The sequence below is a fragment of the Bidens hawaiensis genome, unplaced genomic scaffold (assembly GCF_021521415.1).
Source record: "Bidens hawaiensis isolate Kalapana, Puna unplaced genomic scaffold, B.hawaiensis_p1.1 tig00050481_1, whole genome shotgun sequence".
Classification (NCBI taxonomy): domain Eukaryota; kingdom Viridiplantae; phylum Streptophyta; class Magnoliopsida; order Asterales; family Asteraceae; genus Bidens; species Bidens hawaiensis.
The window spans coordinates 29,252-101,340 of NW_027499028.1; the positions used below are offsets into that span (position 1 = coordinate 29,252).

A 72,089-nucleotide genomic window follows, 5' to 3' on the forward strand; every position below is an offset into this window, starting at 1 on the left:
TATTAAAGGTTTTTTTTGTTTTTTTATTTACAATATTCAACAATATACATAATATAATAAGTTAATGATAATATTTAAAATTATATTCTTTTCAATATTTAACACACTGTTTATTATTGATTTTTGTATTTCACAAAGTATGTTGTGAAATATATTCTAACAATTTATAGTAGTATAATATGTGAATATTTATTTTTATAAAAGTGTATAGATATAATATAAATAGAGTTTAAGCAAAAGTAAATAATTTAATCATGTTTTAGATATAATATAAATTATAATGTAGTGTAAAAGGAAAATGAATAATTATGATATATGACATATACTAGTTTTGGAGGGGAAAAAATTGTGACGATTAACCACAAACTGACACGTCTCTACAATTATTTTTATTTATTAAAATATGTAGATGTAAATGTAAATTTCATGAGAAAGTAAAGTTTTCACATACCTCTTTAAGCCTCTAAACCTATTTAACACCTACACTTTTCACTAACATCATCAATGGCCATATATTTTACTATAAATTCTTTGGAAACTAAATTAATTACTGATAATGTATTATACCAAATGATATTACAACAAGAAACACAAAGATGGCCAAATTCATTTATACTAACAATAACTTCATGTTTCACACCATCATGAACATTTATCTATACAGTGGCAAAGCTTAGACTATCAAGGAGGCCGGATAATTTAGCTTCTATGTTTCCTCGTCTATTTCAACTAGAGTCTAACAAATATTGGTATATTCTCGATAGGAGGAATAGTGCTTGTTGGAGGTAAGAATGGCGTAGGCCCCTTAGGGGGGGGGGGGTTCTGAGATGTCATAGCTCAATGGTATTACCGATCTCTTGCTTGATATTCCTCTCTCGGATAGCCCGGATTCTGGACTTGGAATTTGGACGGTTCTTCAGTTCTTTTGTTTAAAGAGGTTAGGAAGAGTATTTACCGGACTATTCTTCCTAGAGTTGAAAACGCCACTAGAGGAACAGGTTCGTCCCGAAAAAAGTAAACATGTTTGCTTGTCTTGTTCTTCTTGACAGATTGATTACCAACACGCGAAAACCTTACTCAATTAGCGCTTGATATCCCTTCCATATTTTGTCCAATTTGTTTGTCACAAATCGAAACCATTAGCCATATGTTCTTGGTCACTGTCACGTGGCAAAGAAGATTTGGAAGCTAGTGGCGATCTGGCTAGAGACAAACTTTTTGGTCTCGGTGAATCCGAAGACTTTGTTGATGTTAATGGATGATGCTCGTATTAGTTTGAAACAAAAAGTATTAATTGAAGTGGTTTGCTTTACAACTTGGTGGACTCTTTAGAGATTTAGAAATAAGATTGTTTTTTAGCCGAACAATGTTAGAAGTGGAGAGATTTTCGAGAATATTTTTTATTATTTTTTTATGGTACACTAGTAGAAATCGTAAAGCTAGAGTCGCTTGGGATGAGTGGATTAAGAACCCTCTCTTATAAATACTTTTTTCAATTCCTGTTCGGAGCTCGATTTTTATTCCATCATAGCTTTAAAAAAAGTATCGAATTAATATGTCAGGTTGATGACACCTAGGGGTGTTCAAAGTCGGATATCCGAACTTCAGATATGACCCTTTTGGATAGTGGATTTCACTATCCGAATCCTAATCCGAAACTTCTTTGGTTTAAATTTTACTCGTCTACACAAAAACACTCTTCTCGGCTACTCGAATTTTGACTGTTTCTTCACTGGCGAAGCTTGTTTAGGGCCATGGGTGCCCCTTTTTTGCGCAATATTGTAAATTTACCCATTTTTATCCGAAAATTTGTATACGTAGTGCAAATTTACCTATTTTTTTACACATTTTGAGTTTGATCCCCGGCGTTCTCGTCCAAGTTTCGCCACATTTTGAGTCCAAGTTTACACATCCGAAAATGTCTTCAAGTTCCTCATGCTCAAGACTTTTTGACTGTCATTGAAGGGTAAGGCTAGCACATGTCAGTAGTGGAGTACCAGGTCATTCTTAAATATCATTTAATGATCCCCCTGTTCCCATTTGATGAGCCATGCCCGGTCATCGTAAAGTTTGTTTAGATAATTTTGGTGAACATGCGGTTTATTGCAAAGAACTCCCGGGGTTTAAACATGATTTGGTCAGGGATGTCCTTTGTGATGTATTAAAACGGGCGGGAATCTCGGCAAAAAAAGAGGCTCATATGAATTTCTTTTCGAATCCACGTGAAAGAAGGTCTACTCTTTGACCAGCGGACATTCTTGTGTTTGGATGGACGGGGAAGAATGCTTGTGTGGACCTTACTATAGTGTCCCCTCTTGTCGGGCTCAGGGGCACCGGGTTTGTTGCTAGGCAGGACGTGTTAAAGACATAATCAGGAAAAATTGCTAAGCACGAGAAGGCGTTTGTTAAGAATCAACACGCCTTCATTCCTTTTGCTTTCAATACATTTGGGTCTCTTGCCCTCGACGTGGCTACATTTTTGAAAAGAGTTCAGTGGGTCGTGCACAGTAACTCAACGACGCCGAAGAACAATAACTTTGTTTTTAGTAGGATCGATTTTGTCATTTAAAGGGGGTGGTGTCGCAGCTTGTTACCACTTACCTGGATCTCTGTTGTAATTGGATCTTTTTATTATAATATTAAATATTTTATATGTTTTAAAAAAAATTAAGAATAATTGATAGGCTTGCAAACGAACCGAACGAACATGAACGGAGCATGTCCGTTCTTGTTTGTTTAACTTTAACCGAACAAACGATCGAACATATAAAATTAAACGAACAAGGTTTTCTTGTTCGTGTTCGTTCATTAAGAAAATGAACAAGTTCATGTTTATTTGTGTTGGTTCATTAACGGTTTAAACGAATGTAAACAAACGAGCATAACTGAACATAGATGAAAGCTAAAGCAGTTAAAAGTAACGTGAAGAACAATTTGTTGGGCTGACAATGTTATTTAACACTAAACCACATAGTAAGTTGTAATGGGCCAAATTATTTATTAGCCAACACAAACGAAAGACCTTAAACAAACGTAAACTAACGAACATAAATGAAGTAAATGAACATATACAGATTTAAACAACTGAATGTTCACGAACATAAATGAATGAAAGAGACATGTGTTCTTTGATCGTTCGATTTGTTTACAGGTTTAAATTGAATTAGATTATATGTGAAAATATGAACTTTGTATTGATTCCTATTTCTATCAATCTCATCTAAAATAATCAGGTCTGAGTTATTATGAAATTATGCTAAAAAACAGAATCATACAATCAACTTCATAATTGAAAAATTATTCTTTATACTTATGTAAAACACCATAAAGAACGACAACATAAATACAAAAGAACCACAAACAAGAACATGTTAAGAAGTTTCATATTATAGCAATTGCATAGAAATGTAACTTAACTAGGGATAAACTTTAATGAGAGACTGAAACCCAAAATTGGAGTTATTTTGTAATCGCTAAAGCCAAGTTTTGCCAAATCTTCTTATCTCAAAAAATTGTTGCTCAAGATTATTAAAAGTTTTCTTATTCAAACCAATAAGTTGATAAAGTGTTATGTTTTAATTTCTAATAATGGTGTTTGTTCTTTTGTTACCGTATCGTATTTTAATCCTATGATAAATGTTAACCGGACCAAATTGTCGAACTAACCTGAATAGTGAGCCGACTGTCCTAACCATCTTACTACCCCACCAAAGTAAGAATGACCATTATTCAAAATGATTAGACTGATACTATTAAATATTCAATTTTTGCATTGTTGTTTACAAATAACACAGTCCTATTATCAAATAGTTACAATGCGTTAGCAAATAATACGATGTTTGCAAATAGAATATTATTTAGGGGGTGTTTAGTTGAGCTTTTAAATTTGCTTATTTATTTTTTAAAAAGCAAAAATCACTTTTGAAAAGTTTCAATTTAAAGCATTTGGAGGAGATTTGTCAAACACTTTTTGTTTTTCAATAAGCAAGTTTTAAAAACTCACTCAAACACCTTCTTAATATAATGAGCTTCAAACATTAGCATGAGTACTTTTCACCAATGTTGTGGTGTACGGTTGAGTGAGTTGTGGTGTGATTTAATTTTAAGGAAAAGAAAAAAAATGTGTTTTTTTTGGGGTGGGGGTGGTAGAGGTGCACAAATCGGGTTCACCTTGAAAACCCGAACCGGTTTGGAACCGGGTTTTTTCACACCGGGTAGAAAATGAAACCGGTTCCAGTCAAGAACCGGTTCGGTTCCCGACCTGAACCGATGCCCAGAAATGCAAACTTTTAGGAACCGGGTAGGGTTGGAACCGGACCGATTATTACGTAAAAACCGGTTCCACCGGTTTTTTTGAAATTCAAACAATATAGCCGTTAGAAACCGGTTCCAACGGCTATATAGCCGTTTTTGATCGTTGGAACCGGTTTTATTACTATATTTAGCCATTTTTCATTCTATAAATACCAATGTATGAGTGTGTACTTGTTAAACCACTTCCAAAACTATAAAACACACTCCAAAACACAATTAAGCTTAAACCGAAAACAAATGGCAACTAATGACGACGTTGTTATGGTGATCGAAACAACAAAATGCCCCGATGTTTGGGTTCATTACAATTTGTGTCTAATGACCGACTCACATGAGATGGCACGTTGCAAATATTGCTCGAAGTTTCATAAAGCAGCGTCCAACTCGACATTACGAAAACATACGAATAAGTATTGTCGAGAGAAAAGAAGTTTGGATGCTAAAAAAGCGGAAGTGGGAGAATCGTCTGGCTGTACAACCCAAAAATAAGTATTCCCGAATTAAAACGACGGACTTTGTTTTTTAAGTTTTAGTTGTTATGTTTAGTATCGTTTATGTTTTAATAATGTTTGTAATAGTTATTGTTTAAATAAATAAAATGTTCGTCGTTATTAAAAAAGTACAAAAAATTAATCATGAGTAACAAAAGTAATTATAATTAAACAAATCAAAACTAAATATTAGTTGAACAAGTTACAAATAAAAAACAAATAAAAAACACAAATTACAACTCTTCTTCGTCTTCATTCTCGTCTTCACCCTCGTCTTCGTTATCGGAAGAAACCCCGTCCTCCGCTTCCTCATCATGAATATGACGCTCTATTGGTATTTCGTCTTCAAAGTTCGCCTTGTGCTGTACACGATCCACCGCATCCAAATGGTCCTTTAGGCAAATGCAAACCTCTAGAGACTCGGGAGTTAATTTTGTTCTTCGCATAGATAACACCCTCCCACTAAGAGAAAAAACCGATTCGGAAGCAACCGTTGAGGCTTGTACGGCAAGCAAATCACGAGCCATGGCGGATAGAATGGGAAATTCGTTTTGTTTACCTTTCCACCAAGCCAACAAATCAATATTGCGAATTTCGTCGACCATTGCGCCCTCAACATAGTTTGCTCCACTATATCGACCAAGTTCGCTAGTTGGTGTGTTTCCTCTTTGCCTCTTAGATGCCGATTCACGAATCCCATTCATCAAGTTTATAAGTGGGTCATTGCACGGCCTACTAGTTGTTGTTTTTTTCACAAAAGACGATCTCGTGTTTGGACCATACATTTGAAAATAATGGTCATAAAGGTCTTGAAGGTTTTTGTTGAACTTTTCCTTCGCTTCCGTCGACAACTTCGGGTCGATCTCGTGCATACTTAAGTTTTCGAATATTTCCTCAATCGTTGTCTCAACCCCATTAACATTTCAATAGGGGTTTAATGTGGCGGCACAAGTAAAGACCGGCGGTATGTTTTCAAAATATTTTATGAACTTTTCCTTCATCACCGCAACAATATTCTTGAAGAGTTTGTTCTTCTCCGCAAAGCTTTTAAAAACACAAGACATATAGTACAATTCTTGCAAAACCCAACAACTAGTAGGGTAATAGACTCCCGATAATTTTGTTGTTGACTTTTTGAACACGTCAAGATACTCCAACAAATAACCGACTTGGACCCAAACACTTTCCGGAAACATATCGGCCTCGCGTTCTTCAACAAGATTGTTATGAAAAGCTTGTAAAGTTTGGCGTTGGGCAAAAGCACACTTTAACATATGACAAGTTGAGTTCCAACAGGTTGGAACGTCCCAATTCGGCCCCAAATACTTTCTTTCAACCGACTTGCAATAGTTCTTATATTCAAGATGTCTTCTTTTACCACTTTTGAAGACATCTTGTAACATAAGTCAAAAGAATTTTAAATCGTCACAAATGTTTTCATTTTCAATACCTTTTTGAACAACCAAGTTGATGATATGTGCAACACATCGAACATGAAAAAAAATCCCCGAAACAAGGTGGTGAATATTTAATGATAATTTTGTCGGCCGCCTTAGTATTGTTTGATGCGTTGTCAAACGAAATCGAAAATATTTTATTTCTCAAATTGTAAGTCGTTATAACTTCATCAAGCAAGTCAAACAATTTTTCAGCGGTATGTGGGTACGGGAAGTTTTCAAAAGCTATGGTTCGTTTCATCAGTTGCCATGTCACCGGATCAACCCAATGAGCGGTGACACATATGTATGATTCGGGCAACCCGTGGGGTGCCGACCAAACATCGGTAGTTAAACTAACCATGGCTTCTAAAGAATGAAAAGACTCGATTAACTCTTTTTTAGCACACTCCCACAACCTGATACAATGACATCTTAAGGTAGTACGACTTACATGTGTGTATCGCGGTTGTAGAGTTTCGCGAATCAACGACGTCAAATCCGGGTCATCAAAGTGGTTAAACGGCAAACCTCGTTGAATAACGAACTTTGCCATTCTATCTTGAACTTGAGTCGTGTTGTAACGAAATAGTGTACCATCTTTACCCAAGTCAATTTGATCGGTCGCGCCAATCCCTTTCAACGCCTTGCAATATGGCTTCTCGATGCGCTTTCTCAAAGTAGAGTTGGAATCGTGCTTTAATATTGAACCACATAGTTTGCAACGAGCCTTTTGATAACCTTCGTCATCCACAATCAAATCCCAATTCTTCCATATGTCTTCGTTGCGGTTATGGTTGATTACCGTAACAACCCTTGGGTCCTCCGTAACAGGAACGGGGGCAACAAAAACACTCTTCTTAGCCTTCTTGGTAGTTTTTTTGATGGGTGCCATAATAATATTTAGTTGGATGGTCGGGTAACGGAACGGGTTTGCTAAAGGAGTAGTATTTTAGTTTGTTTTTGAGTTTGGTGGTGAAACAAGTGGTGGAAAACAAGTTATATAAAGGTTTCGGGCATCAAAAACCGGTTCCAACGGCTATATTACCATTGGAACCGGTTACAACGGCTCTATTCTCTCTCAAAAACCGGTTCCAACGGCTATATTACCGTTGGAACCGGTTCCAACGGCTATTTTGTGTCTCAAAAACCGGTTCCAACGGCTATATTACCGTTGGAACCGGTTCCAACGGCTATTTTGTGTCTCAAAAACCGGTTCCAACAGCTATATTACCGTTGGAACCGGTTCCAACGGCTAATTTGACCAATGTTTGACTAATAAAAAAAAACCGACGGAACCGGTTTTTTTTGGTAGGAACCGAACCGGTTACAATTAAGAACTGGGTAGGAACCGGGTTGGAACCGATGGGGACATACAAATAGGAGAACCGGGTACGATTTTCGGGTACAAAAATACCCAAACCGGGTATTGGTCCAACCGGGTAGGAACTGGAACCGGTTCCGGTTCGGTTCCACCAGTTAGGTTCCGGAACCGGTTTTTTTGTGCACCTCTAGAGGGTGGTGGTTAAAACATTTCATCGGTTTTGATCAACTTTCCTTTTAAAATTGGAAGTATTTTGAATTCCACTCAATGTGGGATTTCATTGAAATTCACCTAGATTTCATTGAAATTCACCTAAATTTCAATAACATCTCTTATTCTACCGAACACGGCATGTCGTCGTGAGATTTAAATTACAGTTTCTTTTAAGGGTTTGGATCAAATAAAAATAAAATTAACATACTAAACGTGAGATTCAAGTAGAGTGATTATATATACAAGTAGAGTAATTATGTAATTACTCTATGATTATTACTTTATGATGTAATTACATAATTACTGTACTTGTATATATAATTACTCTATTTGATTCTCACGTTTAGCACACCAATTTCATTTGTACGTTAACCTTCCCCTTCTTTTAATTATATGAATTCTATGAAACAAACTTTTTCCTTAAGAGAAAATTTTAAAAGAACTCTTCTAATGTATTATTCCTCTAATTTGGTTAAAAAAAGGGTATTTAATGTACAGTATGCCATAGCCCTTTTTTTTCATGGATGGGCAAGATGGTTTCTTATTTTTCCACGTTAATAGACTCTTCTTTTTTTCTTTTTGTTTTTAAAAGGGAATCCTAATTCTTATCCATATATGTGTGTGTTTATATATATGTAGGGTGAGTTAAATGAATAAATAGTCTTGAACCTACAAAGTGTATGTAGCCACCCGTAATAATTACCTGACCAAGCTTCTTTAGGTGTATTTTATATCCTTACGTAATAATTAACTGCATCACGACTTGCACATCATGAACCATACTACCTTCCATTTTTGTACATTCTTCATTGGTCATATCTTTCATCAACTCAATATCCTTTTGACAACCGTATTGTATTATATGTCAAGCTTCAATCGTGGATCCAAGATAACCACAAACTCGAACAACATATTTTTCTTATATTTATCATCAACATAGTTATCAAATTTATGTTTCATCAATGATACCATCTTCATAAATCAAAGAGATCCTTATTCTTTTTAAACATATATCATCTAAGGTATAAAAAATGTCCATAACCCTAGCATATAACTCATGAGCTATCACATATGTTGAACAAGAAATATCAATTGTTTTAAGTTTGAAAACTTCTAGTAAAGCTACCATTTTTTTTACCATAGTTCCAATGATATTGCTCAGGAACTACAAAACTCATTTTTGAAAATTAGAAAACTTATGAGCATAACAATAAAAAGCCTTATCAAATTTGGTACCCCATCTAACATCTCATAGGTGTTGTTCCACCAAGTGCAAACATGATAACAAAGCTTTAGAGTTTACTTTTTTGTTTTTTCACTAGCACAAGTTTTAAACTTTGAAAGCTTAGCAGGTGATTGTCTAACATATTTGACCGCATTGCGATACAATGAATAGTTTAATCTTGTGCTTTCAACTCGTCTTTCACAATTAGGCTTATTATGTGGGCTTAACATCGGACATGTAAATACTTACCGTTACTGCGTTACGGAATAAATTTGGTAACCTACTTTCCAGTTCTCTAATTGCAATGTCATTAGAGGAGGCATTATTCATATTACACATTCTATTATCCATTCATCAAAACACCTCTAGAGGCGTGATATTCTCACCCTTATGAATATCTATTGGTTTATGGTTGATTATTTCTTATGATAAACCCACTTATTATCAATAAAAGGTACTGCCAAACACGTGGTTGACACGCTGGTTTGAAGTCACTTGTCCATTGTAAAAGACACTCTTTGTTTGTATTTAACAAAAGGTTACTTTAACTTTCTTTTTCTAAGAATTGGGCTGCCGTCCACCTAAAGGGGATATTAAACCTCAAACAAAGGGCTTCCATAAATTCCCTATACCTGTCATGTTCGGCAAAAGGAAATGAATGTTTGTCCACAATGATCATTTTGATCAGTAACCTTAACTTTTACGGTATCGAACTTCCATGTTTTCAAAGTACCATTCCCATTATCACCTTTACTCGTAACCATAGTACCTTGACGTGTCATTTATTTTCAGGATTTTCATAACACCTAGGAATATGCTTATCTAATGAAGACATGCATTTGATTCGGAGTGTGCACACATAACACTTTCTTATAGTAGGTGCACTTTCCTTTACTAAGAACATCCATTTATATTTCTTCAAAATGATCCAAAACAAAAGAAGAGGTCTTTCTTTTCTTGGATTGTCGTTTCACTAGGTATATGTTGTGGTTAATATTGTGAATCCATATCTATATAGCTGAATAACCCTAGACGAGTTTATGCCATTTGTGAACAAAATACTAATAACACTAATCAGATGACCAACAAGAGCATATGATGATATGAACACAGCACACTGAGATTATGAACCAGCCATCAACCCTTCACAGTTTTAAACAATATAAACACTTTAAACCATAAACAAAACGAATTGAGATTATGACGTATGATTCATGAACAATGATTATGTGGTATGATTCATTATGAGTTTTTATAATTGATAATAGTTCCGACTATTACGCTTCAGAAGTACATGAAAAACTAGTAACTGGAGATTAATCGTTTTACGGTACTTCGACTTTTCATATATACATACATATACATATACATATATATATAGAGGGTAAGGATCTTAAGAGAACCCTTTGCAAATTGAGAACTTTGAGAACCATTTTGAACCACTAAAAACACCTTTAAAAAATATTTAAAAAATCATAAAACAAAAAATAATAAAATTTTTAAAAAAGTGAAAAAAATCAAAATTCTTAAATTATCTTTCCGGTTTCATTAAAAAAAATAAAAATAAAAAAAAAATAAAATAATAAAAAAACATCGTATTATACATATATGTATAATTTTATATAATATTTAGTTACGTAATATAGACATATGTACAATATCATTTATCTTAAATTATACACATGTGTACAAAAAAATATGTACATGTACATATATGTATATATTATACATATGTGTATATAATTTAGCTAAACCGAGTTTTTTTTAATGAAACTGGGATGATAAAATAAGAATTTTGTTTTTTTTTAATTTTTTTGATTTTTGTGTCTTTTTTTATTTTATGATTTTTTTTATTTTTGGATTTTTTGTAGTCCAAAATGGTTCTCATAGTTCTCAATTTCAAAAAAATTCTCTCATGATCCTGATCCTATATATATATATAATGGGCCGCGGAATTTTCCTTCTATATTTCTATTAGTTATTAGTTTTAAGTAACAACTTCAAAATACGATTTATATTTTAAGATCACATAATACATTAACATATTTAGTTTTAATTTTGGTACACAGTATGAGATCGATTTTAGGTAGTCGCGGGGTGTCTAATAATACGTACCATATCCATCTCAGATCCGTGACAATTTGTGTAATTAATCTCATACTCAAACATGTGCCCGATCACATCCCATTACCCGTTGGCCGTCTCAAACATTTCATGTAATTTTCTATTTTTGTCTATCCATAAGTTAAATTTAGCCTTGAGATAAATGACTAAATTACAATAGAGTATTTGACCTATTGTCAAATTGATTCTTCTTTAGACTTTTGTCACCAAAGACGACTACCGAACCAAAACTACCTCTAATAAATTTATGAACATTTATTGAACAAAGAACTTTTTGTCAAGATCGATCCTACAATGCGACCCCGGCCTACCAACCGTTGCTCAGCCAAAATCCTCATTAATTTTCAAGCCTGGCCTTTTATTGTTAACTTGGACTTTGGCCATAATTTGGAGTGCTTGAATGGAATTCATAGATTGTGACCCGTAGAAAAACATTAATATGTCACGTTTTTAAAGAGCTAGTGATTTAAAAAGCTAGTATGTTTTCAAAATTTTATCAACATAACATCACTTTCGCAAGCCTTTTTATTTGTTGGGAGTGCTTGAATTGAATTCACATGTTTATATTTTTCATTTTGGGTTTGTTTTTGTTCTTGTTGGACCATATGGGGTCTAACTTATGTAAAACTTGAGTTAATTAACTACAAACTAGAATTTTTATCTGATATGACGAAATTTTCCTCCTTGTATCGACGCCATGTTGTCACAATACCCATAGCGACGACGTTTTGTCGCCATTGATGTCGTCACCTAAGTGTTGACGCTAAAGGTCCAAGTTGTCATCGCTATAGGATGGTTTACAACGATGACTTGTCGTCGCCATAGGGTTTGTCGCTAACTTTTCTGGCAAATAAAATAAATATTAGCGACAACATATTGTCGCTATAGGGTATTTATTATTTAATAAGATAAGTCCACCTTGTAGGGACATGTAAATAAATAAAAATTGAGAGCTTATATATACATATATAATTTTACAAACCAATACCAAAGGATACATGTATATACGTAAAACATTACGTGTAAATGCAAATTTCTTTAAAAGCACTTGCATTAAAATACATACATAATATTATTAGTTTCCTATTAAAATAAATAGGGTGCCTACGGTGGAGAGGGGGGGGAGGTGGGTGATGTCTGTGTGAGAGAGAGAGAGAGAGAGAGAGAGAGAGAGAGAGATGAAGGTGGATGGTGTTGGATTGTTAAACTACTGCACGCTCCACCCTATGGCAACGACGTGCCATATGTATAGGGTGGGTCAAAATGCCGCCAGTCCCATTTATTGATCAATTAAAAAAATAGATATTATTAGTTTCCCAATGGCAATATGTCTTCGTCTTAGATGGTCCATGATGATGACGGGTTATTTAGTACAGAAAATGAAAGGAAAGAAAAATTAAAAAGAAAATTTCTTATAGCGACAACGTATCATTGCTACAATGTTTTCACTTGACGTCTAATTTTTCCTCTTTCTCGTTGTACCTATGGCTAAACAAAAAATTGAACCCTATAGCGACGACATGTCATTGCTAAAGATGACCTATGTGTACGACATGTGTCATTGCTATCAAGTCCGTCATATCAAATTGAATTTCTTATAGTGTAAGATGTCTTGAAACATTGTTTATGAGGACACAGTCGCACTCACACAGAGCGTCAAGTTCCACTTTTGCAAATGTATGAGAGTTTTTATAAATCTATTGACACATATGGGAAGATCTTTGTTTGACATTACTTTACTCAAAAAAATGTATAATTTCATCACTAGTTTAGAATACTTATTTCGCGAGTGTTAATGTAATATACTTTTCCGGCCAATATAAAACAAGTTATGAGAACTAAGGTATTTTCCTGATTTACAGTTCAATGAAAAGTTAATTATTGCAAGTGAATATGGTTACTTGCAAGATAAAGTCTTTTGGGGTAGATATACTTTCAAAGCGTGTAAGAAGATGCCGGTTGCCAAATTTCAAGAACATTGATACAAAAGAACCACAAACAAGATCGAACATTCTAAGGAGTTTCATATTTTATAGAAAGATAAGGATAAACTTTGATGAGAGATTTTAACCCCAAAATATGGTTTATTTTGAAATCGCTAAAGCCAACATTTAGGAAGAGCTTTGCCCAGTCTTCTTCGCTCCTTTCTTTTCCAACGGCCAAAGTCATCATAAGCATATCAGAGAGAAGTTGAGTCTCGAGCAAATTCATGGACCTTCACAACCATGTCTATTATGATTAACTTTCCTCCATTTTCCTTGCTTGGAATCGTGTCCCTGCATCGCTTCAGTATCTTCATGCATTCTTCATCACTCCAATCATGTAAAATCATCTTTTTTTTTTCACAAAAGAAAACATAAATAATCATCAAAACTTTATGATTGAATAAGTTTTCAAAAAATAAACTATTAGTTACATGTAATAATCAAAATAGGATACCTTAAGCAAAACCGCATCAGCATTAGGAATAGCATCAAACATGTCTCCACCAACATAACTCGAGTTCTTACTCCCAACCAAACCATTAACTACATGAGGAAGATCAAAACAGATGCACCTAATATTGGGAAATTCTTTGGCAACAGCTTCGGAAACAATCCCAGCACCACCACCAACATCAACAAGGGAATCTAACCCTTCAAAAATGCCCTTACAATGTTTAAGAATGACACTTGTAACAAGCCGTGAATCACTAGCCATAGCTTCATTGAAGAGCTGATTAAGCTTTGGCTCTTTATTTGCCATATCCCTAAACATTCTCCCGTGGGTTGTGTAAAATGGGGTGACATCATCGTTTTTGAACCATTTGCCCATGTCTTGAAATGGATCTAAGATCATTGGATCCATCGCAGCTAGCAAAAGGGGCCTAACGCTTAATGGCTCTTCCTTTAGAAGCAATCGAGAAGCAGGGGCTAGCAAATAGCCTTCTCCTCCCTCCTCGTCACTGCCTTCGGGTGTGGTGGATATACTTTGTTTCACAAAGAAACCAGAGTGAACAAGGATGCGCATAAACCGATAAATAAATTAAAAGGAGTTCTTTCCTGGTTTAAGGCAAGGGCTTCAACTAACTCAGAAAGCAACATTGGTGAACCATGGTGATGGATGATATCGGGTATCTCTAGCTGAATTGCACAATTAAGTGACATGGATTTTATAAAGCTTAAAATATGGTTCCATATGTGAGCTTGAGAATGAAGTAACTGATCTTTGGATAACACACTATTTTGCATTGCCATCTCACAGACAATTTGGCATGTGAACATAATGACCTTGTCAATATATAGAAAGCAAGCTCTGAAGAGATATGATTGTGGCGGACTTGCTCTTTGCAATGCGGCCCACAAGAAAGGGTATTTTTCAAACGAATCTCCGTTATGTGCTTTTTACCTTTTGTCTAAACCGAACATTCAATAAATCGTTCAACGACAAGTTGATTTATGTTTGTTCGTTTAATAAACGAACGCATGGACACATGGATTTTATTTTTCTCTACTGGACATGGATTTTGTTTATTTAATTAAAAGAACAAACATGGACACATGACTCGTTCGTTTACTTTCGTTTGTACACGTTTGTTCGTTAACATTAGTTTATTTCCGTTAATAACGTTCATTTTAATATTCACTCAAATTTGTATATTTTGTTCGTGACAAAATGTGGTGCGCGAGCCAGGGGTTTTACCACCGTGGGCCTTCGGGCGATGAATTTCCCCTAGAATTTGTGGTGGGCTAGATCACAGGCGTTGTATACGATTGCGGCGTGGATGACCTTTTGCTGATGGGTATACTTAGGTGGCGTACGCTTGTTGAACTTAACTAAATCGAGCAACTTGAACAAAACCGATATTTTTGTGGTAACTCGCCACGACTCTTTCAATATTATCAAGAACAAAAGGCACACAAATTACAATAACTCTGAACCTCTATTTATATAAATCTTTCCTACTCAAAAATTAATTATTAATAATACTCAAACAATTAATAAATAAACTCTATCTCTAACTCTAACAATTAGCTCTACAAATATTATCATTATCTCTTTTCTTCTCTTTCTTTTGATTGATCTCTTCCCATAAATATATATTTTACCCTCTTCTTTCTCGGTTTAACCATTCAGCTCTTTTACTTGCGAACTATTACGATTAATCATTTATTCATCCCCTTAAACCTAATGAGTTCCACCTAGGAATATGAAGAAACACGGATCCAATCCCCAGAGATGGGTCCTGGTCTAATGAGTCCACAGGGTAAAATACGATAACCGCTACCAAGATATGAGTATAATTTCCCAAAGTCCAATGACTAGAACCTGCAAAACAGACACCATGAGTCTCGTTACAGGAAGGACAAGAGGGGGGGTCTTCCTGTAACCACCCTCCGGCGTGAGAATCAATAACCTTCGTCGAGGATAAAGTACTGAAGTAAATAGACTAAGTGTAGTCAGAATGTAGGTGAGTGAATGAATACCTCATACCGTTTGACAAGGTATTTATAGCCGAAGGATGTAGGAAGGTGATTGGACCAGCTGTCCCTCTTCTAGAAGGTCTTTTCTAACAGCCTGGACGCGTGTCCTCTTAAGATAGGTTGAGCTATACGTCCCATGTGCATGGGTATAACAACCTGGACGCGTGTCGCCCGATGATAGAACGGATTGCACCCTGGCCATGTGCACGGTTATAACAACCTGGCCAGGTGTCCTTTGTTCATTGGTTGATATGTCACGTATTCCCCAAGTAAGAATCGTGAACCTTCTTCTAGAGAGTAGTTAATTGGCGACAACTGTCCCGCTGGCATTGTTTTCCAGTTGTTTAGGCGGACAGATGTCTTGCCCTGTGGATGGCTTTTGAGGGTGCCAGGATGCTTCCGCGCGTGTTATGAGGACGTTCTTCCTCTATCGTGATATGCGGGTGATCCAAATGTCCCGCGTGTGGCCTATTAGAGGTTCCTCTATGACCCGTGGGTTGTACTTAAGGGTATTTGGGTCTTTTTGGTATCCTACCTCTATAAGTCCCCCCAGTCTAGTGTTTCTTTCGTGTGAAGTCTTTATGCGGGTGAAATTCTGGACTTAACGTGTGTTGGGGATTTTTGAATTAGGTAGAAAATATCTTCTGTTGGTATGGATAATCATGAAAAAAGGACAAGTTGACTACTCGCAGGCCCGTGAACAGATGATGGAACGTTTTTTACGGTTGTCACTGTACCCGACTGTGCAACTTTTTCTCTTTTTTGAATTTCCCGCGTGACGTGGCAGTCACTGATTGGGCGATGATTTTCTCTCTCTACTGTTCATATCCCATCACATTAATTGCGATGGGTATAAATACGGAGAGACTCCATCTATTCGAAGTTTTATCACTCTTTTCTTCTGATTATTTTCGTAGTTTCTCTGAACTTTTCATATATCTTTCTTCTATCTTATTAAATTCTATTATAATGTCGAACGTTCAGACTGAAGTTGATGAAATAGAAGTTTCATGGGATTACTTGGAGTATGAAAAATTACTGGAAACCTATGATATTCCACCTGAGTGGGACCGAAGTTTCCTTCCCCTGGTTTTATCGCCAGTTTCCCACCGCCTGGGAAAATGGCTGTGTATGCTGATTATTTTGTTTATGGGAATTTCCGTTTTCCTATAACAAAATTTTTCGAAAGGGTTTTGACTGGTTATGGAATCCATCTATCTCAACTACATCCGCGTGCTATGATGAGAATTCGTCACTACAAATTTGTATGTATAGCTCGTGACATGGTGCCCCATTTTGATCGATTTCCGGTTTTTTACCGTCTCGCTAACCGTAATGGCTGGTATACCTGCCAAGGAATTTCGACAGGAGCATTGGGTATGAAGTTGAAAAACTGTCCACAGACTGGCGTAGCAAATTTTTTTGGATATCTGAGGATGTGGTACCTTTGACCATGTTTCGTCGCCCTGTGAATTCTGCCCTTCCGGACGTTGTCACAGCTGCTCATGAAGGTCATGAGTGGTATCGTGTTCTTACCATGGAACCATCACCCATGCGTGCTTTGCCAGAATAAGCTTTAGTGTGGGCAGGCATGAGTCGGTTGTGGCCAACGGCGTTTATGGAACCCATTTTTGCATATCTGAATGAGCGTAAGTTGTTTTTTGTTGTCTCTTCTCTTCCTTGAATATTTTTATGATTAAGTTTCTATCTTTTTCAGGTCGAAGTTCTATGTTTAATGCTCTTTTTGAGGACATGGGTTGTGTTCGTAAAAGCGCCCGCGAGGCGGGAGATCAACCCATTCTTGAAAAAACCAAGCCCCAATTTCTTTTTCCGAAGAAGGTTCGAACTGAACCTGTAATTTCGGATGCCACTTTTGAAACAAGTGCGTACGTTCTAAACCCTCCTCCAGTTACTGCCATTACTCCCAACGGAATGATTGTCATCTTATCGTCAAGCGATGATGATGGCGATGCTTCTACGTTTTCTGTTTCTGAAGAGGAGGGAGACTCTGATGAGGATGCTTCTGAACTTTCCTCTGTCTCATCTTTATTGGCAGAATTGGAGAAAAAGAGAGCTTTCTTAGCTTCTCAAGCGGGTCGAACAGGTATGAAGGCTGTGGATACTTTGGCGGGACCGTCGAAGAAAAAACGAAAAATTCACCGTCCGAAGAAGCCGCAGTACAGCCTTGCCGACCGCATTGATACTGTCGAAGGTGTGTGTTAACCTTTAAGTATTGTGTCTATATATTTTTATTATACACTTTTTTTTAAAGAGTGTTTGGCTGAGTATAAATTTTTATGCAGATCCGTTAATCTTTAGTGAAAACATATCAGAAAAGATGCCTACATTAACTCCACAAACTGAGAAACAATCACCTCCTCCTCCAGGGGAGGGGCGGAAGATGAACCATCCGCTCTACCTAGTGATGCTGATATGAAGGGTCGTGCAACTTCTCCTTTAATTGAGATTGTCGTGGAAGAGAGGATGCCGACTCCTCCTATTGATGTTTCAGCGGAAGGACCCATCAACCAGTCTGAATCTGATACTCGCTTCGATTATCTTTTTCTGACTGGGAGTGTTATGGGAGATCAGCAAGACAATCCTGTTGTGAATGAGGAGGATTCCAGGACCGAGGAGTTTCCTTCTCGACCTCCTCCACAACAGCCTTTCTCCACCCCGGCCCGTCTTAAACCTTCAGGCTCCCGTTATTACGGAGATACGAACCTGGGTGATAAACATGATCTGTTTGTCCCTCCATGGGACATTACTAACGGGTCCCGGTTTTCTAATCCTAGAACCTGTATGAATTTTGTTGAGCATTGTGCGCCACCTGCTGAGATGACGTATCAACGTGACCTTTCCCGCCACGACCTTCATACGAACATTGCTTATCATCTGGCTAATGCCTTGGCTGGTAGCCAGGAGGTCTTAAGTGAGTGGCGCACTTTAGGCGGGAAGGTGGGAGAAGCTCGTCGGGTCGCTGAATCTGCAAGGAAAGAAGCTGAGGAATATCGTATTGTTGCCCAGACTGCTAAATGGAAGCAAGCCGACGCGGAGAATGCTCTTAAGAGTGAGCAAGATCGCGATGCTGACGCTGCCCGCCGATGGAAAGAAGCTTGTGAAAGGCAAAATTCCGTTCTTGAAGCTGCTCGGGCAAAGGCTCAAAAAGAGAGAGATGATTAAGCCCGGGCTCAAGAAGCAAACTCGGCTTTAGAAAATCAAGTGACCCTTCAGGGCGCTCGAATCCAAGAGCTTGAGGCGGAATTAAAGTTGCAGAGGGAGCAAACTGAGCTTAAAGACAAAAGTGCTATTGAGATTCAAACTGCTTATGACTCCCTCTTGCGGGCTTATGAGGAAAAGGCCACGGAGTCTCAAGCTTCTCAAGTGCGAGCTGAACGCGCGGAGCGGGACCGTCAGTGGTTCCTCACTCGAGAGGTTGATGCTGTAAGTTATACTTTGACGCTCATTGCTTAATCCTCATTTTTGTTAATGAAAACTTATATTTTTACCCCGACAGGTCGTCCGCCATATCAAGGGAAGTAAGGAGCTTAATGACAGTTTTGCCAATCTGATGGCTGCTTCTTCTTCACTTGGACGTGTAATGGGTTTTCATGAAGGAATGAATTATGCTCAAAGCAACCGCACATTTAAGGATCATCCGCTCCATGGTTTAGACGTCAAACAAGATCGTGCTAAATGGGTTAAAGAGCATGATGCTTTGGTCTTCCCTTTACAAGATATGCTTCCGGAGCTTGCTTCCGCCGATGACGGCGTACAACATTTGAAGAACTATCTTGGTGAAGAATCTGAGGATGATTCTTCGGAAGACACATCCTTGAAGGCTCCGGAAGACCAAACGGCTTCGGTCCCTTAAAATAGTTTAGATGTTTTTTGTAATTTGCAATTGTTCTTTCTCCTTCTGTAATTATTTTCCAGATAATTAATGAGAAAGAGCTTTTTGTCTTTTTTGTGAATATTCTACTTGTTTGACGAAAATATCTTTAGAAGATATTTTTGAAATTTACAACGTTTTTAGAGTGTTTGAAAATTTGGATAACTATGTTGACGTGGCGGAGAGAGAAACTTCTTGAGGACAACTGACAAGACGTGTATGACGTCGTTGACAGTCTGTTTGCACTATCTTGAATTTCCCGCCTGACGTGTCAGTCATCTGGTGGTCCGCGGTTTCTCTCTCCTCTGGCACTTTATGGATCGCATTAATTGCGATGGGTATAAATATACCATTTGTGATTTCCATTTAACTTTTATCATTTTCAGATTTCCTTTCTTCCAAACACTTAAGACTTTACAATACTTTCTGAGATTTCTTCATCTTCTTCTACTTAAATGGCTAAAGAAAAGAAAGGTGCTCCTGCTATCAACGAAGTTGTCGTAGCCCTTAAAGAAGAAGATTTTAATGACGTTGTTCACGTATATGGGTTGGCTACCGAATGGGAGCCAAAACATCCGGCTAGTGGTTCCATTGCTACTAGTCCTCCTCCGAAGAAAATGGTTGTATACGTAGACCATTTTACGACAGGAAACTTCCGGATTCCGGTGACGAAGTTTGTACAATCAATCTTGACGACTTATGGGATTCATCTCTCACAGATCCATCCCTTTGGGATGCTGAGGGTTCGACATTTTGAATTCTGTTGTCAAGCTCACAACCTTGAGCCCTCTGTTGGCATGTTTGCCGTTTTCTATAAAATGACCCTCCCGATGGATTGTACAGCTTTGCATCCATCGAGAAGAGGACCATAGGCACGGAGTGGATTCGTAGCCTTCATGGTTGGAAGCCAAAGTTTTTCTGGATCTGAGAGGATGTTATTCCTTTCTCGATGACGAAACGCAAGGCGGAAGCTCCCATGCCTGTGGTTCCTACCTCCGCTCATGAAGGTCTGTCGTGGTTTAAGACACTGACTTCGACCCCAACTCCCATGCGTCCCATTCACGAGGGAGCAATGGTGAGTGCGAGGATGAGCCGATTGTGGCCATTTCCTAAATTGGAACCATATTACGAGAACACCGATAAGAGTGAGTTTGTTTATTATCTCTGTCTTTTTCTTAATGTATGAATAATTTCTAACTTATTTATTTATTTGTGTAGGTGAAGGTTTCGCCTTCAACACTTTATTGGACCAAGAAGGGGGGATGATGGTACGTCGTCCGATTGATCCGAGAGATGGCCCCTTTTTGGATCGGACGTGTAACAATTTTTTGTTCCCTACTGGCCTTCGTCCGGAGCCGGTGGTCTCCGAACCGATGTATGCCAAAGGTGAGAAGTACGTTCAAGAAGCCATACTCAAAGGTGAGTGCATTCTACAACCCCAACCTGTAACTGTCATTACTTCTAGAAATTTTCATGTAGAACCATAATACTTGGTACTTGCTTCTCTTGTTGTTTTGAACAACTTGTGTGGTCACTTAGACCATCTCTATGGTGAGGGACTTCGAAGCCCCTCCCCAGTGTCACGTCAGCGCCACGTGGGCACTGGGGGGCTTCAAAGCCCCACCCCAAAGATGCCCCTCTATGGTGAGAGGGCTTCGAAGCCCTTAATTTTTATATATCTTTTTAATTTAATAACCAACAAATTTATTAAATACAATAATTATCAAATACAAACTAAATTAAAATTAAAAAGATATACATTAAAAAATCAACTATTTTTAGTCGTCGTCGTCGTTTTCTTGTTTGTTTCTCCAAATTTGTTCAACAAAATCCGCTCGAAGACTGAAATTCGTTTCCTTTTTTCGAGTTCTTAATAAAATAGCAAATCTCTCATCTTCGTTTAGTCATCGGATACGGCGCATCGTTGTACTCGCCTTGACATATTACTCTACCCGTGTCCTCAAGTATCATATTATGCAAGATAATACAAGTGTACATTACATTTCTTAAACTATCCATTTGCTGAATACGAGTCGGACGTCTAACTATAGACCAACGTCTCTTTAATACCCTGAATGCCCTTTCGATGTCCTTTCTGGTCGCTCGTGTTTTTCTTGTAATATTTTTGTTTATCATCAGTCGGGCACGTAAAGCTCTGAACCAACGTGGCCCAGTCCGGATAAATGCTGTCGACTAAATAATATCCGTATTCGTAGTCAACACCATTCGTGGAAAATGAGGTGCCGGGTCCAACCCCATTTACGAGACGGTCAATAAGAGGAGACGCATTTATCACAGCTATATCATTGTTTGCACCGGGCATCCCAAAAAACGCATGCCATATCCAAAGATCAAATGATGCAGCAGCCTCAAGGATAATTGTTGGTCCATCATGATCACCCCGATGATATTGACATTGCCAAGCAATTGGGCATGCTTCCCCATGCCCAATGTGTGCAATCAAGACCAAGCATCCCAGGAAAACTGTGCCTCTGTTCATGCACCTTGTATTTTTTTTGTATGTCGGTTTGAGTCGGCTTCCTTAAATATTTTTTATGATATAGTTGAGGAATACCTAATATTAATTTTTAAGGTCAGTTTATTAATTTTGCATTTAAAATGAGAGGATTTATAAATACATATTAAAAATGATAATACTCACATTCGCAGAACGTGTGAAGGGCTTCACGAGCCACTGTCTCCGACATTTGTAAATACTCTTCCATAGCGTCGCTCGCGGTCCCGTAATCGACTTGACGAATCGCCGTCGTGCATTTATGCAATGGAGAAAAACCCGGTTTACCTCTCGCGTCATCCCGTAGTTAGAAAAAAGCATAATCGCGTTCTAAATCACCAACAATTCGTAAAAAAAAGTTGGCGACTCATCCGAAAACGCCGCCAGAATTGTTCCGAATCAAAAGTCGCGTCCGGCGAAAAATAATCATGCATCAACCGTTCATGAGCACCGACACGATCCTGTTGTCGATGAGGACGTCTTGTTTGCGGTTGTGAGCTTTCGCAATGCTCGACTAAGACTCGGGCAGCATCTAGAATAGCACTAAATATTACTTCATCCCCTGAATCCGAGTTTAAAATAACGTCGGGATCAGGGTAGAAGTCAGGTGTCGAAGATGAATCGGAAGACATTTTTTGGAGAAAATTATATAAAGTTTGTAGAGATTGAAAATAGTTTAGTTTGAGTGATTGATATATATATATATATATATATATATATATATATAACGGTCAAAAGAGCCGTTGAAGGGGAGGGGCCCCACACAAATTCACTCACCGCGCCGACCGTTGCATTGCGTAATCCACCGGCGCCCTTGGTTGGTCCGCACCCCATGTCGGTGTTCGGCGCCCACAACCCAGAAAATCCCCCAAAGGGCGCCCCATAGCAATGGGTCTTAGACATCAGACTGCCATCAAACCCATCATGAATATTCTTCATACATTATTTTCTGCCATCTTTTCTTCCTTTCCCTTGTGATGGCTCCCCTCTCTTTTCTTAGCAGTTTTGTCGTCCAAAACTCAAGCAATCACAACTTCTTTTTTCCTTCGAGCTACAACGCTCTATTTTTTTTTTTTGAAAAGGCGGTATTTTATATAAATAAATAAAAACAGTCCTAGCAAGTAGCTAGAACAAAAAAACATAAAACATTACAAATACAATAGAGTGTTCTTAAGCCACTCGATCCTAGAAATATTACATTTACGATTTCTGCTACTATACCATAAGAACGAGAAATTTAAAATTTCATCAAATATCGTTTCTTTGTTATGCCGATTCTTCTCAAATACCAAGTCATTTCTGAATCTCTAAATAATCCACCAAGTGACAAATATAATCATCCCGATCATATCTTTCTTATGAGTTTGGACTCTTAAAGTGTCCTACCAAGACATCAGCTCAATCGGAGCCAAAGAGGAAGACAACGGTAGGCCAAGCCAAGAAGCAACAAGACCCCAAATCCGATTAGCCACCGAGCACATACCGAAAACATGGTCAATAGACTCCTCATGATCATTACAGATAGGACATAAAGAACTCGGAATGTCTATACCCTTACTCACCAGATTGACTCTCATAGGAAGTCTCTTAAGTAACACCCTCCAAGCACAAATATTAACTTTTCTAGGAAGAAATTTGAACCATATTGTCTTTCGAGCCCACGAAGGAAGAATAAAGTCATCAATAACCTTCCTTACACCCTTAACCGTGAAGTCTGTCATATCCCCAAAACTCCAAATCCATCTATCTTGAGAATCCGTTAAACTTACATGTCCTAACTCCACCATCAAATTATCAAATTGTTCACTTTCTCTCCCCCCCTCTAATCTCTCTTCTCCAATTCCAAGAACCACCGTCTGCCCTTTGATTAACAAAACATTGATTGTCCATTTCCAACGCATAAAGGCGAGGATATTTGACCGCCAACGTACTACTTGTCCCCCAACAGTTTAACCAAAATCTAGTTTCTTGACCATTTCCTATCTTTTTTTGAACAGCCGAAAGATGAATTACTTCTAAATCGTGTAGTTTATTAAATGAGTTACACATAGACGACCACACACCCGACCCTAACCCACTATTTTCATGATAGTTAGGATTCATTTCAACTCCATATATGGCTTTGATCAACTTAACCCACACACAATTGCTATCTGAAACAAACCTCCAACGCCACTTTTGTAAAAGAGCCTTGTTAAATGCCTCCAAGGAACCAATCTCGATACCTCCTTTCTCTTTAGATGCCAACACTTGTTTCCAAGACACCCAATGAATTTTTCTTTCGTCATTTTTAAAACCCCAAAAGAACCGAGACCGAATTCTTTCCAAAACCTTCAAAACACTTGGAGGCACAACGAATAGGGAAAAGAAATAAATTCCCAAGGCTCCAAGGACCGAAGTGTTTAAAAGAGCTCTAGCTCCAATAGATAATAAATTCGACTTCCAAACGGAAAGACGAGTTTTGAATTTATCTATGATAACCTTCCAATCTTCAACCCTTTTCATACTCGAACCAACCGGTAAACCCAAATAGGTGAAGGGAATTTTAGCCGGAAGACAACCTGTCGAAGAAGCACGTAAAACCACCTCCTCATATTAGTTTTCTTCTTTTTGGTTCACACGAAACCTTCTTGGCGTCACACATATCGTCTTTTTCTGATCACTCACACATATACGATCAGATTAACGTTGTTTATTCATTTTTCAACGAATCACACACATTGACGTTGATTCTTCCTCTCTCAACAAATCACATAGATTAACGTTGTTTCTTCCTTTCTCAATGAATCACACAAATTGACGTTTATTCTTCTCAATCATTCACATAGATACCGTCTTCTGTTTGGTTGTCTAACTCTTTTGCTTGCTTGATTGCTCTTCTTCACCACTACACTTTTTTTTCCTAATCTTCATGCATTAATTAGTGGCGTTTGTTTGCTTCACCGTCTTCGGTTTGGTTGCCTAACCTTCCTTTTAAAGAAAACTAAGAAAATTAAACTAATAAAGGCCTTTGATTTTGTTAATCTATGGTACAGGTTAATTCTTTAATGGCAGTTTTGTAAAAAGCTTGAAAATAGTTATTAGTTAAATAAATTAGTTCACGGGGCATTGCCATTTTCTCAAAAAATCAAACAACAAAAATTTTAACTATATTGATCATCTTTTCTTGAAGAAATCAAAAGGAAATACTTAGGATAAAGAATATTTTAATTGGTTACAATTTTTCCAATCGGTCAACATGGTAAATAACTTGTTTACACAAATGCAGATGTTTTCAACGTGAAGCTAGCCCACTTGATAAGAGGTTTCAAGCTGGTTTAAAGTGCGCAACGAGAGTAATGTATATTATTAGTGTAAAATAGCAGGATAACATTTGTCGTAAAAAAAGATATATGTAAATATATGCTACGTACATACCCTATGAGGATGATATTTTATGTCGAGACTGGTCCATGCATAATTTACAATCTTGTATCGTGCATTTTGCAGATTTGTTTTACCATCTGATAATATAATTAGGCTGCTATTAATTAGTTTCTTTAGATGAAGTATTTACCATTAAAATCATAGCTATATAGGAAGCATGCTTGTGCTGAAGTTGTCTTATTGAGACCTCCACACTCATAATTGTTGAAAATTGTATGCCTATCTTAAATTTGCATATTTATAAATTTATCCTTCTTTCTTAGCACCATTCTAGACTTTTATATATCTGTTTGCCCTCTAAATTCAAAATGTGAGTTTGGCAATGCTGACCTAGGAGCATTAACAGCTATAGATAGAGTTGCTCAATCGGTTGTTGATCGCTCATACCTAGCCTCGATAGAGTTGCTCAACCTGATAACTCTTATGATCCTGTGGTGGTTGTGGTTAAACTTTAAATTCACATAGTTTCATGAAACTTTTCCATTTTAACTTTCTCAGTGTTAATATGTAGGTTAGAAATTTTGTTCATTGTTGTCTTTATGTTGTCACATGCATTAGGTGTTCTATTTACCTTAGAACACAAATAATGATGATTCGCTAATCAAAAAATTTTGTATTCTATAAATCCAAGATTGGTTTTTTTGACATCTTTTGTAATTGATTTTGTATACAAAGTACAAACTTTCTATTTGACTCGATCATTGTTCATGTGTGATGTTTAATAATGTACTTTTGGTTATTTTTTATGTTGAAGTGTATTTTAATGGAATTACAAGGTAATTTATTTAACCCGGTTGAACCGCGTGCATCCCAATTCAACCGGTTGTATCATTTTGAACCAAACTCAGTGTGTAAAATATCGGTTTTTAAAACATTGCAAGAGAATGAAAATATGTCTTAAAATCCCTCAAAAAATATCTTGCGTTCACTCTTTTATTAACAAATACAAAGCCAGGTTATAAAAGAATCTGGGCCTGAGACCCACAAAGTTTTCTTTGGTCCAACAGCTACAAGCCCATCAGCATACAAGCCGATTGCCATTTTGTCCATTTATTGTTTATAGCTCATATGCACAAATGAACAACTAAATTAGCAACAAACGAAATAAAGAAATATTTAACTGAGTTACAAAATAAATAAGTTAACCAATTATTAGAGAAAATTATATAACATTTATTTGATATGGAATTGAAGCATACATATATTTCAACATGATGAGACATGATGAAAAACAACATAGATACAATATAGCCGCAAACAATCGAACATGCTAAGAAGTTTCATATTTTTGTAGATTCGATCACAGCAATTATATATGTTATGTTGCAAGTAATGTAACCAAACTATGGATAAACTTCGATGAGAGATCTTAACCCCAAAATTGGGGTTATCTTGTAACCGGTAAAGCCTGCATCAAGGAAGAGTTTTGCCCATTCTTCTTCGTTCCTCTCTCTTCCGGTCACCAAAGTCATCATAAGCATGTCAAAGAAAAGTTGAGTCTCAAGCAAATCATTCTCTCCTTCATGAACCTTCACGATCATGTCTATGATGATTAACTTTCCTCCATTTTCCTTGCTTGGAATTGCTTCTCTGCATTGCTTCAGAATCTTCATGCATTCTTCGTCACTCCAATCATGTAAAATCCACTATTTTTTCATAGAATGAAAGATAAATCAACTTAATTTCACAATAAATAATCATCAAAACTTTTTGTTAAAAAAAGATTGAAATAAACTTTCGAAAATAAACTAATATATGATTACATTAAAAACAGGAAATATTGAGAATACCTTAAGCAAAACTGCCTGAGCCTTTGGAATGGCTTCAAACATGTCTCCACCAACATAACTCAAGTTTTTACTACCAACCAAACCATGAATTACATGCGGAAGATCAAAACAAATGCACATAATATTGGGAAAGGCTTTGGCAATAGCTTGGGCAACGGTCCCGGTACCACCCCCAACATCAACAATGGAATCCAACCCATCAAAAACAGCCCCACAATGTTCAAGAACCACACTTGTAACAAGCCTTGCATCACTCGCCATGCCTTCATTGAAGAACTGATTAAGATTCGGCTCTTGGCCCGCAAGTTCCCATAACATCTTCCCATGGGTTGTGTGAATGGGGGTGACATCGTCGTTCTGGAACCATTTGTCCAATTGTTGCCATGGATCCACCATCATTGGATCCAACATGGCTAGCAAAAAGGGTCTAACACTTAATGGCTCTTCTTTTAAAAGCAATCGAGAAGCAGAAGTGAGCAAATAGCCTTCTCCTCGCACCTCACTATTGCCTCCGTGAGTGGTGGGTACACTTTGTTTCACAAAGAAACCAGAGTGAACAAGGATGCGCATAAGTCGATAGACAAAAGGAGTTCTCTCCTTGTTTATACCAAGGGCTTCCACTAACTCGGAAAGCAACATTGGTGAACCATGGTGATTGATGATATCAGGTATTTGTAGCTGAATTGCGCATTTAAGTGACAAGGATTTTATAAAGCTAAATAGATGGTTCCATATGTGAGCTTGAGAATGAAGTAACTCATCTTTACATATCTCACCATTTTGTGTTGCCATATCTTTGTATCTAAGAGATTATGTGATATGTTAGGAACATACAACCTTGTTAATATATAGGAAAACATGTGAAGAGAGATGATTTTTATATTCACTTATTTTTATTTTAAGCTTGCCATATTTCACGTGGTCTTATGAACCTCCATATCAATTCAGGATCAGAGAATCACGTACGTTCAACCCGCAATTTATATTTAATTGGTTTTCATAGTGGTGATAGTACCGAAAGATCATATATTTTTAAAAGATAACTTAAAATAATTAACAAAATCGGTAACAAAACTAGAAAATATATTTTAAAGTAGTTAAAAATAATTTAATATTTCATTAAAATGGTATTAGGTGTGCTTTGATATGCATGGTGTTTCTTTAGTTGTAGACAAATAATTAAGTGTAGATTTGTCTATGAGTTTATTGTTGAAAAAAAAAAGTAATCTTGATATAATGGAACAACCTATTCTAAACTTTATCCACCGAGAAAATACACACGTTTTATGTAAGGGTATCGTTAAACGTACGGTTATTCTAAGATTTTTATTTGTTATATTCCCTTCTTAAACTTATCAAATACAATTTTTTTTACCTTTTTTACTTAATTTTTATTATTTTCTTTTTCTCTATCAATATGAATTAGTAGTATAAATATATCATTATTATTACTAATATTATCAACAACATTATTATTCGTGCCTGAGGCCAAATGATATAACACTTAGAATATATTTTTTTGTTTGCCAATCTTAACGCGACCAGGCAAGGTGGTGGTTGCCAAGTTGTAGCTGCTGCTAGAGTGGCGACAACTTGTAACCAATGTTGTTGAAACCGGACCGGACCGGCCGGTCAAACCGGTTTGACCGGGATTCGGTCCACCGACCAGTCCGGTTCACATAGTTCGCTCGTCTGACAGGGAACCGGCCGGTCCGAACCGGTTTGGCCGGTTGAACCGGAAAACCGGACCGATTGAACCGGTTTCTAAGAAAAAAATATTTTTTTTTTTTGAAAATATTATTTTTTAAGCTTGATCCGTCATTTTTTGACCAAATTTGTTCGGCCGGTTCGACCGGTTGAACCGGTGAACCGGTAGGCCAACAGGTTCGGTGTCCGGTCTGGTTATGAAAACATTGCTTGTAACTGTGTTACGTGTCTCACCATTGTCAACGTCTTTGATTTTTGCCTCTGATTCATAACATGTTGTTCTGTCCTCTATTGGGATCCTATTTTGCGGTGTGATTTGTTCGATTATGGATTGTGCCAATGAAGAGTTGTAAAAATCAACAGATACTAATAGTATGAACAGAATGATCCTTTTATATTAAGAGTATCTTAATTACAAGATGATGCAGCGTACTAACAGAGAATGAAGGCTAATCACGTTGATTATGTAAATACCCGTGATGATTCTACCCCAAACCCCCAAATTCGACCTAAAAGGCTAGAATTCGAAAGGCAAATTGTTTTTTATTATAATCTAATCAATGATCAGTCACATGTAAACTGGACATATTAATAAAACATTCAAAATGGGCTTGGGCCAACAAAAACAACCATAGGCCCAACAACAGCCCAAAAGAATACCCAAAAACTAGACAAAAAACATAAAAGTGGCTCAAAAGTGTGTGTAGAAGGCTTATTTGGAAAAATAAACGAGTAGCCCACGTTCTAACGGTCGTTTTGACTAGTAGCACGCTTGAAACGGAGGCTCGTAGCCCAAGTTATGCTCATTTTCGTGCAGCACCCCTGGAAGCGCGATCTTGAGCCTCCAGAAACATCACGGCCCAATCTTCTACACTTGGGCCCGCATCACAAGACGAACTCACACCTATCATGTACAAAACACTCTCACTTTTTCCGTACCCCATTCCTCATGGGTCATTGGGTATATACTTATAGCATGTTATGCATATTTGGTGGGATCGTACAATATCATGTTATGCATGGTTGAGTAGAATATAGAGAGGATCACATGAGAATATAGCATAACGTACAATGGGTTCTATCGGCTTGTGCAAACTGCTCATTGTAGTGGTAATGTGTTCATGAATCATGGACCAGTAATAAGTACTCCAATCAATTATTATTTGAACTTAAAGCCAAGGTAATTTACCTGGTTAACAAATTAATTATTTTTTGGAATTAATTATTCTGGAATCTTATATACTATAATACAATAAAAAGGTAAATAAAATAAGAAAATAAAAAAATAGGTGAAAAGACAAAAGTACCCATGACTTAACAATAGAAAATGGATGAAGTTAGTGATTTGGACGAAACTGACAAAAATTTTGAAACCTCAATTGTCCGGAATTAAAAAAAAAAGATTTTTGGATTAAACTCGCAAAAAGGACTAAACCTTAAGAACGAAAATGGTACTTTACTCTTATTCTTTAGAAGAAAATGATAATGCAAATAGGATTATCTTACGTATGGTTCGGTCGATGCTTGACACTTTGGGTTTTTCTAATACCCAGTTTTGGGTATGGAATCGGGTTCAAGTATGAACGTGCACTGAAAAATCATGTATTCACATTACCCGGATCGGGTTCGGGTCCGACTGTTGTCCTTAAATACCATACACTGTGCACCGGGTTCGGGTCGGGTATTGAATTGGATATTTGAATATCCAATTTCAGGTTATTGAAAAAACCTTGTTTTCGGGTTTTTTAAGGGCCTCCACTTTTTTGAGGTATTTTTTTGGGATTTTTTAGGTATTTTTTTGGATAATTTCAAGATCGGGTATTTGAAGAACCCAGTTTCGGGTATTGTAAAAACCAAGTTCTGGTATGGAATCGGTTCCGGTTTTTGGGTATTACCGGGTACAAATCGGGTTTGGTTTCAGGTACGGGTGTTGGTACTGAAAGGCATATCTTATCCGTACCCTACGAGTAGAATCGTGTACGGGGTCGGGTAATAAAAACACGAGTAAAAAAAGCTAGTTTCCGATTTTTTCGGGGTTTTTTATGCAACGTTACTCCCAAAGGCCATTAATAAGACTTATATTTAGATTATATTTGTTCCTGATGTAGCGTCGTGTCCATAACCCATTGATCAGACGGGTTTAGTAACATGGTGTAAAGGGCATGATCGATGTTGGATGTTGGTTGGGGTGTCGCCGATGTGTTGGATTTAATGGTCGGTTCGGGTCAAGTCAACGCGACCGACCCGAATGTGACCCGGTATGAGTTACACCGGGGGTAAGGAAAACATAAACCCATTTAAATGTTAATTGGGCCCGACACAATCAATTAGGTGGACTGGATATTGGTTAAAGGCTTTGTTTGGTTAATTGGGCTCAAGCCCAGTTGGTTTAACTTGATTAAACCCTAACTGTGTTCCTATATATAGTATAAGATCTTATTATTAATAGAGACTGACAACAATAAACAAACCCTAGCCTCCATCTATATATTCCGGTGCAACTATTCCGGCAGTCGGTTTTCCGGCGACCTATTCCGGCCACCGAAATATCGTCCACTCATCACCACAACCGACCACTTGTCACCATAACCACCACCGATAAGCCGTTAGTGTTATTATTTGAGTCACCTGCAAGTTCAAGTCGTTTTTCCGGCGACCTAAGGTGATTCCGGTGAAAACGTTTTTCCGGCAAACTCCATTTCCGACCATTTGTGTTTAGTTTGGTAACTGCTGTTTCTTGGCGAGTTCTGTTACTGTCTGTTCACCGTTTCTCCACCAAAGGACCACCGCCGCAACCACTACACCGCCGGACCACCATCCCGCAGCCGTCGTTGCTTCGCCGGACCGCTGCTATCGTTCCGCCGGACCACCGCCGCTGCCAAATCTGTTTGATTGTGTCAAGTCTAGCACTTTCGTTAGCCTTCGGTGTCTTCCCGGTTTTGATAACCGAGGTATATCGATAATCTAAACTATGGTTGTTTGTTATTCGTTTTATCGTACTCGTTTAACGTTGTAATCGGATCCGGATTTTGGGTTTCGGTTTTTGGTTCGTGTTAATCGTTTATATTCCGCTGCGTTTTTATAACTCGTTTATATGTTTGTATATTAATATTGATTAATATCTATCGAAACGAATTATTAACTAAAACGGGTTGACCGTTTTCGTTCCGAACCATCGTTATTGGGTGGAAGCCAGATTCTCATGTTCCTATTTCATTAATGTTATTGGGTCATTAATAATGGGACTACAACGTCGAAAATACTAATTAAATTTACTTTTGCTTAATTAATTAGATGTCGTCAAACGAAAACTCACCCTACGCCCTTAAGACTATCCTTGAGAAGGATAAACTGAATGGTACCAACTTCATCGAATGGCACCGCAACTTAAGACTTGTTCTGACCATGGCAAAGCACCTGTATGTTCTCGATGGACCTGTTCCAACCGAGCCTGAAAACAACAAAGCCGCTGCACGAAAAGTTCTTGACAACATAAGGATGACTCGGCTGAGGTCTCCAGTATTATGCTAGCCACCATGACTTCTGAGCTTGCTAAAGGCTTGGAAGACTTTGGTGCCTATGAGATGCTTGAGCAACTCAAGGGCATGTTCCAGAAACAAGCCCGTCAAGCACGATTCGACACCATGAAACAACTCATTAGTTGCAAGATGGCAGAGGGGTCTCCCGTCAGTGTGCATGTTCTTAAGATGAAGGGGCACATCGGTCAGCTCAAGAAACTTGATTATCCCCTGCCCGATGAGATGGCAGCTTATTTCATCCTCAACTCTCTCCTCAACTCATACGACCGGTTCGTAATGAATAATGGTTGGGTGAAGACAGTGCCGGAGCTTCATAACATGCTCAAGACGGCTGAGATGAACATTCCTTCAAGGACCAATCAAGTTCTTATGATCCGATCTGCTGGTGTCAAGAAGCCTAATCCCAAGAACCGGGGTTATAAGGGTAAAGGCAAGAAGAATGTTACCATTGCTGCCCCTCGTGCCACCAATGCTAAAAAAAAAGGGGTTCCAAAGATACCACCGCCGCCCCCTGAGGAGCGCCAGTGCCACCGATGCAACCAAATGGGACACTGGATGCGAAACTGTCCCGAGTACCTTGCTGAGATCAAAATGAAGACAGCCAATGGTGAAGGCTCTTCTCGAGGTATTTCCATATACGTTATTAAACTTTTCACTGTCTCTAGAAACACATGGGTATTTGATATCGGATGTGGTTTCCACATCATTAATGTCTTGCAGGAAGTTGATGAAACTGAATAAAGGCAGCATGGAACTCATCGTTGGAGATGAGAAGAGAGTACCAGTTCTGGCAACTGGAGTATTTCATTTTACTTGTCTATCTGACCTAGTTTTTCATTTGAATAATTGTTTGAATGCTACTGGTTTGACCAGAAACATCATTTCAGTTTCGCTGTTGTTTGAACAAGGTTTTAAGTACGTTTTTAATGGCATGGCTATTTCTGCTTACTTAAATGATATTTTTTATTTTGAGGCTAAACCTCGAAATGATATATATGAGATTGATGTTCAAACTAATAATAACGTATATATAATCTTTCAAAACGTATCCGATCTGGCATCAATGATACATTTTTATAGCATTGCTGACTTGGCCACATAAGCAAGACAAGAGTTAAAGGACTCCAATCCCAAGGGATTCTTGAATCCACAGGACTAGACTCTTTTGACGATTGTGAATCTTGCTTAGCTGGCAAACTCGCCAAGGACTCCTTCACTCATAAAAGTGAACGAGCAAGAGATCTGTTAGGACTCATACATACTGATGTTTGTTGACCTTTCAGAACCATAATTAGAAACCATGAAAGATACTTCGATCGGATCGAGGTGGAAAGTATCTCAGCTCAGAGTTCATCAGTCATCTAAAAGAGTGTGAAATTGTTTCACAGCTCACTCCACCTGGCACACCCTAACATAATGGCGTGAGCGAAAGGAGGAATCGAACTTTGCTACACATGGTTCGAACGATGATATGTAGAACTAACTTGCCTCACTCCTTTTGGAGTTTCGCCCTTATAACCACCTCCCGCATTCGTCAAATACTACTACCAAAGCGGTTATTACTTTTTCCATTCTGATACAAATATGATTTCTATCAAAAGGAAAGGCCACTTCCTCGAGAAAGAATTTCTCGATCGAGGAACTGGAAATAACATTGTCAATCTTGAAGAAATTCAAGAACCACAATCAACCCCTGAGGAAGTTGGAGCGTCTGATCAACAAGCTGTTGTTGCTAATACATCAGACATGAACACGAGCGTTCGCAGAAGTACTAGGACTCTCGCACCCAATCCTAGATACCTATGGCATCTGGATGGTCCGGAAGTCTTATTAGTAGCCGAGTCTGGCGACGAAACTACTAACTACATATCTGCAATCTTGGATCCAGAATTTGAGAAACGGCGAGATGCCATGAACGCTGAGATGCAATCTATTCATGACAATCAAGTCTAGAACTTGATTGAGCTAACCCCCGAAGGTCGGGCAATAGGGAGCAAGTGTATTTTAAGCAAGCATCTCGAAGCTGGAATCTTCACTTGATGAGAAAATCAAAGAGTTTGGTTTTATTAACAATGAAGATGAGCCTTGTGTTTACAAAAAGGCTAGTGGGAGCACTATATCATTCCTCATCTTGTATGTGTATGATATACTGATAATTAGAAACAACATTCCTATGCTTAAGGGAGTTAAGCATTGGTTGGAATCTTGTTTTGCAATGAAAGATCTTGGAGAAGCCGCATATATTCTGGGAATAGAAGATCTACCGAGATAGATCTAAGTGACTTCTAGGGCTAAGTCAAAGTACATATATAAGCAAAGTCATGACACGCTTCTCAATGGACAACTCCAAGATAGGAGCTGTTCCGTTGCTAAAGGAATCGTTTTAGCTAATCGCAATCTCCGGCAACGGACATTGAGACAAAGCACATGCAAGCAATTTCATATACTTCAGCGATTGGCTCTGTCATGTACGCTATATTATGAACTAGACCTGACGTCTCGTAAGCGTGTTTGGAGGAATGGAAGAGGAGCTCACTGTAAGATGTTACACTGACGCTAACTTCCAAAATGACCGAGATGCTTCTCGCACATAATCTGCTTGGATGAAGAAATTCATAGCCAACCTCGATCTGGTTCCAAGTTTAGGAAAAGGATCGACGTAATATGTGATAACACAGGTGCTATTGCTCAAGCCAAAGAGCCCAATTATCATCACATGGCCAAGCACATTTTTGGTTCCACTATGTACAAGTAATACTGGAACGAGGTGACATCATAATAAGCAAAGTAGACACAGATCAAAATCTAGCTGACCCGTTCACTAAGCCGATGACTCAGGACAAGCATGATCAGCATAGAGATGCTATCGGGCTTAGACTTGCTAGTGATTTATTTTGATTTAGTATTTGGATGTATGGACGTTTAATCAGTTGTACTTCTCTGTTCACTTTTGATTTAATGGTTAAATGCAAACGTTGAATAATACAACTGTGTTCATTTTAATTCGTTTAATCCGTGAATATTGTATTCTAAATTATCCGTAGTCGGTCAGACTCGTGGGAGCGATTCTGAATTAAGACTATTCTGAATTTGGACTCAAGCAGTTGACTTCCAAACTCACAGACCTCATTATGAATGACGTTGGATGTAACTCGCATCAAATCATCTTCATGGATCTTGATCATAAGATGTTCTGATAATAGTATGCTCATTTAGTATCCTAAGACCTGAGATACATATTAGAACTTTCGTTTACCAAGGAATATTCTTTGATCATGTTAACCGCTGTTGCGTAACTGCCAGCCATAAAGGCATTGATTGGGAATGTTCTAAAGTTCAGTGGGAGTTGTATGTAGTCAAGATGAGATTCGGTACTCTTACATTAAAATGTAACATATAGACATATTGGCGCCCTCGTTGATTCAAACTGGTAAAGTGTGAGGCCTCACTCAAACTTACTATGTGTTTGATTGGACCACTTTGACTCTATATCGAGAACTACAATAATTGAACACTATATGAGATTGATTTGATCCATGTCTCATTGTTCAATTGATGTCTTATACAGAAAGGATAGATGACAACGATTACTATAAATTCATTATCTTGCAATAAGGTATTCCAAGATACTTTGGTTATGGATTTAAAAATTGTCATATTTGGTTGGGGACAGCTATATGTAGTTAGAACGCCTCTGGCTGTTAGCGTTGTGATACTTGACCCAAATCCGTCCAAGTGGGAGACTGTTGAATTTAATGGTCGGTTCGGGTCAAGTCAACGTGACCGACCCGAATGTGACCCGGTATGAGTTACACCAGGGGTAACAAAAACATAAACCCATTTAAATGTTAATTGGGCCCGACACAATCAATTAGGTGGACTGGATATTGGTTAAAGGCTTTGTTTGGTTAATTGGGCTCAAGCCCAATTGGTTTAACTTGATTAAACCCTAACTGTGTTCCTATATATAGTATAAGATCTTATTATTAGTAGAGACTAACAACAATAAACAAACCCTAGCCTCCATCTATATATTCCGGCGCCGCTATTCCGGCAGTCGGTTTTCCGGCGACCTATTCCGGCCATCGGAATATCGTCACTCATCACCACAGCCGACCACTTGTCACCATAACCACCACCGATAAGCCGTTGGTGTTATTATTTTAGTCACCTGCAAGTTCAAGTCGTTTTTCCGGCGACCTAAGGTGATTCCAGTGAAAACGTTTTTCCGACGAACTCCATTTCCGGCCATTTGTGTTTAGTTTGGTAGCTGCTGTTGCTTGACGAGTTCTGTTACTATCTGCTCACCGTTGCTCCACCAAAGGACCACCGCCACAGTCACTACACCGCCGGACCACCATCCCGCAGTCGTCGTTGCTTCGTCGGACCACTGCTGTCGTTTCGCCGGACCACCGCCGCTGCCAGATCTGTTTGATTATGTCAAGTCTAGCACTTTCGTTAGCCTTCGGTGTCTTCCCGGTTTCGATAACCGAGGTATATCGATAATTTAAACTATGGTTGTTTGTTATTCGTTTTATCGTACTCGTTTAACGTTGTAATCGGATCCGGATTTTGGGTTTTGGTTTTTGGTTCGTGTTAATCGTTTATATTCCACTGCGTTTTTATAACTCGTTTATATGTTTGTATATTAATATTGATTAATATCTATCGAAACGAATTATTAACTAAAACGGGTTGACCGTTTTCGTTCCGAACCACCGTTGAAACCCAACACAATGCATGTGGTTGCTAAAATTTGTTGGCTTCGAAATCTCCTCTGAAACTCCATCGGTTTCTAGCTCGAGCCATCATTGTAAATGTTAGTGCCATTTATCTCTATGAAAATTCCGTATAAAGAACATCGATCTTGATATTCATTTTGATCGCGAACAAGTTCGACGGGGACATTTTAGTATTCTTCGTTTTCCCTCCTCCTATCATATAACATAGCGGACACTTTCACTATCTCAAAATACGTTCCCTTTTATCTATCATCGATGGTTGATTCACTGTTTCAAAATATGATATTATGATTGTAATTATATATAGTGGAATAATAGATAAGAAGGAGAATGATTCGGTTATATCTCGTGTGTCTCTTTCAGCCATGAAGCTCTCTCTCTCTCTCTCTCTCTCTTAATATTACAATAATCAAGAAATTAGCTCCATAATTATATACACATGATTGTAATATTATGCCGATTGGGGGTACCTCGAAACGCGAAACCAATTATATCTCGGTCTAGTGCCGAGGCTGAATATCACGGCGTTGCCAATACCGCAGTCGAACTTAACTTGATACATAACCTCATGCTTGAACTTCACATTCCGGTTAGACATATCATTTATTGTGACAACATCTCTACGGTTTATCTAGCCAACAATTCAATGCAACATCATCGTTGAACAAGATATACACTTTTTGTTTTTATTTATTGATAATTAATAATACTAAAATAATAATAAGGTAAGATTGGTTATGGCTCCATCCACTGCACCCTTTTTTGTCAAAACGCCTCTATGATGACATGGTGCAAAAGGCCCTTAAAGGGCTCCATTCACTACACACGGTCTTAGAAACTCATGTGTTAACATCTATCCCGAGAGCTCGGTCTTCCACCATTTGGTTCCACGTGTAAAGACTCACCTAAGGAATCACGACATCAATAAGTGTTAATATTTCTCAGCAATGTAGAAACAAAACTAATATCATAATCGAAATAAATATGTTAAACTAATCATTTAGGTATCAACTGATGGCGATGTCTTTCAAAAAAAATCAACTAATGCCGATCTTTATTGTTTTCATACAACCCGAACTTAGAATCTGATCATCCTTTCGTGACTCATTTATCTATGGACACATGCTCAACGTCTCAACCACACATATAATCATTGGCATGAGTTCTTAGTAGTCTAAATCTAAATAAAGCTATAAGGCTATGCGTAGTGGAGGGGCTACAAATGAGGGCGAATTGCGACACGTGGCGCCCTGTCAACAAATGATGAGAATTTGTTTTTGAGGTGTAATAGTGTATGGGCTACAAACTAGGCCCACAATAACTTTTTTTATTATTTTCTTTTTATAATTAAACTAATCAAATAAAAACCAATTTATTTAAATAATTAAATAAAAATGCATTAAAATTAAAAAGAATTACAAAAAAACACATAACTAAAAATATAAAAAAACAAAAGTAAAAAAATAAAAAATAAAACATAACTAAAAAAATGCTAATACCCGTAAAATTCGCGCTTTTTTCATGTCGTCGTTGAAACAATAATGCGGCTTCCTCGTGAAACCCCACCGCTTTGAGGGATTTGTAGTCTTCTTTCATTTGACGTAATTCCAACGTCTGGTTCAGCTTTTCTTGTTGTTTGTTAGATGCTCGAAGATCGTTTCCTATTTCCGTGGCATTTGTTTCCAAACGACCGACCAACTCGTTTAATTGTCCGACGTCTTCACCGGGCGCCGTATTGAATCGTGTTGACGATGAACCTTCCCTCTTATTTTTTCTCGATCTCCCGCGTGGTCGAGGCAACTCCTCTATTTCTTCATCTTCTACTATATTAACATCATCGGCTAAATTAACCGTGTCGTCCAGGAAGAAGCCGCGAGCAACGGAGGGTGTGTTTGGTGTGCTCGGATTTGTCGACGACAATGTCTTCGAGTTTTTTGAAGGCCGGGATGAGCCGGCTCCTCGGGCGACCGGAACGGTTGGTGACCCCGGGATGAGTTAGGTGGAAGTTGGGACGACCACTTACCCCTAATGGAATTTTCATATAACAACGTGAAAATTTCGAGTTCAAAGTATCAACTTTCCAAAGTCAAGGGACTAAAATTGCCAAAAATCCAAACTTGAGGATTAAAAATGAAAATTTGGTTTTCCTGACCCATCGCGCTACGCGATGAGTCAGAAGAGACTCCCATCGCGTACCGCGATGGGGTGTCTGACAATTTGTGACACGTGTGCCACGTGGCACACGGTGGCACTAGGTGCTGCCACGTGTCACCACGTGGCAACACGTCTGCCACGTGTCGCCACGTGGAGCGGCGCCTGCCACGTGTCAACACGTGGCAGGTCTACGCAATGAATCAGCTGACCTATATCGCGGTAGGCGATAGGTTAGCCCAGGGACCCATCGCATACCGCGATAGGGACCAATATTTTGCCTATAAATAGCGGCCAAGGGCATTCCATTTCTGCATCCCAAAACCTGCTCCTGCATCTCTTTACTCTCTCACTAGAATACCCCGAAGTTCGTGCCTCATTTTCTCGATAAGCGTGCCTCGAATCTTTCGTTTGTGTACCGACATTTCCTTGAAGTTCATACTACCCTCCACCCTCATTCATCAAGAAGGTGTTGTTATGGCAAAGAGTCCCGAAAGATGTGCCGACGAGTGCTGAAGTTGGCATATCAAAGTTGATCGAGAAAAGTAAAGCGGCGTCGGAGTGCTGCTCGTTTCTCTAGAGTTTCCATACGCCACTAAGGTTAGGCGTAATAATGAATTCAATATAATTCAATATTATATTCAAGGCTTAAGCCTTAAGTCGAGGTTATACTCGATACCTCGATAAAATAAAAGAAAAGAAAACATAACAAAGAAACGAATGAAAGTTTGATTATTGAATATTGTGATACATATATATGTGTGTAAGTATATATGATTATATTCTTTGTTATGAAGATATTATTTAATGAATAAAGAGTATTCTTAAATAATAAAAGAAAAGATTACGTTTTTTGGAGAAGAAGAAACGTCGGGTTTTTATAAACTAAAGTTTTATAATTTACTTTTAAACAAGAGGTTTTCAAGTATATAAGAATTGGACTAAAGGTTCAATCAAGGATTGAGATATAAGACTAAAGGTCTTAAGCCGGATCGTGTATCCGACTAACAAATATTTATACTCGTAACTATAGGTTCGAGATAAAGAAAGGGAAAGACCCTTGGACGGTGAGTGAAGCCGATCCTAAAGAGTTAAGGTGAATACGCCCCCAAATTTTTAAACTTGTTTTCAAATGAGTCAAACTTGTTATATGAAATTGTTTACAAGGAACTATGTGTTCCTAAAACCGTTATAACTATGGGTATGAACCAAGCCCTCAGGCTGTGGTATACGTATGTCTGGATCCTTACATAGGTGGTACTATGCGATGTATGGGCATGATCGCACCACCCTTGGTTGTAGGACTCTCTCCTGCAGAGAGTACGACCTTATGTGTATATTTACGGGTACTTAAGGAAGTCAAACGTTGCACTGTTTGCTGAGGTGACCTAGTGTAGAGGCTCTAGTTTATAATGTGTTATTTGACTTGGTTATTCCTAAGCCACGTTGGGCCAAGACAGGCGTAGTCTCGAGGGGTAACTAAGTAAAAGAAGTATTTTTGTGTCAGCGTGTTCACCAGCATTCGTTGCTGACGTATTTTCTTACATTTTGAAGGTGAACAAGATTAGCGCTTGGATGAGTCGAAGTGCTATTTACTAATCCGATGGCTCGGATTTTCTTTTGTAAAACTTTAATATATGGTGGTGGTTTTGTAAAACATAAACAAATAATCTTTTTCTAAAATCAACGGGTATTTTATAATCCCGTCTTTTATGTAAATATTATATTTTCAATCCTTAAAGTTGTATAAGTCTTCCGCAAACTAACATAACTCTGATTTATTAACAATTACGATACCAACTGTTGGGTCACGCTCCTAGGCCCTAGAAGGTGGTGTGACAGGTTGGTATCAGAGCCATCGATCTTAGCGAATTGGGTATCATAAAACAATACCCAGCTTCGATCCAAGTTTAGGAAATAATTGTTAATGTGTTTAGGGATAAGATAGGCTGGTAACCTTTCTTTCCCATTCTACAATCTAAACCACCCATAAATGTAGATGTCGTTTAAAGCTTACATCGAAGACTTTGTGCGCAAGGCAAAGGAGACCGGAATTGCCGAACCCTACCGTGAGGATAACATGAGCGAAGGATATTATGAAGCCTACTTCAACCAAGACGTGGAACAATATTTGTCCAAACCTTTATACTATCCCGGAAGTCGACACTACCCGATCGCCATTCCCGATAGTCCACCAAAAACAAGTGTTGAACCACCCAGGCACTCAAGCTACCATCCACCGACGATGCCAATGTATCCGATGTATCAACCTTCTGAAGTACCAGCATACCAACCATCGGAGATCCCCATTTACCAACCCTCGGAGATACCACAATGCTATCCAGCCGGATACCTACCGAACTCTCAATCATCCTCCGAGTGGATGAAATATCTCTCTGAACAACAAGAGTGGCATGCCGGAAGTTCCATCTTCAATGAAGCTAGTTCCCAACCAAACAATGGTGAAGGACCATCCCTGTAAGGCCCCGTTACCGGTAGCCCTACTTTCGTGTTGGATTTACTCATAAACGCAGTTCTAAATATCAGAGTTAATTAAAAACATTCGTGGAATATAAAAACTTTAATAAAACATTTCATAACAATTCAAAACTTGTCTTAAACAACCAACTTGTCTTTCGAAAACTAAGTAATTAAAACATAATACGCCCTGAGCCTTCCGATGCCAGTCTCTTATTCAACGCCACGTGTCCCCTCAAGCGAGCTGCCTCATCCTACTTACCTGCGTGCATACTAAAAGTCAGCTACGCTGAGTGAGTTCTAGCTAATCATACATTATACAATACACACAAACTTATATTCTTTCATTCATACTTTCATACTTTCTTTTGTACTAACTTGCTTTCATATCTTAAGTTATAAAGAGCATTACGCCCTACATTCCTCGAGTATTATTAGGGCTCGGTACCCTCCTTCCTCGAGTATTATTAGGGCTCGGTACCCTCCTTCCTCGAGTATTATTAGGGCTCGGTACCCTCCTTCCTCGAGTATTATTAGGGCTCGGTACCCTCTTTCCTCGAATATTAGTAGGGTTCGGTTCCCTAGTTCTCGAATATTAGTAGGGTTCGATTCCCTCTTCGTTACCATACAACCATACATCATACCTCGAGTACTATTAGGGCTCGGTACCCTTTTCGTAACCATACAACCATCCTTTCCTTCTATTATTAACTTTATCACGTTCATACACATAAGCATACATATCATACTTACCTTATATATAGCGTTACAACCTGACAGTACGTGCAATATCCGAAGATCGTTCACGTACCATCAAGCAATCTTTCATACATTTCACATTATTCACATAAGGCATACACTTATCTCTTAGGATAAGGGTATTAACAAACATATTGAGTATGCACACAGCCCCGAAAACATAACACATAAATGGGGCTAGAAACTCACCTGAATCCTGTTACGCTCTCCGTTAATCGTTATTCCCTTCTTGAGCTGTGCACGGCTAACTGTATAATATTTACATGTATCAATTAACTACCACTACTCATATCATCTTTCTAGTCTTAGCTACTACCCACAACGAACGGGGGTCCGGGGGCAGCGCCCCTAGCAGCGGGGTCTAGGGGCGGAAGCCCCTAGCAGGGTCCAAGGGGCAGAGCCCCTGGCTGGGGTCGAACTTAAAACTCGGCGAACTTAAGACTCGGCGAACTTAAGGTTCGGCGAACTTAAGACTCGGCGAACTTAGAGTCCAGCGAACATATGGTTCAGCGAAGTTGATAAGGTAGGCGAACTTGCTTGTAGCGTACTTAACATCAAGCGAAGTTAGGCTTGGCGAAGTTAACCTTAAGCGAACATATGCCAGGCGAAGTTGTCAGGGGCGAACTTGGCTGGCGAACTTGCTTGAAGGCGAAGTTGGCTTGCAGGCGAAGTTATTCAGCATTCGCCTCTGTTCATTCGTAATCACCAGAATCACCCTCGTTTCATCGAGAAATTCTTGGATATGACGTTAACAAGTCCCGCGATCATTCCCATGGCCTTGTTCGGGTAAAACTTAGCCCGGAATGACGTAAAGTTTGGACCTTTATGGTAAAAACGTTCAATACTAGTGTTAAGGGTTCATTAATCGAGCCGTTTCCATTTTCGGGTTCATTACACTGGTATTTATCATCAAGTTTACAACTTTATGTTTCGTTTATACCCGATCTACTCTCGTTCTAAGTTTCAATGCTAAACGCTAATAAAACGTAAACTTTAGGATCAAAACATACCTTTTATCCGTTCGGTTGGTCGCATTTTCCTTGGTTATCTTGTATCTAGCTCGTATATGAGAGATCTATGCTATTCGATGTTCGTTGGTCGTTTCACCCTCTTCTTCTCTCTCGGCCGTAAATAGTAGTAAGGAAGTGTGTGTGTGTTTTTGAGTGTGTAGAGATTTGGATGGATATAAATGAGGGTTTAGGGTTTTAGGTTGGTTTAGGAGGGTATTTATACCTCTTGAAGCCTATGGACCTAAAGCCCATTACCACTTAATCCACCTTAATTAATTCAAGTCCATGCTCTTTATTAATACTAATTAATTATTCAGGCCCGATAACTAAACACAACTTTCTTTTATTAAATACGAGAATTTAGGATGTTACAGTCTCGTAGACCCAATATGAGAATAATGATGCCCACTGAGACTTTCCAGATGATCCCAATAAACAATGAAACCACACAACCCATGGAGGCAGATGAACCGGAAGAGGAGGAACCGGAAGAGGAAGAGGAACCAGAAGAGGAGGAAGAACCTGAAGAAGAAGAAGAGGAACCCGAGGAAGAGATTGAGGAAGAAGAGCATCCTGAGAATCCTAATGAGATGTCAAGCTCAATAAATGGATCACTCACTTCCCACCAACCAAGCTATGGTTCCGTTGACCCATATATTCAAAACCTTGAAGAACTAAGGAACCAAGCTTCGACAAGCTTCCCACCATTTCAAGGAAGGATTCCGACAATTCAAGAGCAAGCAGATGAGATTTGCGAGCAAAATCATGCTGCCAAGACCTACCTCTACCTTTCATCCAATTAGGATTACGTCTCCTATCCTGAACCGAGAAATCATTTTGAGATGGTGACGTTGGGTTACCGTGACCCGCCACCACAGTATGGATACCCTGACGTAATTTCACAGTCATATGAAGAGCATTTGGATCGCGCTCTACATGAGACTGATGACTGGAGGAAGAAGGTAGATGAAGAAGGGAAGGAGAAAAAGAGCATGGGAAAGAAGCTTCTTCACAAATGCAACAAGCTAATGAAGATTGTGAAGAAGTACATGAAGGACTGAAGATGGCAGCCACGTGAAGACTATATGTATAAATTAGTCTTGTGTGTGATGTGTATGAATAAAAGAACGTATGAAACGTTCTTATGTAATGATAGGGTAAAATATATATATCGTTGAAAGGATATATATATATATATATATGTGTGTGTGTGTGTGTAAAATGAAATATATATATCCATGGGATATATATAAATGTGAATAAATAAACGTGTGTTTAATAAAGAAATGTTGTTAAAATTTCAGACCAAATTGATAAAGAAAAGAAATTATGTCTAAACAAAGTAACAACGATAATGCTCGTAGAGAGAGAAAAATAAAAGAAAATGGGAAAGACCCCGAGAATGAGCGAGAGGAAGAAATTCCCGAAAAATATATGAACAAAATTCAAAAGATGATTAAAGATGCTGTTAGGGAAGAATCCGCGTTTAGATCTCAATCTAGACAAACCCGATTTTCTCGATCTGTTAATCCTTCTGTTCATCCCTCTCGTAAGTCCGTGAAATCCCGTCCGAAACCCTCTCATGATGAAGAGAGCTATCATGGATCTAATGCCGACGAAGATGTTAGGCAAAAGTTTAAGAAACTGAAAGTGAGTGGATGTACTTTCAAAGATTTTAAATACTATGGACCAAAAGAGTTCCATGGTGATAAGGGAGCCATCACAACCGTGAGGTGGCTCGAAGAGATGGAGACTATTGTAATCACGAGTAAGTGCTCCGAGGAGGAGAAAATACAATACTCCGCTCTAATGTTCAAGGGTGAAGCGCATGAGTGGTGGAATGCGCTATTGATGAGTAAGGGAAGAGATGTGATGTACGGTCTAACATGGGAAGAATTCAAGGCCATGGTGATGGCAAAGTTTTGTCCAATGCACAAGACCGATCAAATCCAAACGAAATTCCTAAATCATAAGGTTGTAGGGACAAACCTTAGAGAGTACAATACCAAATTTCTTGAGTACTGTCGCCTTGTTTCCCAGCTGGTTAACCCTGAGTCCAGCAAAGTCACTCGATATATCTGGGGATTGCCGCGGGAAATCTGCGACATGGTGAGGTCACACTTGCCTCAAACCGCTGACTCTGCAATGGAGTTGGCCGGCTATTTGATGGGCGGCATGGTCCGCAATAAGGAAGAGGACAAGAAGGTGACAACAACAGCTGCTCAAGGAAAGACTGGAGGAGGTTCCAACTTTAGAAGCAAGGGCGTAAACCGAAACAACTCTACACCATGCAATACATGTAGGAGGTACCACAAGGGCCGATGCAATTTCGCCCCAACTCCTAAAGTCTGTGAGTCCTGTAATCGTACGGGACATGATGCTGCTAATTGTTGGAAGAAGAAAATGACTTGCTTTAATTGCAAGGAAATTGGCCATTTAAGTTTTGAATGCCCAAAGAACAAGCTGCTGCTGGTGGTGCGGGTGGAAGTGGCCAGAACAAGAAAGGAAACGCTCGAGTTTTTGTACTCGACACAAAAAGGGCCGCTGACTTACCGGAAACCATCACCGGTACGTTTTTAGTCAACGACACCTATGCTAGAGTTTTATTTGATTCGGGTGCCAATTTAAGTTTCATAGATTATAGTTTATGTAGTCTATTAAACGAACCATTAACAAAATTAGATAAAACTCTAAGCGTCGAGACTGCTAGTGGCGAAATCATTAAAATCTATGAAGCCCTTGAAAACGGAAAAATTCTTTTAGCTGGTTATATTTTGCCTATTTGTTTGTTACCCATGAGTCTGGCTGGTTTTGATATTGTACTTGGTATGGATTGGTTATCTGATAACCATGCTCGTATCATCTGCAATAGCAAAACTGTTGAACTTCAAGCCCCCGATAAACGTACGATTCGAATTGAAGGGGACAAAGACGCTGGCCAAGTTAGCATAATCTCTATGATTAGAGCTAACAAATGTTTGAATCAAGGATGCCTCGCATTCATGGCCTACGTCACTGAAGAGTCCAAGCCAAAAGAAATCAAAGACGTTCCTATTGTTTCTGAATTTTTGACGTGTTTCCTGATGAACTCCCTGGAATTCCTCCCGAGCGTGAAGTAGAGTTTAGGATTGATCTTATTCCCGTCGCTGTTTCGATCGCCAAAGCTCTGTATCGCTTAGCGCCCACCGAGATGAAGGAATTGAAGAAACAACTCGACGAGCTTCTTGAGAAAGGCTTTATTCGACCGAGTTCGTCGCCTTGGGGAGCGCCAATTCTATTCGTCAAAAAGAAGGACGGATCCATGCGAATGTGTATCGATTATCGTGCGTTGAACAAAGTCACAATCAAGAATCGCTATCCACTCCCTCGTATTGACGATCTTTTCAACCAACTTCAATGTGCTAGCTTCTTTTCTAAAATCGATCTTCGTTCCGGCTATCGCCAACTCAAAGTCCAATCCAAAGATATTCCAAAGACCGCGTTTAGAACAAGGTATGGACATTATGAGTTCACGGTTATGCCATTTGGACTTACTAATGCCCCAGCTGCGTTCATGGACATGATGAACCGTATTTGCAAGCCTTACTTGGATAAATTTGTTATCGTATTCATTGACGACATACTTATTTATTCTAAGTCAAAGGCTGATCATGAAGTCCATCTTCGAACTTTGCTTGAGATGCTTAGAACCGAGAAGTTGTATGCTAAGTTCTCGAAATGCGAGTTCTGGTTGCACGAGGTACAATTTCTTGGTCACATCATTAATGTTAACGGTATTCAAGTGGACCCCGCTAAGATTGAAGCTATCTCTAAGTGGGAAGTTCCGAGGTCGCCAACCGAGATCCGAAGTTTCTTAGGTTTGGCCGGCTATTACAGTAGATTTATCGAAAACTTTTCTCGTATCGCCGTTCCCTTAACTTCCTTAACTCGAAAGAACATCAAGTATGAATGGGGAACGAAGCAACAAGAGGCGTTTGATATACTGAAAGAAAAACTCACCCAAGCACCTATCTTGGCCTTGCCAGAAGGTACTGAGGATTTTGTGGTATTTAGTGACGCATCTCACTCGGGTTTGGGATGCGTACTAATTCAACGCAAGAAGGTAATCGCTTACGCCTCCCGTCAACTCAAAGTACACGAGAAGAACTATACGACTCACGATCTAGAGTTAGGCGCCATAATCTTTGCACTTAAGATTTGGAGGCACTATCTCTATGGAGTACGATTTACCGTGTACACCGATCATAAAAGCTTGAAACATATTTTCGAGCAAAAAGAGCTCAACATGCGCCAACGGCGATGGATGGAAACGCTCAATGATTATGATTGTGAGATTGTTATCATGAAGGCAAGGCCAATGTTGTGGCCGATGCCTTAAGTCGCAAAGAACACGAGAAGCCCAAAAGGGTCCGAGCATTGCGCCTAGAACTCCAAATCGATCTCATTAAGCAAATCAAATCCGCGCAAACTCAAGCGATAAATAAAAACCAAATCTCCAACGAAAAGCGTAATGGCACCATTGACTCATTAGTCAAGAGTGATGATGGTATCTTTAGACTCGGTAATAGGATTTGGGTACCAATCATTGGAGGTATGCGTGAGAAAATCTTGAGCGAAGCTCACAAGTCGAAATACATGATGCATCCCGGAAGTGATAAGATGTACCACAATTTAAAGGCGAATTATTGGTGGAATGGAATGAAAAAGGATGTCGCTTCGCATGTTGCGAAATGCTTAACTTTTTTGAAAGTTAAGGCTGAACACCAAAAGCCTTCGGGATTGCTTCAGCAACCCGAACTTCCCATTTGGAAGTGGGAGTTAATCACTATGGATTTCATTACCAAACTCCCGAAGACGACTCGACAACACAATGCTATATGGGTAATTGTGGATCGTTTGACAAAATCCGCACACTTTATACCCATCAATGAGTCATATTCTATGGATAGATTAGCACGTATCTATGTAAACACCATTGTCGCTTTACATGGAGTACCGCTATCTATAATATATGATCGAGACAGTCGTTTTACGTCTCATTTCTGGAAAAGCTTTCAACAAGCTCTTGGTACGAAGTTGAACCTTAGCACTGCCTATCATCCGCAAACCGATGGGCAGAGCGAAAGGACGATTCAAACGTTGAAAGATATGCTCCGCGCTTGTGTGATCGACTTAGGTGGAAGTTGGGACGACCACTTACCCCTAATGGAATTTTCATATAACAACGTGAAAATTTCGAGTTCAAAGTATCAACTTTCCAAAGTCAAGGGACTAAAATTGCCAAAAATCCAAACTTGAGGGTTAAAAATGAAAATTTGGTTTTCCTGACCCATCGCGCTACGCGATGAGTCAGAAGAGACTCCCATCGCGTACCACGATGGGGTGTCTGACAATTTGTGACACGTGTGCCACGTGGCACACGGTGGCACTAGGTGCTGCCACGTGGCAACACGTCTGCCACGTGTCGCCACGTGGAGCGGCGCCTGCCACGTGTCAACACGTGGCAGGTCTACGCAATGAATCAGCTGACCTATATCGCGGTAGGCGATAGGTCAGCCCAGGGACCCATCGCGTACCGCGATAGGGACCAATATTTTGCCTATAAATAGCGGCCAAGGGCATTCCATTTCTGCATCCCAAAACCTGCTCCTGCATCTCTCTACTCTCTCACTAGAATACCCCGAAGTTTGTGCCTCATTTTCTCGATAAGCGTGCCTCGAATCTTTCGTTTGTGTACCGACATTTCCTTGAAGTTCATACTACCCTCCACCCTCATTCATCAAGAAGGTGTTGTTATGGCAAAGAGTCCCGAAAGATGTGCCGACGAGTGCTGAAGTTGGCATATCAAAGTTGATCGAGAAAAGTAAAGCGGCGTCGGAGTGCTGCTCGTTTCTCTAGAGTTTCCATACGCCACTAAGGTTAGGCGTAATAATGAATTCAATATAATTCAATATTATATTCAAGGCTTAAGCCTTAAGTCGAGGTTATACTCGATACCTCGATAAAATAAAAGAAAAGAAAACATAACAAAGAAACGAATGAAAGTTTGATTATTGAATATTGTGATACATATATATGTGTGTAAGTATATATGATTATATTCTTTGTTATGAAGATATTATTTAATGAATAAAGAGTATTCTTAAATAATAAAAGAAAAGATTACGTTTTTTGGAGAAGAAGAAACGTCAGGTTTTTATAAACTAAAGTTTTATAATTTACTTTTAAACAAGAGGTTTTCAAGTATATAAGAATTGGACTAAAGGTTCAATCGAGGGTTGAGATATAAGACTAAAGGTCTTAAGCCGGATCGTGTATCCGACTAACAAATATTTATACTCGTAACTATAGGTTCGAGATAAAAAAAGGGAAAGACCCTTGGACGGTGAGTGAAGCCGATCCTAAAGAGTTAAGGTGAATACGCCCCCAAATTTTTAAACTTGTTTTCAAATGAGTCAAACTTGTTATATGAAATTGTTTACAAGGAACTATGTGTTCCTAAAACCGTTATAACTATGGGTATGAACCTAGCCCTCAGGCTGTGGTATACGTATGTATGGATCCTTACATAGGTAGTACTATGCGATGTATGGGCATGATCGCACCACCCTTGGTCGTAGGACGCTCTCCTGCAGAGAGTACGACCTTATGTGTATATTTACGGGTACTTAAGGAAGTCGAACGCTGCGATGTTTGTTGAGGTGACCTAGTGTAGAGGCTCTAGTTTATAATGTGTTATTTGACTTGGTTATTCCTAAGCCACGTTGGGCCGAGACATGCGTAGTCTCGAGGGGTAACTAAGTAAAAGAAGTATTTTTGCTTCAGCGTGTTCACCAGCATTCGTTGTTGACGTATTTTCTTACATTTTGCAGGTGAACAAGATTAGCGCTTAGATGAGTCGAAGTGCTATTTACGAATCCGATGGCTCGGATTTTCTTTTGTAAAACTTTAATATATGGTGGTGGTTTTGTAAAACATAAACAAGTAATCTTTTGTTAAATCAACGGGTATTTTTTAATCCCGTCTTTTATGTAAATATTATATTTTTGATCCTTAAAGTTTTATAAGTCTTCTGCAAACTAACGTAACTCTGATTTATTAACAATTACGATACCAACTGTTGGGTCACGCTCCTAGGCCCTGGAAGGGGGTGTGACAGCTGGTGAATGACGCTGACTCTTAAAAATCTTTTCAATACCTTTGTGAAACCAACAATAATACCTTTTTGACTACTCATTAGGCACTCAACTAAATTGGGATCAAATTACCCTAAGTACCTTGTACAATTAATTATATACATAATATCATTTCTCTGAACAGTCCCGTAGACCTTCAGAGGTATGTTGATGATATGCATGGCCTCGGGGAAATGCCGAGTCACCATGTATGAATGGATCCAGACACATATATACTCTTACTCATAGTGTCTGTTTCTTATTATTGTAATACAAAGTTTTAAGGATTCGTAAATCGTATGCAAACATTCTGACTCAAAGAGTTTGTAAAAGGTTTGGGGCGTATTCACCTTTCTGTTTATAATCAGAATCAGTTACTGATTCCTGTTGATTCTGCTTCTTGTTTTGTTACCTCGGACCTATAGTACGAGAATAACATTTTGTATAAATAACTAGATCATCGATATAGCTTCAGACCTTTAGTCCGTTTTGTATAGCTTTAACCTTGATAAAAACATTTGTTTATATAAAGCATTTGACCTTTAGTCCTCTTGTTTATTTACCAATTATATGATACGTTTCTTCTTCAGGAACAAACATCTTATACTGAGTTTCTTCTTTAAGAAAAACATTAATTTCTTAATTATAATCCCTTGTATTATATTTCTTAGTCATAAAGAAATACTATTTTAACTATAATCTTTGCTTAAGAAAAGTTATATTATTCTTAATCGTAATCAAGGTTCGGGCTATACCCCCGACTATGGTCTAAGCCATTTATAATAATATAATAATAACTTATGCAGAACCCCTACCTCGCACGGGTATTCGGAGTCGATATTCCTAAGTTTATACGGGCAGCACTTCTACTCTATATGCACGTTTATCGAGGCGTTCTTGATCCACCTTGCTTGGCACGCAAATCAAGGTGATATTCCGGCGTCACCGGGTCGTGCACGTACTACGAGACGGAATGTCGAGCTACTTTTGGGTGGCACGCACTTCGTGGAAAACACCGGGTATTTGGCACGGATTACGAGGTAATGATTTGTCGGGTCGGTGGCACGCAAAACGGTGCTTGTTACGTTAAACGAGGTAGAGAGAGTGTAATTCTAGAGAGAGTGTGAAAATGTGTGTGGGGAATGAGTCGTGAGGCTCCCCTTTTATAGCCAATTTCTAGTCCAATCGCAATACGCGATGGGCCCCTTTTTCAACAGGATCGCGTATCGCGACGCCCACCTTTCTAAGTTTATGTCACATGTCGCCACGTGGCCTGACACGTCTGCCACGTGTCATGTCCTGCTGCCACGTGCCACCTGGATGTGACACGTGTCCCTGAGTCATCACGTATCGCGATGGCCGTGTTCTTAGACTCATCGTGTATCGCGATGGGTCCTAGGATATGATTTTTCCTTTTTGGCTCTTTGTCTTTTATTGCTTGTCAGGTCTGGGTCTAAGCGATGCGAGCTTGCGAAGTGCAAAGTGCGCCATCAAAGCGCCACATTGCACCCAACGCCCTTCGTTGTCGCCTTCGCCATCGCCATCTCCATCGTCCTCGCCTGAGCCCGTGCGCGTGCGCGTGCGCGTCGGGTGCTATGCTCCCTCCGCTAGGACTACTTGGTGCATAATATGCATAAAAGAATATTACTATGGAAAATCTCTTCCTTATTAAGAGCTTCCATTTCTTTACCACTTTCTATGTGGGATGGGATTTATATTCCTCATTTATACCTAAGTAAAGTGCTTCCATTTTCTTACATCCTTCATGTCGGATGGAGTTTCCTTTTATTATTTCCTTTATGTGGGAAACTTAACTTAGGAAATATTTTTATTTCCTTATTTTTCTTATATTTTCTTATTTAATATTTTCTCATGACTTGTCTTGATATTATTTTTGATCCCTCAACTTTCCTAAGTTGTCAAATTTGGATCGAAATTTTGAGGATGTTACACCGAACGCCGGCATTAAGTTTTGGGGCATTAGATAGTTGGCGTACATGTTTAGGTTCGGGTCGGGAAATTGAAACGGATAGCTCGGTTGGTTTAGGTTTATCGGGTTCCATTGTAAGTTCACATTCGGTTGGTTTTGCGAGCCATGGAGTTGACCGAAAGGAGGGAATGTGTGGTTCGGTTGGTTCGGGTTGTTTATAAGATTCATTTTGCTAATTTTTTGTAAGAATTTGGGTATGAATTTATCTCCTCTTAGCTTACCGAATTATAACAGCTAAGAAGAGATAAGTCCGCTTGTTTTTTTAAACCAACAAAACACACTACTAAGTAACTGAATTTAGAGGCCAATTTTAGCCTACTATAACACATATTAACCTTTGATTGGTTTGAATGTGGGTCCTATCATACTCTTTATAACTTTTAACGCAAAAAGGTCCGAATAACGTCCATCCTCCTTAGCCGACTAGTCCATCGTGACAACCTATGATTAGAGTAAACTTAAAAAAAATTGAAACTTGTAGACTAAATTGAATGTCTATCTTTGTAATATAAAAAACAAGTCAACATCCTTCTATCTTGGTAATTTTTCCACGTTCAAGATTAAACAACTATGAACCTAATTTCTTGGATTTCCCTAAGGCCGGGCGTGTGATGGGGTGGGGGCACCTTCTTCTCCATTGGTGAATCAAGAAGCTGGCCCCACCATCTTGAAACAAACGTTGTATACACAACGACATGGGTCAAAACGAGAGGCCAGGGCAGTGGGCTGCTCGTGTTAGGGGCGTGTTTTAGACTCTAAACGAGCTCACGACATGTGACCTAATTGTTGGCCACCAAAAGTCAACCGCCATCAAAGCCAACACTACATCTTCAATCTCACCCCTAAACTTCACCATATTTTCCAACCCTACTTCTACTTACTCATCTTCAAAACCCACATACACGTGCACCATTTCAACCATATAAACCAATTCGGTCAACTGTTTGTTACTGTCTTTCAACTTTCAACCCTTTTAAAATCTGTTTACCCCACCAATCTTTCTTTTTAATAATCACCCATCAACCATTTTGTCTTGATTCATAATATTATTATCATACTTTATCTTCTCGAGGAGATTAGATTAGGATAATAATAATAATAATAATAATAATAATAATAATAGTAGTAGTAATAGGGTAAAGTTAAAATATAGAGACAAAAATAAGAAGTGTAAGAAATATTTATGATTACATAATAAACCTTTTAAAAATAAATTTTAAAAAACAATAAAAAAATCATAACTCAAAATATAATTGAAAAACGAAAAAAATAAAAAAACTAAAATGTTTCCGCTATCATTTATGTTAAAAAATAAAAAAAAATTGACAAAAATACACAATGACGAAAATGAACAAAAGATACAATTATAACTAAAAAGACATAATAGATCGCGTAATATAACAGAATGTCGAACAATATATAGCACAATGTTGAATAATATAACACATTATAAAGAAAAAAAGATACAATGTCAAGAAAAAAAGATACAATCAATGACGAAAATAAACACAAGCACAATGATAAACAAAAAAACACAATGATTTTTTTCATTCATCATTGTGTTTGTTTGTTTATTTAGAACGAGAAAGATAGGGGAAACATTTTTGTATTTTTGCTTTTTTTGTTTTTTTATTAAATTTTGAGTTATGACTTTTTTTTTAATTTTATTATTTTGGGGTTTTTTGTGTGACTAAAAATCATTGTCATCATTTTTATTTTTGTTCCTCTTTGTAGAATAACTTGACTTAATAATAATAACAACAACAACATTAGATTATTATAATTTACCCTCACCTAAGGCGAAATCCCGTAAACACTTGTCCGAAGCACGACAATGCAGTGAGATACCCGCTCAGTTCAATGATCCATCTAAAGAAAGTCACCAACTCGCTTAGTCCCCGCCATCACTCTAGTGCCTCTGAAACTAAAGAAATCAAATATAAGTCACGTGAAACACCAAGTCTCTATGTTACCACTCCACCACTAACCCATTGACGTTTCATAATATTATTATCATACTTTATTAATCTCTGAGGAGATTATATTATCAACGGGAAAATTAACGTACAAATTAAGTTAGCGTGCTAAACGTTAGAATCAAATATAATAATTATATATACAAGTAGATTAATTATGTAATTACAACATAGAGTCTCTATAATATAATTATATAATTACTCTATATGTATATATAATTATTTACTTGATTTTCATGTTTATCATGTTAATTTCATTTGTATTTGATTCAAACTAGTAATAAGATAATAATAATAATAATAACATTAGATTAGATTATTATAGTTTACAGCCCAACTCTTTTGTTTTACATTTTGGGCGTTTCTTCCTCTTTGTCGGCTGTTTTTGTTGACCCATAATTTGGTTTTAGGTACATTCATTCAATACCCAACTTGGTTTCACACCTCAATTGTCAATCAAGATCACTCTTTTGTTGTTCTTGTTTAGTTTATCTCTCACACATTTCATCAAACACCTGGTGGGCACCTCAAGTTTCTGTAGATTTGATTGAGATCGAAGGTCAATTTTCATCTGGGTTTACTATTTTGGCTTGTTTGTAAGTTATTATCAATCAAGATCACTCTTTTGCTGCTGTTTCTCTCTCAGACAATTCGTCGAACACCTGGCGGGCAGTTTTCGGTACTTAAAAACTTGATTTTTTTTCACTTGAATTGTTACTGTCTTCTTTTAATCAGACTTGTAGGTCATCTTTTTGTTCTGGGTTTCTTCTTATTATTGTTTTTGTTCACTCAAGATCACTTTTTGTTGCTGTTTTTTCTCTCAGGCAATTCATCGAACACTTACCTGGCAGTTTTTCGCCTTTTCGGTACTTGGGATTTGATCATTATTGTGTTGATTCAAGTTTATAAGGGATGAAAGGGAGATTTGGGACTTCTGGGACTTATTTTCTATTGAATACTGGAGCCAAGATTCCAGCCATAGGGCTTGGGACTTGGCAAAGTGGTGGTGATTTCTGTGTTGAAGCGGTGAAAACCGCGATATCGGCAGGGTACCGGCATATCGATTGTGCACACTTATATGGGAATGAAGCTGAAGTTGGGGAAGCTTTAACTGAGTTCTTTAGAGGTTCGATAAGACGAGAAGATCTTTTTTTGACTTCGAAGATTTACTGTTCGATGAATTCGATTAATAAGATTGAGAATTCGGTTCGGGTTTCGCTTAAGAATCTTGGCGTGTCGTATTTGGATCTTTATTTAATGCATTGGCCCGAGAGTTCGGCTTTTGGTGATGCTACTGACCCGCCTGCGAATTCGGGGACTGAGTATAGACAGTTTTTGAGTAAGTTGAAAACGGCTTGGAAAACGATGGAGCGGTTGGTTGAGTTAGGTCTTGTTCGGGCTATTGGAGTTAGTAATTTTAATATTCAACAGATGAAAGAACTGCTCAAGTTTGCTAAGATTATACCTGCAGTAAATCAGGTATTCTTCATTGTGTTCTTTGATCATAAATATATATTATTTGCTTATTCACATCTTTTGCTGTTCGTATAGTTTGTAGTTATCATGTTTATGTAATATAAGCTCCCTTAAAACTAACATAATTATGTGTTCCAAGATATTTGGAAATTGTGTGATTATAATTGATCAAAATAGAATATTAAAGTGGTTAATAAGAACATGTTACAAGTATTTATTTAATCATATTATTTTGGTTGGCTGTCAATGAATCCCATGAATACTTTTTTCATTACTAAGTATAGTATGCATATATACATATATGTATGTATGTTTTTATATTATGTTGGTATTAGGGGTGTAAGCGAGCCGAGCCCGAGCTTGACTAGGCTCAAACTTGGCTTGTTTTGACTTATGAGAGATTGAGAACTCGAGCTTGGCTCGTTTCGCCCTCTTTTGTTAAACCTGGTGCTAGGCTCGCGAGTTGTTTTTTCAAGCTCGAGCTCAGCTTGGGTTGGCTCGTTTGTTATTTATTACTTTATATTCACTTTTAGATAGTTTAATATTTTTTGAGAAAAACCTTAAACAAGCCAAAGCTTCGCCGTGTAGTGTAAATTTCATAGATAGAAGCCCAAAAGAGTAAGAACTTAAAAATTACAGAACACTCGTTAAGGCTCGACTAGCCTAAACGGTCTTTCCATACAAGGCTCGAGTTCAGGCTCCTTAACTTCGAGCTTTATTGAGTAAATCCCCAAATATTATGATCTGTGACTATTTTTGTATTAAGTTTATTAAAAATATATAATTACAAAAGAGATAACAAGAACAACGATGTTAATTCCTAAATTATTTGTGGTTATTTTTTTAGTTATTGGAACTTGATAAACTTGCGAGGGTTTCATTGTTTGTGTGGATTAGTGTTCGTCATTTAGTTATTGCAATACTTTTTTTAAAAGTCAACACCGTGGCTAGCTGACTATATAGCGTGGTTATTTTTAGGTGGAGTTGCATCCATTTTGGAGGCAAGATGAGCTTGTAAAATTCTGTCAGTCAAAGTTTATACACGTGTCTGCACACACACCACTTGGAGTACCAGCATCGGCTCCTAAACCATCTGAAAGTGGATCAAGTGAAGAGGATGAACCCGGAACACCTCGCATATCTTTTAGAAGATCCAGATCGGTTCACGGGCCGATGCTCAAGCTTTCTGTTGTTGCAGATATAGCTGACGGATATAAAAAGACTCCCGAACAGGTATTCTTTTTGTGATTTTAGGTACGTATTTGTTATAGTAATTTAGGAACATTTAAGAAAAATGTGTTAATTACTAATAGGGATCGGTTTGGGTGGTTTTGAGCTAAAACCAAACTGAACCATGCTTTTTGGGATTTTTAAAACCATTCGTTTCTGGTTTTTTGGTTTGGGTTTGGTTCGGTTTTTCTATTTGCGCTTGAAATTTTCGGGTCGAAAAAAAGTTAGCCAAATTAATGAATTTGGGTCTGAACTTGGAACCTAAATTTTTTTTGTTAGTTAATAATTATTTGATTATTATACATTTGGGCTAAAAATATTTGGGTTGCACTACTTACTTAATTCTTATAACTACTTAAAATTAAAAATTAAAATTGAGAGACTATAGATTTGGTTCGGTTTGGTTTTTTCGGTTATAATTGCACGCAAAACTGAAACCAAACCAGAAGTTCTGTTTTTATGAAAACATAAAACCAGACCATTGGTTTTCGTTTGAGTTCGTTTATTTCTGTTCCGTTTTTTATTCCAGCCACGGGTTGGTTTTTTCGGTTTCATGAACCCTCGTAATTACTATTACAAAACTGCATTATTGCAATATTAATCTTAATTTTAAATAAGACACTAGGAGGTTATATGCATTTTGAATACACTTTGACCAACTTTCAACCATTTGACCTCTCTTTTTTATTTTAGTATCTTTTTTAAACAAATAACTATTTATTTATTTTTTTAAATATCTACTCATTTGACTCGTTAGAAATTAAATATAACCGAAATTTGGTCAAAATTGCCTGGCTTTAACTAATCTTTTGTCAGCCGTTTTAATATTCTAATATTTACCCATTTGACCGTTTAGAAAGTATATTATGTGATCGTAATTATTTAATCATAATTACAATTTTACCCTTGACCGGTAGGTTATTTTACGGTGGGGTCTCCAAAGAGGAACAAGTGTTCTTCCATGCAGCGTGAAGCCCGAGAGAATAATGAAAAACATAGACATATTCAACTGGAGTTTATCAGACAACGAGTACCAACGTTTAAACCAAATAGAGCCACAAGTATGTCTATTTGGTAACGGAAATGGTCTACTGGATACCATCTCGGAGGACAATGGTTCCATATTTGGAAGCGGTCCACTTCAAGCGGTGCATGAGTCTGAAGATGACGTTGAGTTCAACTCATGATCGGTGATGATGGTGTGCATGTTAATGTTTTAAGTATGCATAAACATTTTATGATTTGGTTATGTTACTGTAAGATAGTTTTAATGTTTGTGTGTTAATGTTGATTTGATTGATGTTTTCTTTGGATCAAAGTTTGTTCTGAAGATTCTTGTCATGTACAAAAGTGATTGTATTGTGTGTATGTTCTTCGTCAATTTAAATATCGTTCAATATAATATCAGCTTTAAACGCATGACTGTAAAAATTGCATGATACACTTGTCGTCGATTTAGTGGAAATGATAAAGAGAGTAAGGTAGACTTAGCAACGTGGCACGCAACCATTGGGTCTACCAAAAGTTTTTGCTTATTTTTTTTTTTAGTTTTAACATATTCATGTTTTTACTCTCAATTTTAATAAAGCTATCATAAAAGGCTCGAACCTTTAATAGGTCTTTTTCTTTAAACAATTTGTGTTTTTACCCCTAAGGCACTAAACTTTAATAGAGTTATCATACGGTTCTTAAAGTTTTAACTATTTTTTTTTCAATAATTTCACGTTACTTTTTTCATTTTAACCATATTTTTAGGGCTTTTTTGTTACCCGCTAGAGGTGCACAAAATACCTGGTTTCGGACCCGACCCGATGTGCCTGATCCGGAACCGGTTCCTACCCGTACCTGACCTGCGGTTAGGACTAGGTTTAGAATTTCTCCCAGGAGCTGTACCCGGAACTGGAAATACCCGGTCAAAACCCGACCCTACCTGAAGCCCAAAAAACCCAGTGGAACCAGTCAAGACCCGGTCAAATACCCAACTATACCAGGAACTGGTTCCTACACGGACCCGGTTTTGACTTTTGTTGATCATACCCGAAACCGGTTCCTACCCAGCTCCTGAAAATACCCGGTTTGTGCACCTCTAGTCCCTGTCACAATGCTCTCTTATGATTATTTACTTATTTTTCAATATGATATGTATATAGTTTGTACACGACGTCTTCTGGTTTTATTTTTCATATCGTTTGAAAATCTTTTTAGCTCCTACATTTGTGCAGGGTCCGAGACTGATGAAAGGCCGGACCGCTTCTTTTTATATAAATTGTTTATATATATAAAAAAATATTATCAAACTTGTAATAACTTTAAAAAGTTACATTACAAGTTGATTTATAACTTATAAATAAAACAGTTGAAAATTAAAAAAACATAAAGTTTTGGACCTATTTGTGGGCCTAATAACTAAGGTTTGTTGTCCATACATTGATGATATATGAACACATTTGTGGGCTGCTGGACACCTGAAACCAAAAAATATTCCAACATATGACATTCTGTATTAGATATATAGAGTTTTAGACCAATAAATCAATTTAGCTAGACGTATTAATAACATTATTTTATAGACTCAAAAGTCAAATATAATTTTGACAAAAGAGAGTCGTATTTTGAACTAATAAACACAAAAACTGCTTTTGTATCTATGTATGTAAATACATTGAAAGGTAAACAAGTGCGGATTTAGGTTGGTAAAAAACTTATGTTATATGATAGCGATAAGGCGATAATAAGTTTGTGACAATCGTCAATTTCAGGTTAACTCCGTTAACTCAACTCCGTCAATTCAAACTTTAAGATCGTTGAATCTATAACACACACTTCATTGCATTTAAACTAGGGTTTAAATGACGCTTAACACTCACTACATGTGTAGTCTTTCGGGATTTGCACCGAAACGCAAACGAGTTGACGCGAACGATTGATAAATGAACGACAAACGTCAAAACAATAATTATGTGATAATTATGTGTTAGATATATGTGTGTTACTTGATTGTTATGTGGAATGTTAAACAAGAAACAAGAACCAACTAGTTTAGGCTAGAGATGTAACACTTGAAAGTAGAGGGACTTGAGTGTAACTTGTGTGTTTATAAATAGATCCTTAACTTTAACCCTAACTTATTATTATCCTAAACCTAAGTGCCGATCGGAACTCTCTCTCCCTTGCTCTCCTTGGCTGCCGTCCACAAACACACACATATACACATCAAATCAAGTGATTAATCCAAGAACTAGGTGCTAGGAAGGTATACTTGATCATCCCTTACCTCCTTGTTGTTTAATTTTGATGTTTAATGGGTTAAGTATAAACCCTAGGCAGCCGATTTTGGTTCATGTATATGGTTAATATGATGGTTGTTATTTGGATAATGAATTGATAACTAGATTGATGTTGTTGCATGATTCATTGTTGTCTTTGATTTGAGTTAAAACACAAACCCTAATCTTGTATGTATGGTGTAATTGATATGCATGGATAGTAGTTATAGTGTCTAGAGGGTTATATGGATGCATGATAGTTCATAGATAGTTAAATTGTTGAGTTTTGATGTGAACAGAATCTGGACAGAATGTGTATACGATGTTTAAGTGACTGTAACGAAGTGTAAACGTGAAAATTGGTTGAGATTGTGGGTACTGCAGTAAACTAGGTTGAGTCTAGTTTCTATAAAGTATAAATTTGTAATTTTTGGATAAGTAGAAGTCTACTTTTATGATTTTACAAAAACGTTGTGCAAAGCTGAGCTGTTAGACCTGCTGTTAGGTTATGTTGTAAATGTTATATCTCATGAACTACGAGGCCAATTGGGTTGGTTCCACTTCTGGAAGTTGACTCATTGAGTTAGGAACCAAACCCAAGTGGTCTTGCATTTATTGGATTTTTCGTTTAACGGGAATTGCAAATAACATTCTGTTGTGCATGAATCTGACTGATATGAGTTTACTGTAGTGTTTTGATCATTATGAGAAATCTATATGGAATAAAAATAAGATAAAATATGTTATGGAAACCTAAGACATGTATGTTTCAGTGGTGATTTTTGGTGGATTAATTGAGATGATATGATCGGTGAAATAGTACAATCTTTCAAGTAGAAATTCTGTCACAATGAAACTAGCTGCTGAGTTGTGTATAAATGCATGAAATATGATATTTCTTATGTAATTGTTATGTTTTGACCAAAATACCCTTGCGGGGAATAGTTGTTAATTGATTGCCATGATTTGACCAAAATGCCCTTACGGGGATAATTGTTAGTAAAGTATGTTAATAATACATGACACGAAAGTAATTGCTCACTTACGTATCGTATCACAGGTGTACTTGTTTAAGTCACACACGATTCACAAACGAAACACGAAACATGTTACGTGCATAGGTATTATGTGCCGAGTCTAGGGACTCGTTAAACGTTCCGATACTTAGAAAATCTCTTTGTTATTTTAGAACGCTAGAGAGTTTTCTACGACGCGCATCACTTGGTGATCTAATTTGGGATATTCTTCGCAAACAGTGAGTTCACTTACCCCGCTCTTTGAACTGTTTTCAAACGTTTTTCACTTGGGGGAGATAACATACTCCGATAAACGCATTTTTTAGATAAACACAAATTTAAGATTTTGTTATAAATTATATATATCACTTGTAAAGGCTAAGCGGCAAACGTAACCCTTGAAGTCCCACGCATCGAACCGGTTAATATTTAGAATAGCGAGTCACTGTTGAGTAGTACTACTGGGTTTGACAAACCCCACCCAACGCTAAGCTCAACTGGAGGTTGAGTGGGTGTAATTTTGGCTAACACTTACCATGGTCTGGGTTGACCTGGTGACGGGCACTTGATAAACAGTCAGCTTCGGTCTCGAACCACTTAGTAATACTTGTTGTATAGATTAGCTACCTATCGATATATAATTTGACATAACATTATCTGGTAACGCAAAACGCCGTAACGTGGTTACGCAAAACACTTAAACGCCGTAACGTGGTTACGCAAAACACTTAAACGCCGTAACGAGGTTACGCAAAACACTTAACGAAAACGCTGAACTCAAACGCTAAACGATTTATCTTATATAACTTGTGAACTCACCAACCTTGTGTTGACACTTTTAGTATGTTATTCTCAGGTAGCCGAGGCGGGCGCGCGGTTTAGGAGCATGCATTAAATGAAAACACTTTTATTCTGCAAACTTATTTTTAACAGTTATTTTGGGTTTTAAGTCGTCCTGCGTGACGCAACTTTTGAATTAAGGTTTTTACGCTTCCGCACTTATTTGCATTTAAACGTTTTAATGGTTTGATTATAACTGATGATTCCGATCCTGCCAGTTCACACCCTCTGACGGTAAAACTCCGTTAGTGGATTTTGAGGGTGTGACAGATTGGTATCAGAGCCATTGGTTATAGCGAACTAGAAGCTGCATGCATACTAGACTATAACCGCGACGACCCATTAGTTATTATGATACGCACTGCATAGGTTTGTGTAGTCTTGTAATCTTATCTCTTTACCTCTTTCGCTCATACGCGCGCGCATACACGGCTTACCTGTAGGAATGTCGACGCCACCCTCATCATCATCCGATTCGATGACGCATACTCACGGGAAGGAACCTCAGTTACCTACCGCCTCGCCACCCCGCGTAGTCCCGGAACTCGCAGCTCCCGCACCGAAGAGGTACCGCCTATCCGGAGGCCTTTACGAAAACGACGTTAGCTGGGATTGGTACCCTAACATGATCAGACGTATGGTCTATCGCGAACAAGTTCCCCCGTTGCCTCACCCGAACCACCCTGCTTATCCCAACACCCTACCACCCATAACCGAACCTGTAGAGAGAGTTCTCGCAGCTGTTGTTTCATGCTTGGAGCGTGATGTGGGTTACATGCGCTACACGAGAGAGAACGTTTCCAGACTGTTTAAAGACGGAACCGAGACTAAGGAGGAGATTGCCCGCATGACAGCGGCAATGAAAGATATGCAAGAGACTAGTGAGCAACAAACGAAGGTTATGATGAAGATGCAAGCCGAGATGATAGACTTGCAAGAACAACTCCAAGAATCAAGGACCCGAACTGAGATAGCGTTAGAGCGTTGCGATGTCTTACAAATGCAACTTGCTCAGAACGCAGCCGAACCTGAGGCAGAGCCTGAGGCCGAGCCTGGGGCAGAGCCTGGAGTAGAACCTGAAGAAGATCCCGAAGAGGAGCCTGAGGAAGATCCCGAGGAAGATCCCGAGGAGGAACCCGAAGAAGAACCGGAGGAAGAACCGGCTGAGGATGAGGCACACTCAGAGGTGTCCTCAGATGACGACATCTAGTACTGATGACACTTAGATGGAGGGGTTGTCTCCATCCGAACTATTATTTTTCTATGATTTTAAGGATTGATTGGAAATACTTTGTAGCGAATACAATGGTTTTAATCATGCATTTTTATTTAGACTAATATGTGGTTGTGATGTGATGTTGTTTCTTATTTTCCTTCTTACCTATCTTTTTATTACATGTATGGTGTGTTGTATATGAAAGAAAAATTCATGTTTAACATTTTATACTGTAATTCTAGGAAATGGCTGGAAGAAACGCTGGACGAGGACGTGGTAACATCAGCATGACTGCAGCTGAACTCCAAACTCTGCTGAATGACCATGTTGCGGCCGCTTTAGCCGCACACGTTCAGAATCAAACTGGAGGTCCGAGTGGAACGTGTACCTTCAAGAACTACCGTGACTGCAAGCCCAGTACGTTTAAGGGCACTGAGGGAGCTATAGGCTTCCTGCGTTGGGCTGAGAAGGCCGAGTCGGCCTTTGAAATGTGTAATTGTCCCCCTGCCAGTAGGGTCAAATTCGCTGCTGGGACACTTGAGGATTCCGCCCTCACTTGGTGGAATTCAAACGTCCAGATCCTTGGATTGGAACTGGCAAACGCAATGAACTGGGAGGAGTTCAAAAACATGATGCGAGAGGAGTATTGTTCGAGAGAAGAGATTTCAAAGTTAGAATCAGAATTTTGGTCGTTAAAGATGGTGGGTTCGGAAATCGAAGCCTACACTACTCGTTCGCACGAGTTGGCTGTGATGTGTCCGCGGATGGTGGATCCGCCGAGCAAGAGGATAGAAATGTACATTGATGGATTAGCACCGCAGATTCAGGGCATGGTGACATCTTCCAGACCAGCCACGATCCAACAAGCGATCTGTTTAGCTCACAAACTGACGGATCAGGCTGTGACCCAAGGTGCGTTACCACCGAGGGGTTCGACCGTTAAAGCCCGTGACAACCAGAGCAACGACAATAACAGCAACAGCAACCCGAACAGCGGGAAGAGAAAGTTCGACAACACCAGATCTTCATCCTCGAACCTCCCACCGCAACAACACTACCGTAAGCCCGAGTTCACTCGGAGCTTTAACACTCAGAATCACAACAACAACAACAACGGTAGCGGGCAGGTTTCGAGCGGATATGCTGGGAAATATCCAAAGTGCAACAGGTGCAACTATCATCATGTTGGCCAGTGTGACCGTGTCAAGTGTCAAAGATGCGGAAAGATAGGTCACCAAGCGAAAGAATGTAGAGGAGACCTTGCGGCAAAGGGTGCTCCTAAGCAACCGATGACAACAAAGGGATGCTTTGAATGTGGACAGGAAGGTCATTTCCGAAAAGATTGCCCCAAGCTGAAACAGAATGACAACAATGGGGGTAATGGAAGTGGCAGTAATGGTGGAGGCAATGGCAAAGGAAGAGCGTTTGTGATTGGATCGGGTCAAGCCCGCAATGATCCGCATGTGGTGTCTGGTAAGTTCCCTGTAAACGATTATTTTGCTTCTATTTTGTTTGACACTGGAGCTGATAGGAGTTTTGTGTCGAAAGCCTTTAGCCAACTTTTAGACCTTACTCCAACCCCGTTAGACGCTAAGTTTCCTGTTGAATTAGCTAACGGTAAAACTGTGGTAACAACTCATATACTTGCGGGAAGTAAGTTGAAATTGTCAGGTCATGTCTTTGACATCGACCTTATTCCTTTTACGCTTAGTAGTTTCGATGTCGTTGTCGGCATGGACTGGTTATCCGAGAACCGAGCGGAGATTATATGCCATGATAAGATAGTCCATATTACCACCCCTTCCGGCGAGATCATTTCGGTCCGAGGCGAGAGAAGCGGCACGACCACCAGCATCATTACCCTTATGAAAGCACAGAAGTATCTACGAAAGGGTCATCCGGCAATTTTGGCGCAGATTGTTGAGAAACCCGCGGAGGAGAAACGAATTGAAGATATACCTGTTGTACGAGACTTCCCGGAAGTTTTCCCAGAGGATTTGCCCGGACTCCCTCCTATTCGTCAAGTCGAATTCCAAATCGAGTTGACACCCGGTGCAGCACCCATAGCACGAGCCCCGTATCGGCTCGCACCGGCGGAACTTCAGGAGTTGTCCACTCAGTTGCAAGATTTGTTGGATAAGGGTTTTATCCGACCTAGCTCATCGCCATGGGGAGCCCCTGTCTTGTTTGTCCGAAAGAAGGACGGGACTTTCCGAATGTGCATCGACTACCGGGAGTTGAACAAGGTGACGGTCAAAAACCGTTATCCTTTACCCCGAATTGATGACTTGTTTGACCAGCTTCAGGGATCGAGTTACTACTCGAAGATTGATCTGCGATCCGGTTACCACCAGCTGAGAGTGCGCGAAGAAGATATCTCAAAGACGGCTTTCAGAACACGGTATGGTCACTACGAGTTCTCGGTTATGCCTTTTGGCCTAACCAACGCGCCAGCCGTATTTATGGATCTCATGAATCGAGTATGCAAGGCGTACCTCGACAAGTTCGTGATTGTTTTCATCGATGATATTCTCGTCTACTCCAAGAACGAGACTGACCACGAAGAGCACTTAAGGGTAATTCTGGAACTATTGAAGAAGGAACAACTGTATGCTAAACTCTCGAAATGTGAATTTTGGCTTCGCGAGGTTCACTTTTTAGGACATGTGATCAACGAGAATGGTATCCATGTCGATCCCGGTAAGGTAGAGGCCATCAAAAACTGGGAAGCACCTAAGACTCCGACTGAGGTGCGACAATTCCTAGGACTGGCCGGCTACTACCGGCGTTTCATAGAGGGATTTTCAAAGATTGCTCAACCCCTCACCGCTTTGACCCACAAGGGCACTAAGTACAACTGGGGTGACGCGCAAGAATCCGCGTTTCAACTGTTGAAAACCAAGCTTTGTAGCGCCCCTATTTTAGCCCTCCCCGAGGGAACGGAAAATTTTGAGGTACACTGTGACGCATCTATACAAGGTCTCGGTTGTGTGCTGATGCAACTCGAGAAGGTTATAGCCTACGCTTCTCGACAACTACGGGTTCACGAGAAGAACTACACGACCCATGATTTGGAACTCGGAGCTGTGGTGTTTGCTCTTAAGATATGGAGGCATTACTTGTACGGTACCAAGTTTACTATTTACACCGACCACAAGAGTCTCCAACATATCTACGATCAGAAGGAGCTGAACATGCGACAGCGTCGTTGGGTCGAGTTGCTTAAAGATTACGTTTGTGCCATCAAGTACCACCCGGGCAAGGCCAATGTGGTGGCCGACGCCCTCAGCAGAAAAGAATCAGATAAACCCAGACGGGTGAGAGCATTGCAACTTACGATTCATGCCAGCTTAACCGATCAGATTCGCGATGCGCAACTTGAAGCTTTGAAAGATGATAATCTTCCATCGGAACTCATGCGGGGCATGAACAAGCAACTTGAAGCCAGATCGGACGGGGTCCGATATTTTGAGAACCGGATTTGGGTTCCACGATACGGAGAGTTGAGAACTCTAGTGATGGACGAAGCTCACAAGTCCCGATATTCTATCCACCCTGGCTCAGATAAAATGTATCATGATTTAAAGGCACTTTACTGGTGGCCGAACATGAAAGCCGACATTGCCACCTACGTAAGCAAATGCTTGACTTGTGCCAGAGTCAAGATAGAATACCAGAAACCATCTGGTCTACTGCAACAACCGGAACTCCCAATGTGGAAATGGGAGCACATCTCAATGGATTTTATTACGGGTTTGCCTAAGACACCGACGGGATGCGATACCATCTGGGTGATCGTTGACCGGTTGACTAAATCGCACACTTCCTAGCGATTAAAGAAACAGACAAAATGGAAAGACTGACTCGCGTATACATGAAGGAAGTGGTGTCTAGACACGGAGTGCCTGTCTCGATCATTTCCGATCGAGATTCTCGTTTCACTTCGCACTTTTGGAAGTCGCTGCAAAGCGCACTGGGCACCCGTCTCGATATGAGTACAGCATACCATCCTCAGACGGATGGGCAAAGTGAACGAACTATTCAGACCCTGGAGGATATGTTGCGTGCATGCGTTTTAGATTTCGGAAAAAGTTGGGAACCCCACTTACCCTTGGTAAAGTTTTCGTATAATAACAGCTACCACGCAAGTATTAAGGCAGCGCCGTTTGAAGCGCTGTACGGACGGAAGTGTCGATCACCACTCTGCTGGGCAGAGGTGGGTGACAGCCAAATCACTGGTCCAGAACTGGTACTCGAAACCTCGGAAAAGATTGTTCAAATCCGAAATCGCATGGCAGCAGCACGAGATCGCCAAAAGAGTTACGCCGACAAGCGCCGAAAACCTCTCGAATTTCAAGTGAACGATCGGGTGTTACTCAAAGTCTCACCTTGGAAAGGTGTGGTTCGCTTTGGGAAGCGAAACAAACTCAACCCACGGTATGTTGGTCCGTACCGGATAACTGAGCGCATTGGTCCGGTGGCGTACCGACTGGACCTACCAGCAGAACTCGGTGGCGTACATGATGTATTCCACGTATCAAATTTGAAGAAATGCCTATCTGATGAAACCCAAGTAGTCCCTTTGGAGGAACTACAAGTTGATGAACAGTTACGTTTCATTGAGGAACCAGTCGAGGTTTTGGATTGGGAAACCAAAACGCTCAAACACAGCAAAATTCCAATCGTTAAGGTTCGTTGGAACTCGAAACGTGGACCGGAGTTCACGTGGGAACGCGAGGATCAAATGATGAAAAAGTATCCTCACCTTTTTGAATGGCTAACCAAACACCGAAAACCGCGAAACCAAGCAAACCGTCAACCATCACCGGAGGTATGAATTAAATTTCGGGACGAAATTTCTTTTTACTAGGGGATGATATGACAAACTGAAATTTTTTTTCTTCTTACTCTTTCAGACTCTCATCACGACTTGACTCAAATTTTCGGGAAGAAAATTCTTTAACATGGGAATGATGTGACAATCGTCAATTTCAGGTTAACTCCGTTAACTCAACTCCGTCAATTCAAACTTTAAGATCGTTGAATCTATAACACACACTTCATTACATTTAAACTAGGGTTTAAATGACGCTTAACACTCACTACATGTGTAGTCTTTCGGGATTTGCACCGAAACGCAAACGAGTTGACGCGAACGATTGATAAATGAACGACAAACGTCAAAACAATAATTATGTGATAATTATGTGTTAGATATATGTGTGTTACTTGATTGTTATGTGGAATGTTAAACAAGAAACAAGAACCAACTAGTTTAGGCTAGAGATGTAACACTTGAAAGTAGAGGGACTTGAGTGTAACTTGTGTGTTTATAAATAGATCCTTAACTTTAACCCTAACTTATTATTATCCTAAACCTAAGTGCCGATCGGAACTCTCTCTCCCTTGCTCTCCTTGGCTGCCGTCCACAAACACACACATATACACATCAAATCAAGTGATTAATCCAAGAACTAGGTGCTAGGAAGGTATACTTGATCATCCCTTACCTCCTTGTTGTTTAATTTTGATGTTTAATGGGTTAAGTATAAACCCTAGGCAGCCGATTTTGGTTCATGTATATGGTTAATATGATGGTTGTTATTTGGATAATGAATTGATAACTAGATTGATGTTGTTGCATGATTCATTGTTGTCTTTGATTTGAGTTAAAACACAAACCCTAATCTTGTATGTATGGTGTAATTGATATGCATGGATAGTAGTTATAGTGTCTAGAGGGTTATATGGATGCATGATAGTTCATAGATAGTTAAATTGTTGAGTTTTGATGTGAACAGAATCTGGACAGAATGTGTATACGATGTTTAAGTGACTGTAACGAAGTGTAAACGTGAAAATTGGTTGAGATTGTGGGTACTTCAGTAAACTAGGTTGAGTCTAGTTTCTATAAAGTATAAATTTGTAATTTTTGGATAAGTAGAAGTCTACTTTTATGATTTTACAAAAACGTTGTGCAAAGCTGAGCTGTTAGACCTGCTGTTAGGTTATGTTGTAAATGTTATATCTCATGAACTACGAGGCCAATTGGGTTGGTTCCACTTCTGGAAGTTGACTCATTGAGTTAGGAACCAAACCCAAGTGGTCTTGCATTTATTGGATTTTTCGTTTAACGGGAATTGCAAATAACATTCTGTTGTGCATGAATCTGACTGATATGAGTTTACTGTAGTGTTTTGATCATTATGAGAAATCTATATGGAATAAAAATAAGATAAAATATGTTATGGAAACCTAAGACATGTATGTTTCAGTGGTGAGTTTTGGTGAATTAATTGAGATGATATGATCGGTGAAATAGTACAATCTTTCAAGTAGAAATTCTGTCACAATGAAACTAGCTGCTGAGTTGTGTATAAATGCATGAAATATGATATTTCTTATGTAATTGTTATGTTTTGACCAAAATACCCTTGCGGGGAATAGTTGTTAATTGATTGCCATGATTTGACCAAAATGCCCTTACGGGGATAATTGCTAGTAAAGTATGTTAATAATACATGACACGAAAGTAATTGCTCACTTACGTATCGTATCACAAGTGTACTTGTTTAAGTCACACACGATTCACAAACGAAACACGAAACATGTTACGTGCATAGGTATTATGTGCCGAGTCTAGGGACTCGTTAAACGTTCCGATACTTAGAAAATCTCTTTGTTATTTTAGAACGCTAGAGAGTTTTCTACGACGCGCATCACTTGGTGATCTAATTTGGGATATTCTTCGCAAACAGTGAGTTCACTTACCCCGCTCTTTGAACTGTTTTCAAACGTTTTTCACTTGGGGGAGATAACATACTCCGATAAACGCATTTTTGAGATAAACACATATTTAAGATTTTGTTATAAATTATATATATCACTTGTAAAGGCTAAGCGGCAAACGTAACCCTTGAAGTCCCACGCATCGAACCGGTTAATATTTAGAATAGCGAGTCACTGTTGAGTAGTACTACTGGGTTTGACAAACCCCACCCGACGCTAAGCTCAACTGGAGGTTGAGTGGGTGTAATTTTGGCTAACACTTACCATGGTCTGGGTTGACCTGGTGACGGGCACTTGATAAACAGTCAGCTTCGGTCTCGAACCACTTAGTAATACTTGTTGTATAGATTAGCTACCTATCGATATATAATTTGACATAACATTATCTGGTAACGCAAAACGCCGTAACGTGGTTACGCAAAACACTTAAACGCCGTAACGTGGTTACGCAAAACACTTAAACGCCGTAACGAGGTTACGCAAAACACTTAACGAAAACGCTGAACTCAAACGCTAAACGATTTATCTTATATAACTTGTGAACTCACCAACCTTGTGTTGACACTTTTAGTATGTTATTCTCAGGTAGCCGAGGCGGGCGCGCGGTTTAGGAGCATGCATTAAATGAAAACACTTTTATTCTGCAAACTTATTTTTAACAGTTATTTTGGGTTTTAAGTCGTCCTGCGTGACGCAACTTTTGAATTAAGGTTTTTACGCTTCCGCACTTATTTGCATTTAAACGTTTTTATGGTTTGATTATAACTGATGATTCCGATCCTGCCAGTTCACACCCTCTGACGGTAAAACTCCGTTAGTGGATTTTGAGGGTGTGACAAAGTTTTTTGCGACGCATCAGACATTCGAGCGAGAACACATATTTAAAATTATAGTTGTAAGCCCAACAACCAGCCCGAAAGAGAAAATAAGTGCAGCCCAAAATATCATTGACTTGAATTTGGTAAGATTAACGGTGAAAACAATTAAACATCGTTTTAAGTCCAAAATATCTATTTTAAGTCCCGTCACACAATTTCCAAATTCAACTTTTACATCAAAACAAAAGGCAAACAGACAATAAGCTACGTCGCTAGCCTTTCTTAAATGGAAAAACTAAGTATTTGAAAACTACATTCATAAATCTTGATGTCAATTATTACAATTCTCGTTTACCCGTTACAAACGGCACAGTTGAGATATTATTCTTCCAATGAAGCTTGAAGCTTTTGAAATCCGAGTTTCAATATGACTACTAAAATTTATGAATTGTTATTGCGTGTGTTTAAGATAAAAAAATTACTTAATACTATTGCAAACAAATATGTAATTTGTTGTTTTTAAAACTTTTGGATATGTTTTAAATCAAATACAAATAAAATTAACGTGTTAATTGCGTGAATCAAGTAATGTAATTATATATACAACATAGTGTAATTATAGTGTCGTGTAATAACATAATTACATTACATGTATATATAATTGCATTACTTAATTCGCGCAGTTAGCACGTTAATTA

At 38.7% G+C, this 72,089-nt stretch overlaps 3 protein-coding genes and 1 pseudogene across 4 annotated transcripts; 1 reads left to right on the plus strand and 3 right to left on the minus strand.

The window, feature by feature from the left end:
• Positions 1 to 13,140: 13,140 nt before the first annotated feature.
• Positions 13,141 to 14,702, minus strand: LOC143598517 (trans-resveratrol di-O-methyltransferase pseudogene; annotated as a pseudogene). Its single transcript, XR_013147122.1, has 2 exons — positions 13,567 to 14,702; positions 13,141 to 13,459 (listed from the first exon to the last, which is right to left on the minus strand). The product of XR_013147122.1 is annotated as a trans-resveratrol di-O-methyltransferase pseudogene (transcript).
• An 8,677-nt stretch (positions 14,703 to 23,379) lies between these two features.
• On the minus strand, positions 23,380 to 23,898 carry LOC143598518 (uncharacterized). Its single transcript, XM_077076719.1, has one exon. It carries the CDS (start codon positions 23,896 to 23,898, stop codon positions 23,380 to 23,382), a length of 519 nt encoding a protein of 172 aa, XP_076932834.1.
• Positions 23,899 to 26,668: 2,770 nt separating this feature from the next.
• On the minus strand, positions 26,669 to 28,043 carry LOC143598519 (trans-resveratrol di-O-methyltransferase-like). The gene is made up of 2 exons (XM_077076720.1): positions 27,214 to 28,043; positions 26,669 to 27,069 (listed from the first exon to the last, which is right to left on the minus strand). The coding sequence occupies exons 1-2, from the start codon at positions 28,003 to 28,005 to the stop codon at positions 26,767 to 26,769; spliced, it is 1,095 nt and encodes a 364-aa protein (XP_076932835.1). The 5' UTR covers positions 28,006 to 28,043; the 3' UTR covers positions 26,669 to 26,766.
• A 27,064-nt stretch (positions 28,044 to 55,107) lies between these two features.
• LOC143598520 (NADPH-dependent aldo-keto reductase, chloroplastic-like) lies at positions 55,108 to 58,819 on the plus strand. Its single transcript, XM_077076721.1, has 5 exons — positions 55,108 to 55,299; positions 55,387 to 55,419; positions 55,565 to 56,219; positions 57,195 to 57,449; positions 58,364 to 58,819. The coding sequence occupies exons 3-5, from the start codon at positions 55,653 to 55,655 to the stop codon at positions 58,631 to 58,633; spliced, it is 1,092 nt and encodes a 363-aa protein (XP_076932836.1). The 5' UTR covers positions 55,108 to 55,299; positions 55,387 to 55,419; positions 55,565 to 55,652; the 3' UTR covers positions 58,634 to 58,819.
• Positions 58,820 to 72,089: the final 13,270 nt, after the last annotated feature.

Coding starts and splice junctions, on each gene's coding strand:
- LOC143598518 (XM_077076719.1), bottom strand. CDS start 23,898: ATGCGTTGGAAATGGACAATCAATGTTTTGTTAATCAAAGGGCAGACG.
- LOC143598520 (XM_077076721.1), top strand. CDS start 55,653: ATGAAAGGGAGATTTGGGACTTCTGGGACTTATTTTCTATTGAATACT. Junction 56,220..57,194: donor TTATACCTGCAGTAAATCAG/GTATTCTTCATT, acceptor GGTTATTTTTAG/GTGGAGTTGCATCCATTTTG. Junction 57,450..58,363: donor ATAAAAAGACTCCCGAACAG/GTATTCTTTTTG, acceptor CTTGACCGGTAG/GTTATTTTACGGTGGGGTCT.
- LOC143598519 (XM_077076720.1), bottom strand. CDS start 28,005: ATGGCAACACAAAATGGTGAGATATGTAAAGATGAGTTACTTCATTCT. Junction 27,070..27,213: donor CTCAGGCAGTTTTGCTTAAG/GTATTCTCAATA, acceptor ATGAAAAAATAG/TGGATTTTACATGATTGGAG.